Source organism: Tachyglossus aculeatus, chromosome X1 (genome assembly GCF_015852505.1).
Source record: "Tachyglossus aculeatus isolate mTacAcu1 chromosome X1, mTacAcu1.pri, whole genome shotgun sequence".
NCBI lineage: Eukaryota > Metazoa > Chordata > Mammalia > Monotremata > Tachyglossidae > Tachyglossus > Tachyglossus aculeatus.
The window spans coordinates 63,264,534-63,320,849 of record NC_052101.1 but is presented as its reverse complement, the minus strand read 5'-3'; the positions used below and the strand labels follow the sequence as shown (position 1 = coordinate 63,320,849).

Sequence of the window (56,316 nt, the reverse complement as noted above, 5' to 3'; positions counted from 1 at the left end):
CATGGTAAGGAGTGGTATTTATTGAGCACTTAACAGTGTGCAGAGAAATTAGACCTTGCTCACCCTTATTTCTTGCTCACCCACCGCCAGGCATAGAGTAAGCATTTAACCAACACCATCATTGTTGTTATTCTTCTGTGTAAAATTATTGCGTGTACTTTGCTACGTGCTGCATCCCTCACTGCCTACTCGCTTGTGGGGGCTCCTCCCCACTGCCCCAACAAAAACTTGACCAGCAGGGACTAGAGTGGAAATTGTATTGAGCAACCCACTTCCACTACAATAATTCACAGATGCAGCTTCTCGTTCCCTGAGTCTTTGTGACCGGACTGAGGTTTGAGCAAGCCATCGGTGTCCCAAGGGAGACTCTGCCATCAATGTAGCGCATATTGATGCATACCCAAGATCAAAAATAACCAAAACAATTTTACACCCACAAAATGGAGTTAATACTATTTATTAAGTCACATGATTCAGTAGCAGTGTAAATAGTATCAATAATAAGATTATGATTTTCAAGGTCAGCATATGTATACATTTTTTAAAAATGTATTAAAAAAAATTTAAAAAAACGTGATTCTTCTCAGCCAAAGCCTTGTGTATGTCGATCTGAAGCTCTCCCGAGTTCAGACACTTCACTCAGGCTCTTTCAGAGTCTGCTACTTGTAGCACACAACTCAGAGCACCACTTAATTGCTACGCGTCACGCTATATCCCTGCTGCTTCTCAGCAAGGGGCTCCTATGTTACTTGAGATTTGCTTCGCCATCACATACTGTATCTATTTCAGGGCTGGAAATACAGTAACTCCAATGCCAAAAACACAGCTGCATGTGCAATGCAGTGGGATCCATGCATGCCCAATCTGCAGAACGTACACGTACAGTTCACAGCACATGCAGAGCAAAACCTGTACCACTACTGTTACCATCACAAAAGTATGACAGCACTGTAAGGAATACTGGCATTAAAATTCCATAGTACTCCTAGGAAAAAGCACTAAAGGAAGAATTGGTAGAATGGGGAATTTCCAGAGTCTACTTCTGTTCTGGGAGTGTGCCAAATATCAAATAGTGGGGTTTAGTGGATTACTGCTGTTTCATCTGGTTGTAAAACTAAAATGAATTCATATGAAATGATTTTTCATACCAAAACCCAAACTGTACAATTCCACATGCCCGGGCCCTCCTACACTTAGTCTTGCAGTCAGCTTCTAGTCCAGTTAACTGGGTTTCCAGCCCATGACGACTAACTGATTCAGATTATGGATAAAACTGGGACCGGAAAGGGAAGGGAGGAGACTTAAAAAAAAAAGGATAGGGCAATGTGATCATTCCCATTTTAAAAATAAGATAACTGTGGCACAGGAAGGGTGATTTGCCTTTGGCCATACAGCAAGCTAACTAGTCACGCTCTCAGTCCCTTCCTGTTTTACATGCATAGGATGTGGGCACATGCGCAACTGTCTAGCCACCCTTGCACATCTAAAATCAGCTCTCACCATAAATAACATTGCCTTCTAACCCAAGGAATGGCTAAAAATGAGATGATACTTTACTGCTGAATATCAGAACTTTGGAAAAAAAATATTGTATCAAGTCTTTAGGTATAACAGTACTTGTTATAACATGATTCCACTTCTAGTCATTGCAACTGTTAGGTTTACACATTTGCAGAAACACTTTTTCCTAAGACTGTTTAATAATCCATCTCTAAAAAAATATTTAAGAAGCAAGATTGTTTCCAATTATACCCATTAGAAGTACACAGGTTTTAAACATTCCGACATGTCTGAAGTTGAATTCCAGACTGGATAGAACATGCATGACATGCATACATGCACAAAATGTATATGTTGAAAGAACTTTTGTCAGAAATTAGGTTGCTACTATTTTACATGACATAAATCAAGGTTGCCTACATCAGTAGTGGATCATTTCAGAAAAGCATGATTAGACTACTAAAAGTATGTTTCAGTTCCCCAAATTAACACATATTTTTGTAATTCATTCTCACACACACACAATCATTTACCAAGTTTCCTGAAGATGCTCATCAGTGTTCCCCTTTAAAAAATATTTCTCTTCATATTTGAGGATAGTGATAATTACCTGTGTGCAGGTGTGGCCTTACACAGCAAAACAGACTTTTTATATAGACTTTGAAACTGAAATTTTCAAGCTTGGAAAGTTTAATTTACACAGGACAATTTACTGGCCTCAAACACATATGGAACCCAGTGGGACAATGTAGACTAGTTTTAAGTTTATTAACAAATATGTGTCTTCAGCAGTTATTGTTTAGAATTAAGTTCCATTTCAGTTCAGTGGGCGTTAAATATATTATTAATCCTGACTGGATTGCAAATATGTCCATGAAAAGTATTTTCCCTTTTTCTTGCAAAAATGGGATAAAAAATAGCTTTAATAAATTATGAACAACATAACCCTTTGTGATACTTAATATTCATTCCATCTAAAAAGCAACTGAATATTCAATCAAGAAGGAAAGTTGCACATTTGTGGTACACTATATCTGTCTGTTGACAGATATAAAATGTTATTTAAAATCTTATTTTTCTACAAAGATGCATGTGTTGCTAATTACAAGCTGAGGGATTAATTATTTTGACTATTGTAAAATATCCATGTACAGGACAGAGTGTTTGCCTGTTGTAAAGAAAAATACAACCAACAGATAAGCATATCTATTTCCAGGCATTATAAATCATATAATAATGAAAGCTCTTATAAATGATACTCTTCAAATTCTGCTTTGATAGTTCTAAAGAAAGGAAGATTTAAAAGTTGCATTCAGCAACACTAAGACTAAGGAGAACAGCAAGTTAGATTTCTCTTAGCAGTGAATACTAATTATTGGGGTTTTTCTTTCGTTATATGCAGATTAAGTGTGACTGAATTAAGCGGTGAAATGGAGTTTGAACAAGACAGTCTGAGGTGTGGTGACATCAGCAACTGCAAGTTCCTGTCCATCAGTGAGCCCCAACTCTAAATCAAGAAAAAAAAATGCATACTAGACATCAAAAACATACACAAAGCAACCATTTCCAGCAGAAATTTAAATATATATAAAACAAAGTTCAACAAAGAAACCACACAAATCTAATTCTTTGAAACCTGTATTCTATAACTGTGCTATGCCTATGTTCTCTAATGAATGTTGCTCAGGCCCCATATTGATATTCTTCTCCATGGGGCCTAGGCAACAGTCGATAGAGAACATGTCATTTTATTATTTAACTATTAGGATGAGCTACTTAGGGAAGTTGTGGAACCCCCATCTGTCAAGATGTTTAATCAAAGGTATCTATTGAGCGCTTACTGTGGGCAGAGCCCTATATTACACGCTTGGGAGAATACAACAGAGCTGGTAGATGTGTTCCCTGCCCACAAGGAGCTTACAGTTTAGAGGGAAAGAGAGACATTAATACAAATTACGGATATAACTGTCATAATTGTTAAACGCTTACAATGGGCCAGGTGCTGTACTAAGCACTGGGGTAGATACACGATAGTCAGATCCCACTTGGAGCTCACAGTCTAAGAGGGAGAATGAACAGATACTGAATCCCATTTTTACTGATGAGAGAACTGAGGCCCAGAGAAGTTAAGTGACTTGCCCAAGGTTCGGTCATATTTATTGAGTGCTTAACTGTGTGCAGAGCACAATCTAACGATAAATAGACATATTCCCAGCAGACAAGTGGCAGAGCTGGGATAGAAGTGCTCTATCCCTGGATAGAAGTGCTGTGGGCTAAGGAAAGACTGGGCCACCATCAGTCTTGGGTGGTTTATTTATTTACCTCCCTGAAGGAAGGGGGCTAGACTAGAGTTCTCTTCCAGCTCTAGAATTTTATGTCTTCTTTTGGGTGTACAAGCAGAATTTCCTACATATATTACCTTTCAAGGTTTTTGAAAGATTTGGTCTTGTTCGTTCTTCAATTGAACTTACTGTCTGGAAAAAAAATATATATTGTATTTGAAATTACATGAAGCCTTAAATAGAACCATATGCAACCCAATGATTGTACAGTGATCACCTGTAAGTAAAGTGTTCTATTCTTCCCATCTAAAGTAGCTGTGATGGCTGGAGATTTCATCTGCCTGTAAGAAATAATTGAGAAAAGAAGTCAAAATGCTCACCAAAAAAGCAACTTTTGGGAAAAAAAAAAACTAGTTAAGAATAGATGATCTTATATATCTAAAAATAGTTTTAAATCCAGTCTTACAATGAGGCACTATTAGTCAAATAATCCAAGACCTCCTGCAGTTTAGCTGATGAAGGAAACTGTATATCTTGAGGAAGCTGGCTGCAGGCTGGACAGTTCTCCTACAAAAACAAATGATAATGTTAACCAGCACAAAAACACCCCTTAAAAATAACCAAGTTTAAGCAATTAAATATTTTTTTTAATTCAAGGAAACATGTACCCAGTAGTTTTACTGCTTACAAAGCTAAATTATGGATGAACATTTAACTATGTATTTCATAATGTGCAATTCATTTTGTGAATTGATTTAGTAACTACTAAACAGCATGATTATTGTTTATGAAAATATATGGGCCATGGCATGAGCAGCAGCTGGCAGGGTAGTAGGACTTTATTCTTCCACATAAGATAAGGCTGGTACTGGATCTTGCCCAGCCTGGAGATAAAAATCAATCAATGGTATATACTGAGCACTTACTGTGTGCAGAGCACTGTATTAAGCACTTAGAAAAATACGAGAGCGTTGACAGACATGTTCCCTGTCCACAAAGGGCTTACAGTCTAGTGGGGGAGACAGCTATAGTATAATAAAAAAAAATTACAGCTATGCACGTAAGTGCTGTGGGTGGGGTGAATATCAAGTGCTTAAAGGGTACAAAATCCAAGTGCACAGGTGAAACAAAAGGAAGGAGGAGTAGGGGAAATGAGGGCTTAGGCAGGGAAGGCCTCTTGGAGGAGATGTCATTTTACAAAGGCTTTGAGGGTGGGGAGAGTGGTGGTCTGTCAGATCTGAAGGGGGAGGGAGGTCCAAGCCAGAGGGAGGATGGTGGGCAAGGGGTTGGTGATGAGCTAGACAAGGAACAGTGAGTAGGTTGGCATTAGAGTGGGCAGGCTGGGTTGAAGTGGTATAATCAATCTATATAAACAAGTATATTTTCAAAGGTCTTTAGCAAACACTTCTAAAGCACAATGAAAATTATTCCACAGAATAGTAAATGCCCAACTAGGCCTCTTTCTTTCATGCACCCCCATGGAATGCCCGACTAGAACATCTAGCTTTAAGGAATGATAATTACTATATTTGTTTTATGTGTTAGGTGTTTACTACGTGCCAAGCACTCAAGAGCTGGGACAGATACAAGAAAATCAATTCAGACTCAATCTCTGTTCCATATGGGGTACCTAGTCTAAGAGGGAGAACTGGAATTGAATCCCCATTTCTCAGATGAGGAAATACAAAGCTCCTCTTGGAAGTGGCAATGTACAGGACGTGTGTTGCCGACCCTCCAACTCAAGCATCTCTAATTTCACAAAAGATGTGGCCAGATAGGCAAAAGGTAGTGGGAAAATGTAGGCTAGCTGCTGCTTTGTGGCAAATACAAGCCAAAACATTCCCGCTTGAAAAAGACTGGCTGTTTATATTGGTCAAATTAATCTAACATTTTACTTTGCCTGTGGAGAACTGTGGCAACTCTCTAGATAATTCAGGCCAACAATAACATCTGGATTAGTGCGAAGAAAGAGCAATTTCCTCAAGGGTGAGAAAACACAGGTCCAGGTGAAAAATGTGATGGCCCTGCTGACATTTCTAACCAGGTATTGCTACTTGAAAAATCAAAAGGATGCATGAGCAACTAACCTTTCTTTCTGCCTCAAATGTGTAAGTGTACAGCCCATCAACATCATTGAACACCAGGTAATTATTAAGGGGAATGTATGCACTGAAATGAAAAAACACATCCATGCTTATACCAACTAAAATATATTATACAAACATGTATTTGATTTTAAAAAAATCAAATTACCTTGTGGCTAATTTAAAAACTTCAGTGGCGCACACAGCTGGAAAAGAGGAAAAGCCATGTTTTTTCAACATTTCAAAAGGACAGAGTAACACTGTCACTTCTAGGAAGAGTTGTGCTTCATGTTTCTTTAAAAAAAATAAACCTACCAATGATGTTTGAGCGCTTACTGTATACAGAGCACTGTTCTAAGTGCTTGGGAAAGTACAATAATCAATTTTGTTAATTCTATATGGAATAGGCTACCAATGAGAAGAAATGCATTGTCAAAAAAGTATGGGAGAGATTCAATTATTTGTCCAGCCGTCTGCCCTGATTTGCTTTTGCTGTTTCCTGTTTACACTTTTTACCTGCCCGACTTTATATTTTGAGGAATGAACTTTTTTTAACCATTGTACTTTTCTATTTAGAATAGTGTCTGGCACTCAGTAAGCACTCAATAAATGGCACTGACTGACAATCTCTCATCTCAGTCAGTGCTCCAAATTAAAAAAAAAAGACAGCAACAGGTGCCTGTGGAGGTGAAGGCAATCAATGGTATTTATTGAGCCCTTACTGTATGCAGAGCACTGAACTAATAACTCCACATACACTTTTCAATGGAGGATACTAATTTTGGCTTGGGGGCACTAGGACTTCCATTGCCCAGTGTTCATCAGCCCAAAAAACTAGTCACACGCAATCCAGGCAGTGGAGTGGCAGAGGCACAATGATGTTTTTTCTTTCCTCTAGAAGCTAGTAAGGGTTCAGTGTTAATGAATGCCTTTCACCTAAGGAACCACAGAAGAAATGAGATCATGGCAAACCTGAAAACCCTGTTTTGCTTTCAATCGGACAACATTTCTCTAAACCATTCCCTTAGGAAAATTGCAATCTATATAGAGAGTTTTAATGCTATGCCAGATCCCTGAGGTATCGTAATTATAAAAGGGGAATGGGGGGGAGCACACATTCAAGTAATTGCTCTATTTCCTTGCCTGCAATGACAGCATTTGTGGAAGCTACAGCTGGAATGATTCGCTTGATGACGCCTAGAGAGAGGGAGAGAGGGAGAGAGAGACAGAGAGAGAGAAAAGAGAGAGAAGAGAGAGGAGAGAGAGAGAGAGAGAAAGAAAGAAAGAGAAAGAAAGAAAGAGAAAGAAAAGAAAGAAAAGAAAGAAAGAAAGAAAGAAAGAAAGAAAGAAAGAAAGAAAGAAAGAAAGAAAGAAAGGAAAGAAAGGAAAGAAAGACAAATGATTCAGTATCAGGAAATTTATAAGCCACGTCAGTTTTCATCAACTGCGGACTTATGAACTTGCTCAGAATTGGCTGAATTTTAAGGTGTCTTGTGTAAGCTATCACACAAGCTACTGTCATACCCCCCGAAATGCTGGTAATAATAATAATGATGATAATTGTGGTATTTGTTAAGCACTTACTATGTGCCAGGCACTAAAATCATAATAACAATTCTGGCATTTGTTAAGCACTATGTGCCAGGTACCGTACTAAGCACTGGGGTGGATACAAGCAAATCGGATTGGACACAGTCCCTGTCCCACATGCGGCTAACAATTTTAATCCCCATTTCACAGATGAGGTAACTGAGGCAAAGGGACGTGAAGTGACTTGCCCAAGGTCACACAGCAAACAAGTGACAGAGCTGGGATTACAACCCAGGTCCTTCTGACTTACTCAGGTCCCAGGTCCTTACGGCTTACTATATGCCAGGCAATGTACTACGTGCTAGGTGGATATAAGCAAATCGGGTTGGACACAGTCCTTGTCCCACGAAGGGCTCACAGTCTTAATCCCCATTTTCCAGACGAGGTAACTGAGGCCTGGAGAAGTTAAGTGACTTGCCCACAGTCTCACACACAGCAGACAAGCGACAGAGCCGGGCCTAAAACCCAAATCCTTCTGACTCCCAAGCCAGTATTTTATCCATTAGGCCATGCCACTTGTCTGCTGTTTGTCCTGGGGCAAGTCCCTTAACTTCTCTGGGCCTCAGTCTCCTCAGCTGTAAAATAGGGATTAAATACTTACTCGCCCTCTTACTTAGACTGTGAGCCCAACGTAGGACAAGGGAATGTATCAGACCCGAATATCCTGTAACTACCCCAGGGCTTAGTATAGTGTTTGGCACATAGTGATCACTTAACGCATCCCCTGATAGAACAGTGCTTGGCACATGAGCCCACTGTTGGGTAGGGACTGTCTCTATATGTTGCCAACTTGTACTTCCCAAGCGCTTAGTACAGTGCTCTGCACACAGTAAGTGCTCAATAAATACGATTGATGATGATGATGATGATAGTAGGCGCTTAACAAATACCATCACTATTACTATTATTATTATTATTGTGGCCCCACGTCCCTTTAAGCATTATTTTGGTCATTTAAGAATTTGTCAGCCCCTTCCTTCCTCTCCCCCTCGTCCCCCCTCCATCCCCCCCATCTTACCTCCTTCCCTTCCCCACAGCACCTGTATATATGTATATATGTTTGTACATATTTATTGCTCTATTTATTTATTTTACTTGTACATATCTATTCTATTTATTTTATTAGTATGTTTGGTTTTGTTCTCTGTCTCCCCCTTTTAGACTGTGAGCCCACTGTTGGGTAGGGACTGTCTCTATATGTTGCCAATTTGTAATTCCCAAGCGCTTAGTACAGTGCTCTGCACATAGTAAGCACTCAATAAATATGATTGATGATGATGATAATGACTTCCAGGCCCATGCTCTATCCATTAAGGCCATGCTGCTTCCTCCAGGAAGCAGCTAAACAGTACTGAAACATCTTTTAGCTAGTTTCCAAGGCTTTCCAGTAGGGTCTAGGCTTGCAAGTATCCACCTCACCTCCCTATTTCAAGATTCATGGAGAGACTAGACCACCTACCACTTCCAGGACTGATTCACTTGCACTAAATCCAGCTGTTTCCCCCTTAACAGCCATACAAAGTAAAGGTGTTTACTAACGCCTGACATCTAACCCAAACCTAGAAGATACCCGACTGCCCCTTTTAGCTCTATAATTCTTTAGAAATTCATTATCTTACCTTGAGTAAGTCTATATGTAACACCGCTAATATTAAATTGTGATGCTCGCTCTAATGATTTTAGGAAAATCCACTGAATGTGATTAGGATCATCTCCATCCAAAGGAACACCATCTACAAAAATACAGAAATGTATAGAGAAAGGTTAAAAGGAGACCAAAAATATGCAGCCATCTGCACTCAATTAAAACAAGTAGATTCTTTTGCCACATTTGATATCAGAAAAATACTCTACAAGTAATACTAGATCAGGTTTATGGAGAAAGCCAATTACCCAAACTAATTGGTTCAGATGACACCAGTGAATAATTTGGACAGGCACAGCTAAATTCCAACCCATCAAGTACCTGCCAACCCTCATCTATAAAACAAATTGTTTGTTTTATGGTATTTAAAAGCTTATGTGTCAAACACTGTTCTAAGCGCTATATTTGAATATTATGTTACAGCAAGTTATATTTGAATAAGTATGCTTCAGAAAAATCAGCTTTCTTACTATAAATTCTTTTTTTATTACCTCCAAAAGGTTGTTCTTTGGGCCACTGTAATATCCTTGCATACTCAATGCAGTGTTCTGGAAGCCTGGGCATTGACGCAATGGTACACATAGGGAAATTAACCTGAAATCAGAGATTGTTTTATTTCAGAGAGATTTTGAATAAATTGTTTTTAAGCAAATTAATGTTAATTCCTAATTATTATATTTGGTCTAGGATTTCACAAATCAGTAATTATTTGGCTCTCAATTTATAATAAAGACCGATTGTACACACATTTAACCATCGGTGCATGATTTTAAAACTTCTAGAACACAAAAAGAATAACCAATGCACTAGTTTGGCAGGCACAAAAATATGATTGGCTCTGTGTTCTGGAAATTGACAAATTCTGGCTTGGCTGGACTAGCAGAGGACAAGGGAAGACCTCCAGAGAAACAGACATGCCCTTATACTGAATCCTAAAAGTTTGAATAGGTAAACATATACATGTTTACAAGGCAGATTTACAAAAAATAAATTAAAAAACTCCACCCAACCAGATCATTTTTTTTGTACCAGCCCAGAAGACATATGAGGTAATAACATAAAACACAAAACTAATCTAAACTATGCTCTCCGTTTTTCTTGACCTCCCTTTTCTTGTATGACTTTTTAGAGTTGTCTTCTATTAGGGATATATTCACAAAATGACACAAAAGATGTGCTTTCATGTGTGGGTTTGTCCTTCTGAGTAGGTGAACAGACTGGTTTTTCTGGATGGCCTGTGTCTCCCTTAAGATGTGTGGTTTTTATGCTAATTCATGTCAGTGTGAACATACCTCTCGTGTGTGTCCATGGTTGTTCACTGTCCATGTATGTGTGTCAGTGAGTCAATCTGTGGGGCTAGGCACCTACCACCCATTTGTGTCTATGTATTCATTAATAGGCTTCTATTTATATTTGTTCTATTTCCTTCTTTTAGTTCAAACAGGAACAAGGCTACAGTTTGGGGGCAGAAGTTCCATTCAGCGCTCTCCCTTCCACCTGGCCCCTGGTGTACTTCTCACCTTTCCCCCAAGGCTCTCTCAGGAATCCTACTGCTGCTTGTGGTAACTTGGGCACAGTAGTAGCTTTCAAATCAATCGTATTTCTTGAGCGCTTACTGTGTGCAGGGCACTGTGCTAAGCGCTTGGGAGAGTACAACACAACAATGTAACAGACAAGTCCCCTGCCCACACCGAGCTTACAGTTTAGAGGGGGAAGCTTTGCAGGGCCAGGAGAGGAAAACTTGGCAGGGACAGATGTGTGAGACTAGAGCTCAGCTAGGTTGACAAGACACGTTACTTTGCAGGCCAGGTGGGGAAAGTTGCCAGTGTCTGGGGAGCCAAGGGTCAGAGAGTGAGACCAAGGGAGACAGAGACACACACTCAGAGACATACATTTACCAAAAAAGACCCTCAGCGCAAAACAGGGTGTCAGCAATGACAGAGATGTGAGAATAGGTGTAACCACTGAAAAACTATCACCATTGGCTGACTAGAATTCTGGGTCTATTTCCTGCCTCCGTGCCAGGAATTCCAGACAGCCGGAAGTTATGGTCACGCTGTTTCTCTTCTATGCCAAGGACATCAATGTTAATTCATTCAATCGTAAGCAGAGCACAAAGAGACACAGAGAGCGAAAGAGACAGAGAGAGACCCAGGGAGAGAGAGAATGAATCCTTGTGGGTGTGTTTAAAGACAAAATTAAAAGGATCCTCTTTTGAAACGATTTGTTCTTTTTATTTCTAAGATGATCTCTCTGTGGGAGCTCATCTGCTCACATGGCTTCAGCTACAACCTCTACATGGATGAATCACAAATCTAGTTGTCCAGCCCCAACCTCTCACCTTACCTACAATATTGCATTTCATATTCACAGACTTCACAGACTCCGTCCTCTCCTGATTCTCCTCTTATCTCTCCGGCCGTTCATTCTCAGTCTCCTTTGTGGGCTCCTCCTCCCCCGCCCATCCCCTTACTGTAGGGGTTCCTCAAGGGTCAGTTCTTGGTCCCCTTCTGTTCTCTATCTACACTCACTCCCTTGGTGAACTCATTCGCTCCCATGGCTTCAACTATCATCTCTATGCTGATGACACCCAAATCTACACCTCTGCCCCTGCTCTCTTTCCCTCCCTTCAGGCTCGGGTCTCCTCCTGCCTTCAGGACATCTCCATCTGGATGTCTGCCTGCCATCTAAAACTCAATATGTCCAAGACTGAACTCCTTATTCTTCCCTCCCAAACTCTGCCCTCTCCTTGACTTTCCCGTCAGTGTAGATGGCACTACCATCCTTCCCGTCTCACAAGCCGGCAACCTTGGTGTCATCCTCAACTCCGCTCTCTTGTTCACCCCTCACATCCAATCTGTCACCAAAACCTGCCGGTCTCACCTCCGCAACGTTGCCAAGACCCGCCCTTTCCTCTCCATCCAAACCACTACCTTGCTGGTTCAATCTCTCATCCTATCCCGACTGGATTACTGCATCAGCCTCCTCTCTGATCTCCCATCCTCCTGTCTCTCCCCACTTCAGCCTATATTTCACGCTGCTGCCCAGATCATCTTTGTGCAGAAACGCTCTGGGCATGTTACTCCCCTCCTCAAAAATCTCCAGTGGCTACCAGTCAACCTACGCATCAAGCAAAAACTCCTCACTCTCTGCTTCAAGGCTCTCCATCATCTCGCCCCCTCCTACCTCACCTCCCTTCTCTCCTTCTAAAGCCCAGCCCACACCCTCCGCTCCTCTGCCACTAACCTCCTCCCTGTGCCTCGTTCTCGCCTGTCCCACCGTCAACCCCCGGCCCACGTCCTCCCCCTGGCCTGGAATGCCCTCCCTCCACACATCTGCCAAGCTAGCTCTCTTCCTCCCTTCAAAGCCCTACTGAGAGCTCACCTCCTCCAGGAGGTCTTCCCAGACTGAGCCCCCTTTTTCCTCTCCCCCTCCCCATCCCCCCCGCCCTACCTCCTTCCCCTCCCCACAACATCTGTATATATGTTTGTACAGATTTATTACTCTATTTATTTTACTTGTACATATTTACTATTCTATTTGTTTTTTCAACGATGTGCATCTAGCTTTACTTGTATTTATTCTGATGACTTGACACCTGACCACATGTTTTGTTTTGTTGTGTCTCCCCCTTCTAGACTGTGAGCCCGTTGTTGGGTAGGGACCGCTTCTATATGTTGCCAACTTGTACTTCCCAAGCGCTTAGTACAGTGCTCTGCACACAGTAAGCGCTCAATAAATACGATTGAATGAATGAATGACTATTCTCCCAAGCACTTGGTACAGTGCTCTGCACACGGTAAGCAACCAATAAATACCATTGCTTGACTGATCTCACGGAGCGTGTATCTGCTTGCAATAGCTGTGCTGGGAAAAGGGAGAACAGACCAGTAGTAGAATTTATAGTGTCCACTTAGCACGGGGCACTGCCCTTGATGCTTTTCAAACAAATTGTAATGCTCAGATAAGCAACCTAGATGGCAACACTTACTATTTTAGACATATATTTGTGTGTGTGAGAGCATGTAGATAAGAAAATAAAGTCAGCATTTATTAATTCTCCAATCTAGATGGTTAATCTGTATATTACAAGAGTTGTACACATCCATACTGAATGGAATTTTAAATAGCCTAACTTTAAAATGATAGAATTCAATTAAAATAATAAACTTTTAAGCCCTAAAAACCAGATATGTACATTCACTCTGTTCTCGCAACTGTTTTCCTCATTGCTCCTCAGCAATTACAGAACAAAACTGGAGTCATTTTAATTTATCTCCACCAGTACATGGCCCTTTGAAGTTTGCTTTCCTCCACAACATCTGACTGCTCCGCTAGATCCACAGAGAGGTCAGGGGTTTCTTTTCACCTTATGGGCCTCATTAAGGTAATACATACCAACTATTTCCCCCCTCAACTTTGGGAATTTTCTTAAATGGGACAGAGTCTGAAATTCAAAACTAGGAACCACCTTATTTGGAATGGCAGATATTATACCTGGGGACAAATAAGCCTTAGTTTTCTTTGTGCTGATTTTGTCAACTTGAGCTTGTGTTACATAACAATTAGCTTGTAAAATAAAGATGGAGCATATTTTTTAACTTCATTCCTACCACATGGCACAACTAAAAAAAAAATCAAATTTTCTACCATAGAATGTGCTATGCAACATACATAAATCCCAAATAAAAATAGAAAATGAACTTAACTAAGGAAAATATTTGATATTCATTTCAATTTTTCATACCAAAATGGAGATGGGTTCCAGAATGCGAATTCATCTAAATCTGAATGATAAAACATTAGTCCTGATATGTCTAGAAAACGTAAAGACACCCCCTAAAAAAAATTATGATTCTAATATTACAAAGAGATGATGTTATTTTTATTTACCTGAGGTGGATAAAGTTCCAGTGTGCACTCAATACAAGCCGTCATTCCAGGAAGAATTACCCGAGCATTTCCTTTAAACCCTTCTGTTCCCCCATCTATTAGCGGAATTACAGAACTAGGATCCAGTACACCATCTTCATAATTCAAAAGTGACATCTAGCAAAAATGAGCCAAAGGGTATAAAAATGCAAACATTATTACATATTCAGTTAAAATCTCCAGAAAGTAATAGCATTTGAAATAAAGGAGTAGGCATAAAAGTTCATTCATCCTACAGCATTTAAAACAGTGCTTGATGCATACTAAACACAAATACTATTCAGGGGGAAAAAAAAAACAATGTCAACTAGTCAACTATCAGTAACTTCTCTTGCACATTTCTCCCTAAGTCACTCATGTCTTCATATACATATATACATGTATATATGAAAAGAGACAAGAGAGAAGAGATGTCCTTCATACTTGAAGATAGCACCAATGAAATTCACCAATGAGTGCATCTGGGCCTGAGAAAGCCAATGCGGGGGTCATGGTCCGGCTCACATTGTGCACATGGATGTGCTGTCCCCTGTTGTGTTGTTATTTTGGGGGTTTGCAACACCTGGTGCTATCTTCTCTTTTGCCCCCCTCATCTGTAATTCCTTACTAACCTTTTGCTCAAAGAGAGCTACTCCTTTCTCGACAGCAGTACTCCCCAAATGATCTATCCTCGGCCACTGACTCAGTTTTCAGCCAGGATGCAGCACTGTCTGAGGATTTGTATTACTGTGTCTTTAAAATATTTCCTCTGACCTCTTTACTCTGCTACCCAATTTCAGCTCTTCCGTACAACAGTTATTTGGGTATCCTGCTGTCGTTCATTCGCCTCACTTGTTCCACCCAAGGTAACTGTGTTGAGGTGAGCATAGCTTCAGTGTTAGGAGATCTCTGGTATACAGCTGTATGTGATACTTTAATCGTATTCCAAAATTAAAAAAGAAACTTTGAACTTTAAATAGATCATAATACAGGCATACTCTAGGCCAGATGATATAACAAATACTGTTTGATGCTTAACCTGGGTTACAATCCCCCCATGATACAGTCGGTATTGTCTGATGCCCTTCTCCAAGCATATGCACCCAACCAGCCCTGACTTTCCAACCTAGCGCTACAGATCAATAAATCCCTCCCCACCTGGGCTGAGATTAAACAATCAATAATGAATGGAGCTTGGAGGAAGCTCTGTCCAACAGTGTGTCAGCTTTCCAAGGTGCTGAAGGGACCCCAAAGAGATAAGCAAAGAAGCTGTGGTACCAGGAAGGTAACAATTTAAAAATAGACCACGTAGATGCCGATGAGTTAATCGCTCTCATTCAAAGGAATCAATATCCGATGAGGACCTCATCGCACTTAAACGATCCACTGCTTCATTGAAAGACGCCAAAACATATTATGTACATGATTGACCTAAGAGACCCTACTGGAAAGAAGAGTTCAAAGGGTCGCAGTGGTGTTCAAAGGCCCGAGATGCTTTCAGAAGATGACGACGGCTGCTGAACCTAGGCTGATCAAACTCTTCACTACCACAATCGGCAGAACAAATTTCCACTTCTGCCACCTCCTGCAGAAGTAGAACCCCTTATTTAATATCGTAATGTCATGCTTTGACTTATTTTAAGGAAGATTAGACAACAGTGTAGGAACATTTTATCACGACAGTGTACAACATGTAAAAGGAACTTATTTTTCCAAAGGTTCTGAAATGGGGCCTAATTCTTAACATGCAAGTCTATGGGAAAATGCACCCCATGATACAACTATATTTTCAAGGAACATAGCACAATTGTATCATGGGGTATGCTGGTATGTTATATTGTCATGTAATATCTACTAGGTGCTCATGAAGCGCATGTCTAAACCCCAAAAACATTATAAAGCTTTACCAGCATTCCATTCATCCATCTTCTGGCAATGATAGAGTCCAGGCCACATACAATAATATGAAATTCTAGAAGAAAAAATGTTATTTTAGTAAAAATGTAACAAAGGCAAAACTTCTCAAGGATGAAACGCATGGTCTTCCAGTAAACATCAACCCGGCAACTCCTGTACATTCATCAGGAGTTTCTAATTAATGAATAGATGTCCTGCCAAGGGCTGGGGAGAGAATGAACACGAGAAAATTTCAGGGAGGAGCAACAAGGGGTTCCAAGGATGGCCAGGTTTCTCCCTGGCTCAGAAGAACAACCAGGGAAAAGACGAAATCACCAATATCAACTATCCAGTGTCTACTCTTTAGAAAACACAATACTTTAGGTGCTTGGAAACATACCACAGAAGGAACCGACACAGTTCTTGTCCTTGAGGAGCATACAAACTCACCCATCCATTTCTTTTCTTCCCAGCATCCCCCTAGGCCAAGAATTTCAAGCTCCCGTGACCACCACTGCCCTCCTGCCATTTGACGGAGCCATTACACCAGTGTCAAAACTATTAAAAAATGTGCTCCATTATGTGATCGGCTCCTTGAAAGCAGGGATAGTGGCTTCTAGTTCATTTGTGCATCCCACAAACACATTACACAACTCAATAAATACTACTCATACTAATTCTATCAGTCATATCCAAGTCACTCACTAATAGTTACTATATCATTAAGCGAGAGTACGTTCTCCTGTTGTGGTAGACAAAGTATAAGTTTACAATGATTTAAGAGAAAGCGACAATTTTTTAATGCAGAACTACAATTGGAGATTTGTATACCGATTACTATCAATACTTACGTCTATAAAAGGTATCATCAAAATCCTGAATTTTATTGAAGTGTCTGAATATAAAGTAAAGGAACTAAAAAGGGTGGTTGGGGCGGGGGGGGGGGGAGATATTCATTCTTTTCATTTTTAAGATGTATATACCTAAAATCCTACAGCATACATTCAAAATTTATAACTGACCAGTGTATAAAGCACCTGAACCTAAGGTTACTTGCCAGAGAGACTAGGGACTTAGCAAATGTGTTTACATGCTATGAACTTGAAGAGTTGTCTAAAAAATTACCACCAAATATGAGTTGCTAGCTGAGACAATAGGGGCGTGGAGAGGGGGATGGTAAGAGTGACCAATGGAGGAACAAACTTTTATCTTGGGTTTCTGCACACTCACCCAACCCCACGCTACACCATCTTCTGCAAATAACACTGTCTCCTTCCCTTCCCACTGATGAGAGAACACTAGGATTGAAAGTAAAGAACCACTGAAATTCCCAGGAAAGAAAATAAACATTAGTTAGTAAGAGAGTGTTCATCTGGACCTTTTTTATACATAATACTAAACTTAATGAGCTGGTAGGGGCCTTGGGAGGCAATTCATTTGAGCCCCTTACCTTCAGGCAGGTGAATGCCAGCCAGGACAGGTGGTTTCCTATTGCAAGCTCCGAGAGCAGGAGCCGAATCTTCTACTGTTATGTACGCAGTGTTCTGTACTGGTGTCTTACTGCCTTGTCTTAAAAATCTCCAGGGGATGGAGGCTCTACAACCTTCCTCAGTAGCCAGTTGCAGTACTTTATATTTCTGACAGTCAAGAAGTTCTTATGTTCAACTGAAAAGACTCTTGCTTTACATTTAAGCCCATATCCTCTTGGTCAGTTTCTCTATGGACATGAAAAGAAAATGTAAAAACATGCCAGCATCCTTCTTATAAAATACTCTTCATGTGCTTGAAGACAGTTATGTCATTTTATAGACATCTCTTCACCAGGCTATAAAACTCAAATTTTTTCCATTTTTCCTTGTAGGACTTATTTTTAATCCCTTTATGTTTTGTCAATCTTCTCTGCAACATCTCCAGTTTCTTTACATTCTTTTTAAAGTGTGGTGACTTAAATTGGACTGTAATAAAAACGCAAAGTTTAGTGAAAGGATAATTGCATACTAGACTGTAATTCATCTCAGTACCATGTTTGTTGTTTTTTTTTTAATAACAGCACTACATCACTGACTTGTATTCATCTCGTGGTCAACTATGATCTCATTTTCAGGTCTTATTCTGCTGTCTTGTGCCTAACCAGTTTTCTAGCACTGTGCAACTGCCCTCGTCCCAAATGAATTTCATCGTATTGCAAAACACGAGATGACTTTCAATGTTATTCTTATTCAGATGTTACCACTACCACCCAGTTATGTATCACTTGTAAAGTGGATGAACATATTCTTGATTACTTCGTCTGAGTTACCATAAACATGCTAAATAAAACTAGCCCTAGAACTGACTCCAAGGGACACACTTGATTTGTTCCCACCAGGTTGACAAATCACTGAAAACTACCAATAGGATGGGGAATAATATGAGAGAGGCAGTGTGGCCTAGAGGAAAGAGCACAAGCCTGGGAGTCAGAGGACCTGGGTTTTAATCCCAGCTCAGCCAATTGCCTGCCGTGTGACTGAGTCACTTAACTGCTCTGCGCCTCAGTTTCCTCACCTGTAACATGGGGATTAAATACCTGTCCTCCCTACTTAGACTGTGAGCCCCAAGTAGGATAGGAACTGTGCCCAACCTGATTACTGGATATCTAACCCAGCACTTAGTACTGCTATACTAATAATAATAATGGTTGTATTTGTTAAGCGCTTACTATGTGCCAGGCACTGTACTAAAAACTGGGGTAGATACAAGATAATTGGGTTGGACACAGTCCCTGTCTCACATGGTGCTCACAGTCTTAATCCCCATTTTACAGATGAGTAGTACAGTGCTTGACACATGGTAAGTGCTTAACAAATACCATAGTTAAAAATTAAGTCCCTGCTCTACATAACCGTTTCCCAAAGTGTGGTCTTTGATGGAAATCCCAGGTGGCATATAGCCACCCTGTTATTACTGCTTCTACAGTTTCACTTTTAGGAAACTCTTGGCTTGTTTCATAAGTGTGTGCCTCCTACAGGGTCCTTCTAGTGCTAGTTTTGCAACTTGGCTGCTGACGTGTGTCACCGCTCTAAAAATAGCCCATGTGGATTGTCTGTCTCCCCCTCTAGACTGTAAGCTTGTTGTAGTCAGGGAATGTGTCTGGTATATTGTACTCTCCCAAACGTTTAGTACAGTGCTCTGCACACAGTAAGCGCTCAATAAATCTGATTGACAAGTAGTCAAGTCCGGCACAATTCTTCCCTCTTCCCTTCAGGTGTTCCATGGAGATGTGGACCCAGGTGGACCTATGATCCCTGTGCTAGAAAATGAAACTTTCGATGAGCAAATTCTAAACTGCCATCATGGAGTAATTGATCAATTGTATTTACTGAGCACCTGTCTGTAGATCACTGTACTGAGCATTTGGGAGAGCAGGGTGACTCTGATTCAAAGATGACACTACTGATGGAAAGGCTACATCCAGGAGTATCATGCTAGGAATCTCTTGCATACTGCTAGCAGGGCACAGACTGGAGTTGTTTGGATGGTAGTGATGACGGTTTACACTGAACCACCCATACTCTCTCACCTGGCTCCTCTCTACCCAGCAGCAGGCACTGCAAGAGGGCTGGTATGGGGAACAGGTGCTGATACGGAGATCTTTGAAACAGGGCAGACACCACTGTGCTCTGGACTGTAAGCTCATTGTGGGCAGGGAATGTGTCTGTTTATTGTTATACTGTACTCTCCCAAACACTTAGTACAGTGTTTTGCACACAGTAAGCGCTCAATAAAAACAACTGAATGTGAATGCTCTTGACCATTTTGGAAGCCATCTCTGAGCATGATACTCTGTGTGGCTTGATGAGGGTTGGGGGAGGGGAAGAGGGCTTGTTTCTTATACGGACAGGAAATGAAAACACAAAGAACAGTGGCAACACAAAAACACTATACACTTGTCCTCCAGCACAGTTAGTGCAGAATTGAAAAACAGAACACGGCATGCGCAGGTAGAGGCAGTTGGTTCAGGGAGGAGTAGAGAGTCATTGCTACCTCTGGACAGATTGGAAGGATGGTTCCTAGCAGCTGGCTACAAAACTACGCCCAGGAGCCACCACTCCAATGAGGAAGGACTCCTTCAAAATACAAGGTGACTCCAGCATCGGTTTCTCTAAGCCATCTTCCTGAGGCTGAACAGCCCCTCAACCCAGGACTGATTTGTGACTCCGCATCTGGCCAGCCCATGTGCTACAAGTAAGGACATCCTTGCCGGATGACAACTGTTCTTGTAGTCATTCAGCACTGATCAGAAGGGGCATGATCTGGAAGTGGCTCTTCTAAAGCATAGAAGGGAAGGGTAGAAAAAGTCAAAAACCCTACTCCACACTCTAAACCACGATAGCTAAGAGCAGGGGAACTCTGCTTTCCCAGAAGCCCCATTTTCTAGACCAGGAGAGTGGAAGAACACATTCATAAAAGAGAAATGGCTTACCCTACTTAATTGCCTGGATCCAGTTTGTATAACCAATGGTATTGAACACCTACTGTGTGCAGAACACTGTACTAAGCAGCGGTGGCCTAGTGGATAGAGCACCAGCCTGAAAGTCAGAAGGACCTGGGTTCTAATCCCGGCTCCACCACTTGTCTGCAGGGTGACCTTGGGCAAGTCACTTCACTTCTCTGCGACTCAGTTACCTCATCTGGAAAATGGGGATTAAGTCTGAGACTGTGTCCAACCTGATTGGCTTGTATCTTACCCCAACACTTAGTACAGTGCCTGGTACATAGTAAGCACTTAAATGCCATTTAAAAAAAACCCTAAGCGCTTGGGAGGATATAATACAGAGTTGGTGGACACGTTCCCTGCCCACAGTGAGCTACTATTATTAAGACTCTACCGATCTACAAAGTACCGGCAATGAAAAATGGTTCTGAAGTACCAGCTGCCCATTGAAAAATACGAAAATATATGGAATCTGTGCACATTGAAGTGGGAGTGGAACTTCATACTCTTCTCCATGTTAGCCAGGAGGAGTACAGCAGAGGAAGCACACTTTCCCCAAAGTCCCCTGTTTTCTGGACTAAGCCAGTAAAGGACAGGAGGTTGAAGGGGTAAACAAAACAAAAACAAAAAAAAAACCAAAAGCAACAACAACAAAAAAACCCACCAAAAAACAAACCTTGCCTCTGCCGCCCCCCACCTCCGCCCCCACACACAAAAAAAGAATAAAAAACAACCAACTAGTGGAAAACTGGCTTACCATTGCTGCCTGGTCCTGGGACTTGCTGGGGAAGAGTACCACAGATGTAAAAGACATGGTCCCTGACCTCAAGAAGCATCAGTCTATTACTGAATAGTTTGGAGGATCCAAAGTAGGCTTAATCACATATAATCAAACTCAGTAAAGAAGAGAAAGGAAACAAAACCCAACTGAAGTAAATATGATACTCTTGTTTTGTGCCTAAGTGAAACATCAGTAGCAAATGTGGTGGGGTAATTTTCTAAACATTTCTCTTTAAAGATTTACTGACATTCTAAGACCCTAGCATTCTCTTCTAAAAGATCTGACCAAAAAAAAAAGGGTTATTTTTGTTATAGTAGATATTTTCTTCTAAACGGGAATTCCTAAAGCTACTCTCTGCACCCCAACCCCCCACCCTATAACCCCAGAGGGCAATGAGTTATAATAATATTCTTGTACTTAGCACCAAACCTGAAGTGAAACATCAGTAGCAAATATGGTGGGGTAATTTTCTAAACATTTCTCTTTAAAGATTCACTGTCGTTCTAAGACCCTAGCATTCTCCTCTAAAAGATCTGACCAAAAAAAAGGGTTATTTTTGTTATAGTAGATATTTTCTTCTACTCTCCGCACCCCAACCCCCACCCCTTATGCCCAGAGAGCAATGAGTTATAATAATATTCTTGTACTTAGCACCAAACCTGAATTAAAATTGCAAAATAAGAAAGGCTTTGATTATTCAAGGACGTCTCAGTTCCAAGAACTGAGGACTCAGTCTAATCAGAGCCTTTCTTCATCAAGCTAGTGTAGACTGAGCTCAAGATTCTCTGGAAATAAAGAATCTGATCAGGTGGTATCATAAATTTACCTACAATGATATTTACTACAGCACTGGTACTAAACACTTACGAGAGTTTGAGTAAGGAGAAATGATCCCTGCTCTCGAGGATCTTACATCCATTGATTTTTAATCTGAAACGCATCAGTAACAATGACCGGTTTTTGGTAAAGGATACGGAACTACAGCACAATTGGGTATTCTGTCATTGAGAAACTCTGCAGCAACTTCAGATTTAGGTCTTCCAACATCTTTAGGCCTGCGAAAGAAACAATTTTGAAAATCCTATGTCAGTAATAACTGTTATCTGTGAGAATATGGATGGGGACACACACAGCACAGAGTAAGTGGTCTATGGCACATTACAAACCAGCACACCACTGGCTCACCTCCCCTCCCTCTCATCAAAAGTCTTTGGGAGTGAAAGACTCGAGGGAGGGTATGCTCATAGACCAATGTTTGGATTTAGGGGAAGCAGCATGGTCTAGTGGATAGAACACAGGCCTGGGAGGCAGAAGGACCTGGGTTCTAATTTTGACTCTGCTATTTGTCTGCTGCGTGACCTTGGGCAAGTCAATTCATTTCTCTGTGTCTCAGTTATCTCATCTGTAACATGGGGATTAAGACTGTGAACCCACTTGGGACGGTGTCCACCCTGATTAGTTTGTATCTACCCCAGCGCTTAGAATAATACCTGGCACATAGCATTTAACAAATACCGTAAAAAAAAAAATACCACTGGAATCTTTGACTTCATCAGTTGCCCAAAATTAAAGTTGGCTCCATAGTTATAACAAGTGGGTATAGGTGCCCACTCCACAGGTGAGACGGCCCCCAAAGATGTTTGATCTAGACGCAGCATCCCAGGTCCCTAACAAAACTGGAGAGTTGACACCCAAAGCTAGAAAGCCCCAAAATACTGATCTTCTCACCTGCTTTCTTTGAAGTTTGTCCCCTCCCAGTCCTCATCCCCATTAAAACTCCTAACCCCTTTTTGCCCAATACTTAAAAAGAAAAGTCAGCACATTTGTAGACAGGGCTACTGACCTATCCACACTGCTCTGTTAAAGAGCCTGAGCATTTTAGAAATTCATCATCAATCAACGGTGAGCGCTTGCTGTGTGCAGAGCATGTACTAAGTGGTGACGAATGATTGCCTTTTATAATCAGCATATCTACAAGCTTTTAATCAGAATACCAAGACAGGGTTTGAGTGGGAAGATGAGGCGCTCTGTTTTGCACACGTTTGTGGTGTCGCCGGGACATTCAGGAAGGAGGAAATGTGAGACTGCAGGGAAGAAAAGAGGTGGATTTGGGAATCAATCATTCGCATAAAGATGTAATTAAAACCATGGGAGTAAAAACCATGGGAGCGAATGAGTTCTCCAAGGGAGTGGGTGTGCAAGAACCAGGCCACTGTCAGAGGGTGGGAAGTAAAGGAGGAGCCTGCTTGGCACATAGTAAGTGCTTCATACCATATATATATATATATGTATACACACATATATACATATAATTTTTTTTAAAGAGTCATGGTCAGAGAGACAGGAGGAGAACCAGGAGAGGACAATGTCAGTGAAGCCAAGGTTGGATAATATTTAAAGGAGAAGGGGGTGGGCCACAGTGTCACAGGCAAGCTCATTGTGGGCAGGGAATGTGTCTGCTATATTGTTGGATTGTACTCTCCCAAGCGCTTCGTACCGTGTTTCTCACACAATTAAGCGCTCAATTAATACAACTGACTGACAGTCTTAATGGATTGACTCCAACCACCTGCTATGTCTTCCCCATCTTCCTCCTCAACCCACAGCAGTCTTGATGAACCATTCCCATCTGCTTTGCTGCTCAGCACACAGTAAGCGCTCAATAAATTTGCCTGATTGATTCTAACCTTCTGCTCCTCTTCCTTCCCAGGCCTATACAGTTATCACTGCTTATAATTATAAGACACAAAACAAACCATTTTGTTCCCTCCTCGAAAATCAGAGTGGGGCAATGATGTGGTAGAGGAAATTATGTGAGTAAATACACTATATTGTGGAACAATAGCAGTAAAATTCAAAATTGGTACTAAAATTAAGCATTAGGTTATTAATGCAAAAATATATCCAGTTCTCACGTACAGCAACAGGTCTAGTGGAAAGGACAAGGACCTGAGAGTCAGAGGACCTGAGAGTCAGAGGACCTGAGTTCTAATCCCAGCTCTGCCACTTGTTTGTTCTGTGAGCTTGGACAAGTCACTTCTCTGTACCTCAGTTTCCTCATCTGTAAAATGGTGATTAAACCCTACTCCCTCTTTCTTAGGCTGTTAGCATGTAGGAGGCGGACTCTGTCCAACTTGATTATCTTGTATCTACCCCAGGACATAGTAAGCACTTAAATATCATAAAACATTTTTTAAAAAATTAAAATTAACAGTTGCATTCTTGCAAAACCTCAATGAAAACTCAAGATTGTAGTACTCATTCAGATGCAACCATATGTGAACAAACCATTTCTGCTGACACCATAGCAGACTAAACCCACACAAGCTCATACTGTTGGATGAATATTTCCTAATGATAGTCTAACCAAAATGCATAATGAAAACACGCATTATGGCAGAACTGTATATTTAATTTTAAAAAGTACCTACAGTACAAAAATCATTTGATTGAAATTTAAATGTTTGCTATAGAGTTTCACATTTTGCCTGCATGGTATCTACACTATTTTCCAGACTGTACTGAAATACTAATGGACCCAAAATCTTCATCTGTGGTAAATGTGAAAAGAAATGTCTAAAAAGGGCAGCTCTACCTAAATGGCTATTTAATAAAAGAAAAACAAAGATCCAATTCAACAGCTCTTCATAGCACAGTTAGCTAAAGTTTACACAAGGCTTAAATTAGTGAAAACCACAAAAGTAACACTCACCTAAATAAAAACTGCCTATTTAGATTGGAGACATCTATAGTATCCATATCAATGACATGAATTTTTCTAAAACCAGAGAGTGCCTATAGGGGAGAAAAAATTCCAAGTAAATAAACATTGAAAGATTCTCCTCTCACCTCTGAAAGAACTGACATCCTGACATCCCAGAAGTACTAGTATCATATTTGGCTTTAGATTTTGTCTCTTGAAAAACAGTAGAGGCATAATGGCAAATTTGTGTGAGAAGTGTTAATTCAGAGCAGGATTAAGCTAAGAAACTTAACTAGTAGACCAAATCATTCTTATTCTAAATTTAAAATACACAATCAGGAAACTCTGTCCTTACTGGCATGATTCAAGCAAATTTGTTTTTCAAATCATCTGCAAGGCGAGACCATACAGAATATTTATCTGCATTTGCTATCATTTGTACGCAACATAAAAAAGGGCGTGGATAGATTCATGGATGACAGATCCATAATAGGTTATTAGAAGAAAAATTTAGGGACGTTAGAAGGTAGAGAAAGCACATGCCAAGGTCTTGGATAGCAAAGAGGGTAACGCCCACACTTTCTTCTAGGCATCCTTTGCCACCATTCTAGGGAGACGAACACTAGGCTGGATGAAACCAGTTTCACACAGCATTCCTTATTCTTTAAAAATAAATTTCACAAATATATTGCCTAAATGGCAAAACGTTTCACATCCACTTAAGACACATGTCCACTCCTGGGAAGCCAGGAGCACCCTGCAGGAAAAGGGAGGAGCTTGTAAATGTGCAAATGAGAAGTAATCACCCAGACAACTGAGGAAAACCGATGAGTTCCACTGATAGCCCTACCCACCCCTGCCCCAGTAATTCAAAATTCGAAATAATTTCAAAATATATTTTCACTCTGTATCAGCTAGAACAGAGCTACAACACTTAATATTTTGGAGTTTTGAAAAATATCAAACGCTTGTCTTTTCGGTCTGGTTAATTCATCAAAATGATATTACATACATATTTCTGAAAGCTAAACATTTTGAACTTTTTCTTTTAATAAAATCAGCTGCCAAGAAAATAATCAAGGCAACATCTAAATTGAAGTCAATGATCCAAATGCTGATCAAAAAAAATTCACGTTTCCCAAGACTTAATAAGGCACGTGCTTCCACCCAGTTTGTTCTAACAGCACAAAAAACCCCTGCAGATTCTGATTCTTCAGTTCTACGGGGATAAAACTCCCCATGAGATCAATGGAAGCTTTGCCAGATTTAATCAATCAATCAATCGTATTTATTGAGCGCTTACTATGTGCAGAGCACTGTACTAAGCGCTTGGGAAGTACAAATTGGCAACACATAGAGACAGTCCCTACCCAACAGTGGGCTCACAGTCTAAAAAGAAGTTTCTGGTTCGTAAAATGCTTTGGGCTAAGTCAAATGAAAAAAAGATCATTTCAAACTGCAATCACTTAAACTAACTTCATGACTGGGACCATATCAGTTTCCACTCTTTTTAATATATAAATTTTAAATGTATAATTTAATTACACAAAGTTTCAAAAAGTCCCAAAGTTTCTGTTATCACTCCTGGAGTTGAACTTTCCTATCCAAAGAGAAAAGGCATACAGAAGGCATCACATAAAACCAAGGAAATCCTGGGGTTAATGTTTTATGGGGTTCAAAAAAAAAAAAAAAGAAAATTAATTACCAGATTTTTCAGGAGCTCACATCCTAATCCGCCTGCTCCAACAACTAGAACTTTACAAGTATCTAGTAAAAACTGGAGAGACTGTAAAGTATGAAAAAACATAACAAAGATGTATTACATTACTAATGTATTCATTCATTCAATCATATTTATCGAGTGCTTACTCTGTGCAAAATGCAATAAAGGCATAGCATTCACAAAATAATAGTTTTTGAGACATTAATGAAAAATACATACAAGACAGAAACCAGATTCAAATTTAACCTAAAAAAGATTTTGATCATTTCACTAGTTGTAACCTAGGTTTGTTTGTTTTTTTAAAAAAACAAGAGCATGGTTTTAGTCTGGTGAAATTAAAACATATTCCACCAGATTTCAGGCTGTAAAAATGAGAAATATAAAATACATTTTTTCTATTAATTGGAAAGGGATAAAATACCTATTTTACCACATCTAAAACTTCAACTCCCCAACTGACACGAAAAAAATATCTAGTTTAAAGTAAACCACACTCCACTCGCCCCAAAGTGGGAAGTTAAACAAAAATTACTGTTTATGAAGGGGTACAAATCTGAAAAAAGTGACAGAAAAGATAATCAAAAATAAAAATTGAAGTAGCTAAAGAACATGATTTATGAACTAAAACAGAAAAAAAATCACAGTAGACAAACCTAGTGGAAAAATTAGCAAGTTAAAAATTAGAAATAGGTGAAACCAAAAGTAAAAGGGGGGGGGAGCATAAAAAATATGGATAGAGGGACAGATTGAAAATTTGGCAACGGTCCAAAAAAAACTAGGGCAGGCAATCAAAATAGGTAGCAAAAGGTACCAAAATTCAAGGGTCCAAAATGCATTTACTTTTAAAATAAATAACTCCCAATGATCAGGGGCATTACTGTTTTTAAAAATCTAAAAATACAAATGTTTTAATAACAGTATCAGCTGTCCCATGCATTGTAACAAAAGATCTTTCTGTTTGATAGTTTATTGTCAGTCATAGATACATTACGAAGATGTACTGCAAACGGACACTTTACAAAGACACGCTATGTAGACACATTACACAGGAAGGCAGCACAGCCCTAAAGAAAAAGACCAGGTAGTAATCATTCTAATTCTAATCCTAATTCCAGAATTAGGCCCTGGATTCTAATCCCAGCTCTGCCACTGGTCTGCTGCATGACCAGAGGCAGGTCACTTAACCTCTATAAGGCTGTTTTCTCAACTGTAAATTGGAGATAATAATACCTGCCCTTTCCTATCTCAGAGGGATGTTATTAGGACAAAACATAAGATAAGTAATGTGAGTGTTTTGGAATATAAAAGTGCTATTATAAATAATATTTACTTGCTTTTGGCGCAGAATAGGTCAGAGGTATACCCGCTGTTAAGACAATTTAGTGGTGCATCTCCCATATTAACAATCAGTATATCTGCTCTGGTGCTCATAAATAGTTCTTCATTTGTTGCTCAAGATTTATCCTATATTCCAAAAGGGAAAGGCTCTGGAAAGCTAAATTAAATTTATCTTTAAAACATTTAATGTAAGACTTGTAAAACCTTTTTCTTTATTTCCTAAAGAGTTAAATTTACGCTTTAATAAGACAGGTTGAATGTAAGCCTTGCTTTTTACAATCAGCTACAACTATTTAACATTTAATCATTAATTTAAAACTCTCAGTTTTATTAGAACCTCTACTGTACACAAAAGAAAAATGGCTATCGTTTGATGATATACAGCAAAATATTACGAGCATAATTATTTAAAATAAATGTTTCTCACTTCGGCACTTGGTTCGAAATCGGGGTGAGCGAAGGGTCCAGGTCGCTCGAGGAACTTCTTTACGTGGTTCCAGCGACCCTCCCAGTCTCCAGTGTCCCCACACCCACCATCAACAGCCATTCTGCATGGAACATAGTAAATTGAATTGCAAAAAATCAGTAGGAAATAAAAAATCCCCCTCCATACCAATTGCTTCTTTCAACTACACTAAAAGACTACTGCCATAAATTTTGCTCATATATTCCACAAATGAAACAACACCCTCAAACTGGTTATAACCAGAGGTTACCAATTCCACGGAGGGGGTTAATCTCATTTTTGAGCAGGTCTCCCAGCACTTCATCCCTGGTCTTTAGGAGACCTGAGAATTTCCAATCCGGACTGAAAAGACCTCAAATGGTGGCTGTCTAGACTGTGAGCCCATTGCTGGGTTGGGACCGTCTCTATATGTTGCTGACTTGTACTTCCCAAGCGCTTAGTATAGTGCTCTGCACACAATAAGCACTCAATAAATACAATTGAATGAATGAATGAATATGTAGTCTGTATTCTCTCCTCCCCCCAGCCCCTACCATACCCACCCCACCTCTTTTCACCCCGAAATTCAAAATTAGGTCAGCATATAGAGCTTTGATTATTGTAATGCCTCAAAACTTGTCCAACAAGCTACCTAATCATTAAATTCAAAATTACACAACAAAACATTTCCATCTCCATCCATTTAACTTCATACCAATATATCCACATAATCCTTGTTCACTACTACCTTATCAATTTTATAAAAAGCCACTAAAATTAATTCCTCAATATTTTTCCTTGTTCTTTTGATGTAATTGGAAAAACTGCAAGTTTCTAGCTGGTTGCTATAAAGGCAAATTCTCTAAGTACCCACAAAAATAAGTATCTTGCCAAGCTTTCTTGCTCCACCCCACCAACATAGTCGAACCATAAAGCACCTGCAGAAATGCAAATTTGTAACCAACTGTAAATAGTCCCTCAAAAATTGTGATTCTTGGAAAACAGCAGTATTCGTCTGCCTTGCTAAAATTTTTAAAAGGATGCGGGTGTAAAAAAAAATCAACTTTGAAGGAACTCCTAAGATTCTCTCAAATTTAGGCTTAGTTCATTTTAATTGTAATGACACTGAAAACATTTGTGCTACTTTTCAGTGTCATCTCTGAACAGTGAAAATAGCTCATCATGAGAAGATGTTTAACAGTGATCATTGGAGTGCTTTTCTCTCCCCTTGGCAAACACACGTATACCTTGCACAAATGTGGAGTTTACAATCATTTTGGTGATTACTAAATTTATATTTCACATTATTCCTCTAGATTTCTGTCTCCACACCAATTCTTCACACAATCCTGGTTAACACCAGACTCGACTGTGAGAGAGAAGCTAATTGCCACAACAGTGTCCTGTATTTAAGTCTTAAAGTTCTGTGGAAAACAAAAAAAAGGTAGATCTGGTAACGTAAGGAATTATTTTAGAATGCAAAAACAATTATGCCTGCTTACTGATTCAGGAAAACTGAAAGAAAACTGTGGTGATCAAACTGGGATATTTTGCTGCATGGTATTCAGTACTGAATTTCTGATCATTAAATGGAATGCGTCTCCTGCCCAAGTCTTGTGGAATAATAGTAATTGTCCAACGAGTCCTTTCAAATTCTTATAGCTTCAGGTCAGACAGAGGACATAAGCGTTGACTTTAAAATCCCACTCCTTCCCCATAGTGGAAGTGGTGGTGGAGGATTTCCAATATACCGTTTTCTCTTTTTTTTAATCACTTGGCTCTGTTGCCACACTTTAAACACACGACCCCCCACTCCCCAAGGTCACCAGCGATCTCCTTCTTGCCAAATCTCATGGGCCCCACTCTATCCTAATCCTCTGGGCTGCCTAACCCTGCGGCCACCTCATTCCCTTCTCCAGGAAATGCAATCCAATCTCGGTTTCATTAACGAGGTCTCTCCGGCCTCCCCTCCACCCCCTCTTGTCTCTTTCACCTCGCTCTCCTTCGGTCTGTGGGGGTCTGTCCTCCCCCTTTCCCACATCCTCCCCTCCCTCCCCGCACAAACCCCCATTGGTAGCGGTCACCTCTACAGCCTCTCTCCTGGCCAGTCAACCCTATTTATTGAGCGCTTACTGTGTGCGGAGCACTGCACCAATTGCTTGTACTAAGCGCTTATTCTGCTGCCCTGCCCGGCTCGTTTTTGCAAACTGTCTTTCTGCACACATCTCCCCACTCCTCCGTTCGCAGCAAACCAACTCTTGCCCCCCGGCTTTCAGGCCCACTAGCCCTTTCCTTCCTATTTCTTAACTCTTTTTGTTCCACGACTTGCCGCCTCCCGCTCACTGTTCCTCCCAAGCTAACCATCTTCGGTCTCCCCTCCATGCTTCCTGTCTCGACCTCCCTTTAACCCCATCCATCCCGAATCGCCCAGACAGACGACACCTCCTCGGAGTCGTCGTCAAAGCTCTCCTGACACCTCTCCCCGCCCCCCACCTCCCTGGGGTATCCACTGAGGATTTAAACTCGCTGAGCTTGGGGCCGTCTCATTTAGCTTCCCACCCCCACCCCCGCCGCGCGTTTCCCTCGAGCCATCAGTCAATCAATGCCATTTATCGAGTGCCTTAATGATCGGTTCATGTACCCTTGAAAGGAGCCCATCATAGCCAATGTTTCCTCTTCACTTCTTTTTCACTCCTCTTCTGAGTCGCTAAGAGACGATAGGGCTAGAAAAAACCCTTCCGCGGAACTGCCATAGTAGGGCCCCGGACCGAGAGGATGCTAAAGTACGCATGGGCTTCTACGAAGGGGGCAGAGGGAAAGAAACACCCCATAGGACCCGGTGGATGATCCCCGCCGTCCATGTGGCCAAGCCTTCCGTGCCGCGTCCGTCCCTTCCGCCCGAACCCGCTGCCAATAACATTTACGAGGGCAGTGACAGGTGGGGAAAAACCTAGCCACCCCCAAGCCCCGGTTCCCGTCACCACTAACTTCTCAGACAGCGGCTTCTCTATTCGCCTTCTTTTCTTCTCCCTAGAGAGAATAAAAGAAGGGTCAGCATCACGCTACATATTAGGCACCGCGAAGAGATGGAAATGGCGGAGGAGGGAAGGGGGAAAAGCGGGCTGGCGATTACCCCCACCCCCGTCCGCCCTCCCGCCCCCGCCGGCCCTCGCGTCCCCGCCGCCGCCCTCTCCCGGCACTCTCGCCGAGCTCTCCGGGGACTCCCAGATACTTACGGTTCCTCTCCATCCGCCATATTGTTTCCCTTCTTCCCACAAGGCTCCCCTGTAGGCCAACCTCGGCTCCACCCTTCGGCCACTCTTCTACTGAAAGGACTGGGAGGAACGAACCATAGAGACTAAGCCGGAAAGGCCGGACTAGGTGGTAGACTAGCCGCCTCGCTCCGCCGCTGGAAACGGCCTCTCTACGGCCGGCGACTGGGCCGGCCACTTCCACCGTCTGGCCTTTGCCTCAACGGGATTTGAGGGCTGAGACGACCCCCCCCCCCGTCCTGGAGTTAGCAGGGCCAACACGATTACCACGCTAACGGCCGAGGTCACGGTGGCAAACTGGATCTCGCCTCACGCCCATTCGCTGCTGCTTCCCCGTCCTTGCCCCTGGCTCCATCGAGATGATCGGTTGAGCACCTGCCTATCCGCAGACTTCAGTTCCTTGCTCGGCTAATTCCCTAACTGTCAAATGTCAAGTTTAAACACAGATTTCTAATTTCAGTGCCGAGGTCTGCATCGTCGCGGGTTTCTTAGTAGACACCGATTTTGAAGGGTGGCCTCCAGAATTGCTCTCACTTAAACACTGCTAGGGTCTAGTAAAAATAATCATCATAATAATGATGGTATTTGTTAAGTGTTCACCATGTGCCAGGCACTATACTAAGCGCTGGGCTGGGTCAGGTTGGACACAGTCCCTGTCCCACGTGGGGCCAACGGTCTTAATCCTCATTTTACAGATGAGGTAACTGAGGCCCAGAGAGGTGAAGTGATTTGCCCAAGGTCACATTAGACAAGTGGTAGTAACCGTGGAGCCGTGAATTTAGCAACTGGCTCAGAGTTGTGTTCGCACCTAAATGTGCAACTCGGTTTTTATGTTATTAAGCACTTACTATGTGCCGGGCACTGTTCTAAGCACTGGGGTAGATACAAGTTAATCACTTTAGTCACTCAATTTATTTCTTGAGTGCTTACTATGTGCAGAGTACTGCACTAAGCGCTTGGGAGAGTACAGTATAACTGACACACTCCCTGCCTACAATGCATTTACAGTCTAGAGGGGGAGACACATTAATATAAATAAACTTACAGATGTACACATCTAAATTGGATACACGGTCCATGTCCCATTTAGGATTCATGGTATTAATCCCCATTTCACAGATGAGGTAACAGGCACAGAGAAGTAAGTGACTAGCCCATGGTCACACAGGAGACAAATGGCAGCGTCTGCATTATGCCATTAATGCCAATAAGTGCCATTATTATTAGAACCCAAGTCCTTCTGACTCCCAGGCTTGTATTCTCTCCATGGGGCCACGCTACTTTATTTTAAAATACATGAATACGTTCCCCAGCTACATTTGAAGGCATTCTATTGCCTGGGAGTCAGAGGGACTTAGTTTTAATCCTGGCTCTGCCACTTGTCTGCTCTGTGACTTTGGACCAGTTAATTTGCCTGCTACTTCATCTGTAAAAAGGACAGTAAGCCCTACCTGGGACAGGGACTGTCCAACTCAATTATCTTGTATCTGCCCCAGTGCTTAGTATTTGGCTCATAGTGAGTCCTTAACAAACCTCATTGAAATAATAATAATAGTATTTATTGAGCAGCTACCGCGTGCAGAGCAATATCCTACACCTTGAGAGAGTACAATAGAAATACAATCCTTGGCCCCAAGAAATTCACCATCCAGGGAGTGGGATAAATATTGAAGCGATTCATAAAGATGCAGCCTGGGCGATTCATTCAATAGTTTAAAGTGTTCTCTTATGTGAGCAGATATTCGACCGAACGGGTGGGAAATACCATGTATCCGACCTCAACCATCATTTTAAGGGTAGAGGTGAAACATTTTACTGGTTTCCGTGTGCCAAGTCTTACCGTAATTCATGTAATACCGGAGACAATAGTAATTGAATTGAGGTAAGGGAGTTCCTCTAAAACAGACCCGTAGTTCTCGTTGTGTGTTTAATGTTGTATTGTACTCTCCTAAGCGCTTAGTACAGTGCTCTGCACACGGTAATTGTTCGATAAATACAATTGAATGAACCCCTGAGTGGCACTGGCGACAGTTGCTAAATTCCTCTTCAGGGGCACACCCTCGGTCGCGATTGAAAAACACCGTTTCCGCAAAGCTTTCTCACAGGATTAGGAAGGGCGTTCGTTACTTCCTTTCAATGCTAGTTTTGTCTGTGTTTATGCGTGGAGGGCGCGGGGGAATGTCTGTGCTTATTTTCATTTGCAAAATGCCCAGCTGCTCCAACCTTCGACTTTTTATCCCTTCCAAGCCGCAAGATGAGCGCCAAGGAAGACGAGAAAGGAAACCGGGGAGGGGTGGGCCTTCCCCCCGACCCATTTCCGTAGTGCAGCCTCACGCCAAACAGAGCCGACGCAGCTTGCCTGCTGTCAGTGTTTCGATTCGGCTCAGCTGACTTGTCGTTGCTGCTGCCGCCGCCAGATTCCGGAGGACAAGGCGAAAGATGGACGTGCAAGTTGCTCCGCTCCGCAGTTGGGACGATTTCTTCCCCGGTTCCGAGCGCTTCGCCCGGCCGGATTTCAAAGATATTTCCAAATGGAACAACCGGGTGGTCAGCAACCTTCTTTACTACCAGACCAATTATCTGGTGGTCGCTGCCATGGTGGTTTCCATTGTGGGGTAAGTAAACCCTGCTGCCCCGGCCCTACAAAATGGCTGCGTCCCGGGGACTAACCGCCCCCCCAATGACCAGATGTGAGACTTTTCCTCTGGGTTCGGCGCCTCTTGAGGCAGCCGACACCCCTGGTTCGGGGAAACCGGCTTCCCCTCCTTCATTCTGCCCCTCTGGCCGAGTCTTGCCCCCCCCCCCCCAGCCCCGCTGGAAAAAAAAGACAACTTTCAAAGGGGAAGCGCCCCTCCTTTGGGCCCCACAATGCTTTCGCTGCCCCAGACCCCCTCCCCAAGGGAGATCGTGGGCTGAGGTTCGGGCTTCACGCGCGTCTTTCGCTCCCCCTTTTCGCGTTCAAAGGATACCGTGAGGCCTCGGGGCGTGGGCCGGAAGCGTGCCTGGGCGAACGGCCGCGAGGGGGCGCAGGAGGAGTGGGGCGGAGGCCGTGCCACCCACCCCCGCCTCTTTCCCCCCCCGCCCCCCCTCTTTCCCCCGCCCCCGCCTCAGGTCGGATCGAGACCTGGAGCTGTCGATTCCCGAGGACGGTGCGGCTTCGGGATCGAGCCGAGAAGGGAATGGTTTCAAGAAGCGGGGCTACGGTCATGGGTATTCCCCTTCTTTAAGCCACCCCGACTGGGCCTGGAAGATGCTGGGGAGAGCGGCCAGGGCCCCTAAAAACGGGCAGACCCTGGCCGCCGCCGGCACACACGCCTCCCCCTCCCTCGGGACCCAGACCCAACCAGAAAGACCCTCCCCGTTTCATACCGATAGGCACTGTGGTCCATTTTGATTTCAAAATAACCTTGGGCCTCGGCCCCCAAGGAGCATTTGTCTCTTGTCACCCCGCGTGGCTCTCCGGCAAAGCGTTGTTCGGGTGTTTATCTGGCTTCAGGAGCCCTTGATCTCATCAAGGGCAGGGACAGTGCCCGCTAATGCTGTTGTAGTTTCCCAAGCGCTCAGCACATAGTAAATGTTCAATAAATCCCATTGGCTGATCGATCAGAAGTTCTCCAGTAAGCGCTTAACAAATGTCATTATTATTATTATTATTATTAGGGAGGAGCTACTTGCCTAGCTTCTGTCTTGATCTTCCATCAGCTACTTTTTCCTTTTGCCTGCTTTTTCTACTCAATATTAAATCCCCCTTTGCCAAAGGTCTGTAGGTGAAACTTACTTGAATCTAGGTATCTTTTTAATTCTTTTTTTTAATCGCATTTGTTAAGTGCTTACTATGTGCAAAGCACTGTTCCAAGCGCTGGGGGGGGGGATACAAGGTGATCAGGTTGTCCCACGTGGGGCTCACAGTCGTAATCCCCATTTTTTACAGATGAGGGAACTGAGGCTCAGAGAAGTTAAGTGACTTGCCCAAAGTCACACAGCAGACATGTGGCAGAGCTGGGATTCGAACCCATGACCTCTGACTCCCAAGCCCGGGCTCTTTCCACTGAGCCAAGCTGATTCTTGAAAGAATCTACTTATATTTACCGCTTCAGAATTTAGTAAGAGCAGTGAGCGTAAGGAAGAAAAATAACTAACTCTAACAATTGTAAATATGATTTAACTCAGACATTCTTAAATTTTTTCACCACCTGCAGACTTAATGTAAGATGCAATCTGCCAAAGTTAAATTAGTTTGTAATGAGTAGTTCTGAGCAACTGTCTTTAATTCTGAAACATGTTCATTCATTCATTCATTCAATCATATTTATTGAGCACTACTGTGGGCAGAGCACTGTACTAAGCGCTTGGGAAGTACAAGTTGGCAACATATGGAGATGGTCCGTACCCAACAATGGGCTCACAGTCTAGAAGGGGGAGACAGACAACAAAACAAAACAAAACAAGTGGACAGGTGTCAAGACGTCAGAACAAATAGAATTAAAGCTAAATGCACATCATTAACAAAATAAATAGAATAGTAAATATGTACAAGTAAAATAAATAAAGTAATAAATCTGTACAAACATATACAGGTGCTGTGGGGAGGGGAAGGAGGTAGGGCGGGGTGGGAGGAGGAGAGGAAAAAGCGTTCAGTCTGGGAAGGCCTCTTGGAGGAGGTGAGCTCTCATGTTGATTTCTTGGTAAGGGAGAAAAATCGGTTATTTGAAAGAGCAACTAAAACTGGTGATTGTTTTTTTCCGCCTAAAATTCCACTTGTAGGTAAGCTTCATGGGCATATTGGTCTTGGGACCAGACAGAAATATTGACTTTTTTCTTCCAGACAAACTGGCAATAAAGGTACCGTGGCTTAGTGGCAAGAGCCCGGCTCTGCCACTTGTCTACAGTGTGACTGGGCAAGCCACTTAACTTCTCTGTGCCTCAGTTACCTCATCTGTAAAATGGGGATTAAGACTGTGAGCCCCACGTGAGACAACCTGCTTACCTTGTATCTATCCCAGCACTTAGAACAGTGCTTGGCACATAGTGAGCACTTAACAAATACCATGATAATAATTACCAGGCTATATACTGTTGGAACTTTGATCGAACCTTTTTAACTGTGTTACTGGTAGCTATAAGAAGTGCTGGTGACTAAAATTAGGCTTGCCATTCAGTCAGTTGGTTTAGGGGGTAATGTTTTTTGGAGGAGGAGATTAGACTGTCTAAAGAGAAGTGGTTACAAGATTTGTCTTTGCTTTAAGCCTAGTTGCTTACCCCAAGTCTTAGCTGGTGTCATCTGGGGTGGTTTGGAGTTTTGGAAGTAATACTCCTCAATAAGCTGATATATAATCGCACTACTACATCTATTAAAGAACGGAGGGGTGTAGCTCCACCGATTTAGCCCAGGAAAGGACAGTATTCAAGGAAATTGTGTGTCCCCTGCCACTAACCTGCTTAATGTGGAACAGCATGTGTATGCAAACTGTGTAATTTTTTTTTCCTTTCCCATTCCTTTACTATCTCACTGGCACTTGAGCTGTGCAAAGTATTGATGAGAAGAAGGGACCCGATCTAAAAGCAAAGTGCAGATTAGGTATGGACAAAACAGAAAACAGCTGAAAGAGCAAAAAACACACCAAGTTATTCTGTTCCATGGTCAGAAACTGCACCTGGTTTCCTAGTGAGAGGCTAAAAAGATGGGAGTGTCTCAACAATGTACAGTATAAATTAGATGAGAGCACTATAGGGTCTGCTGATAACAGCACGTATTACTCAGTCACAGGGTATTGATTGGATAATCACCAACTATTTTGTGAACTCCTTCTGGGCAGAGAACGTGTCTACCGACTTTAGTGTACTCTCCCAAGTGCTTAGTACAGTGCCCCCCACACAGCAAGCACTCGATAAATTCTATCGAAAAAGGCTAGTGCTGTTGGCTACTAGAGGACTGTAAACTCGTTGTGGGCAGGGAATGTCTGTTGTTCATTCATTCATTCAATCGTATTTTTTGAGCGCTTACTGTGTGCAGAGCACTGTACTAAGCGCTTGGGAAGTACAAGTTGGCAACATATGCAGTACCCAACGGTGGGCTCACAGTCTAGAAGGGGGAGACAGAGAACAAAACCAAACGTATTAACAAAATAAAATAAATAGAGTAAACATGTACAGTAAAATAGAGTAATAAATATGTACAAACATGTACATATATACAGGTGCTGTGGGGAGGGGAAGAAGGTAAGGCGGGGGGATGGGGAGGGGGAGGAGGGGAGAGGAAGGAGGGGGCTCAGTCTGGGAAGGCCTCCTGGAGGAGGTGAGCTCTCAGTAGGGCCTTGAAGGGAGGAAGAGAACTAGCTTGGCGGATGTGGGGAGGGAGGGCATTCCAGGCCAGGGGGATGACGTGGGCCGGGGGTCGACAGCGGGACAGGTGAGAACGAGGCACGGTGAGGAGATTAGGAGCGGAGGGTGCAGGGTGGGCTGTAGGAGAGAAGGGAGGTGAGGTAGGAGGGGGCGAGGTGATGGAGAGCCTTGAAGCCGAGGGTGAGGAGTTTTTGCCTGATGCGTAGGTTGATTGGTAGCCACTGGCAATTTTTGAGGAGGGGAGTAACATGCCCAGAGCGTTTCTGGACAAAGACAATCCGGGCAGCGGCATGAAGTATGGATTGAAGTGGGGAGAGACAGGAGGATGGGAGATCTGAGAGGAGGCTGATATAGTAATCCAGATGGGATAGGATGAGAGCTTGAATGAGCAGGGTAGTGGTTTGGATGGAGAGGAAAGGGCGGATCTTGGCAATGTTGCGGAGGTGAGACTGGCAGGTTTTGGTGACGGCTTGGATGTGAGGGGTGAACGAGAGAGCGGAGTCGAGGATGACACCATGATGATGATGTTGTATTGTACTCTCCCAAGTGCATAGCACAGTGCTCTGCACACAGTCAGTGCTCAATAAATAGGATTGGCTGACTGGGTAAAAGAATGGGGATGGCTCAGTGCGGCTGATCACAACTATTTAAAAACAACTCGAATGCTTGCCCTATACATGGTGGGGTACCCCCCTTACATTGCCCTAACAAGTCCTTTGCAAGCCGATGATCCAGGTTGTTGGTCCCTGGCTGCAGAAGAAACACCGGTGCCATTCATCAGCAACCTGGATATCTGAGCAACCCTGTTAAGAAATGGTCTGCTCACTCCAAATGGGGAAGGAGACTAGAAAAGGAACTCAGAAATCTTGCATGGCTTACCAGTAGACGAACAGTTGTTGAGTCATATGCTTGCGATGCCAAAGCATATAACAGAAATAGCACTAAGAAATGCGTACAAAGTGCAGAGTAATGTGGAACATTAGGACAATATATGTTGTTGAAAAGACAGCACCTGTAGTGTGTATGTGTGTGTGTGTGTGTGTGTGTGTGTGTGTATCTATATAGATATACCTATAGATAGATAGATATCCTACTTGTTTGGCCATTCCATCACAGTGCTAAGTGAAATTAGACTACCAAATGAAACATGGCTCACAAACCTAAACTCTGGACACACCTTTCTTTGGAGAAGCCTTCCTCTTCAGAATGGTTGCAGTTAAAGGTTGATTTTGCAATCAGGTCATCACCAGTCTTGGGCCTTCCAAATCTGCCTGGAGGCATAAGTAACCTTCTGATGACACTTCACCAACCCTTGAACCCGAACCACTTTGCCACCATCATCAGGGCATCCATCCCTACAATGAAGAGCTGTGATGTGAATAAAGTATGCCTCTGTAAAGAAAGACTCATCACACATCGAGAAGCAGCGTGGCTCAGTGGAAAGAGCACAGGCTTTGGAGTCAGAGGTCATGGGTTCAAACCCCAGCTTTGCCAATTGTCAGCTGTGTGACTTTGGGTGAGTCACTTAATTTCTCTGTGCCTCAGTACCTCATCTGTAAAATGGGGATTAAGACTGTGAGCCCCCCGTGGGACAACCTGATCACCTTGTAACCTCCCCAGTGCTTAGAACAGTGCTTTGCACATAGTAAGTGCTTAATCAATGCAATTATTATTATTATAACTGATTGTAGTGGGTCATTCTAACACTTGTCAGTAGTGATGTTCAAAGTAGGGGGGAAATCGTTAGGTTACAGGAGATTAACACACTAAACAGCAGTGGACTACTTGGTGTGGTGATGACCAGATGGTGTTTGGCACATTTGCTATTTTCCCTCTGCTAATAAATGGAAAACATCTTAGATGCAGCCAGAATCTAAACAGTGGCATCTCACTGACTGCCTATGTCCTAGTGTAGCAGGGTAAAAGAAGCGTGGATAACAACAGTGATGCTTAGACCACTGAACACTCTATTCCGTCACCTGATTGCACTAGCTACAGTTATTGCAGAGAAAAGTTACCGTGGTAATACTCAGCAGCCCCTTTGGAACAAAGAAGCCCAAGCAGTCTCCACCATAAGCAATGAGTGGGCATTTTTCTGAGATGAGATGAAGTCACCAGGACTGGTTTTCCGAGTGTTGCTACACATGGATAACTGTACTCTAGAGGCCCTCACTTAAGAAGACAGGCAAAAGATTGTAAGCCACTTTGCTCAGTTGGCCAGATATTACAGACTGCCCAATGAAAGTTGAAGCAGCGTATCAGCCTGCATCAGGGAAACCCTACCCATAACCTGAGATCTTCAACGGCGGCAAAAATATAAATACCATCATGGAATTCTATTTCGTAGGCAAAACGCTACCTGACAAGAAGTAGAAGATTAATCAAGAAGACCAGCACGTCCTCTGGGCAATGATCGGAGTGTGGTGGCAGGATGGCATTGTACGTCAGAGCACATTGAAGGTCTCCAGAGACGAAGTGCTGCCCAATCTTCTGGACACAGACCTGGACCCCGCCTCAAATGCCACACCCAACTTCTTGGGTAGTTCTATGAGCATCACTTGCTGGCAAATCAAGTTGCAAGGCAGGATCACAAACAACAAAGTCCTGGAATGAAGTGAACCTCCTAGCATTGAAGCTGTGCACATTTCAGAACAGCTTCACTGGGTGGAATGTGTGAGAAGAATGGAAAACAAGTGGATACCCAGAGAGCTGCTGTAGAGTGAGCTGAAATTGGGCACCAAAGCAAGAGTGGCAGAGGAAACATTTTAAGGAAACAGTAAAATAAAGCCTCACACAATACTACTTCAGGTGAAAACTGGGAGGCGATTTTGCAGCACAGACCGGCGTTGTACATTGTAATCGAGATAGGAACAGCGTTTTTGAGCAAAGGCTTTCAGAGGATAAGAAGACAGAGGCTACAGCAAAACCAACATCAGTCACTGAAAACAACAGACACAATAGCACAACCGAGCACAGTCTTTGTGTATGCAAGTGTGGTCGGACAGTAGGTCCTGCTTTGGCCTTTCCAGGTAAACTTGCATCCATGGCTTAATTTTACCATCACCGACATTGTCTTTAACTATGATAGACAAATAGGTACCTACACATGTGTATATACACTTATAGAGTATGTGTATATATAATGCAGGAATGCTGCCAGGCTCAGTCAACAATCCAGTTAATAATAATGATTATTGTGGCATTAAGAATTTACTATGTGCTAGGCCTTGAGGTAAATACAAGGCTATGAGATCAGACACAGCCCCTGTCCCACATGGAGCTGACAATCTGTTTTATGCCTACGTTGAGATGAGGAAATTGAGGCCCAGAGAAGTTGTGATTTGATCAAGGTCAATAATGATGTGTGGCATTTGTTAAAGGCTTACTATGTGCCTCACACCATACTAAGCACTGAAACTGGACACAGGATTATCTGGGTTACATTCCCAGTAGGCTATTGGGGATCTGGCCCCCAAACCCAGGTCTCTTGACTTCCAGGCTCTTTCTACTGGGCCATTAAACTTAAATATCTGGTCAAAGTGCATATTATGAGGAGCAAATGGAAAACCATGATAATTCTTGGGCATAGCCACTAAGTGGTATTGGGAAAATTTTTCTGTGTTTGCTGCTCACCAGAATTTCCAAAGATTGTTCTTGGACCACAATACAACAAAGTCAGATATTTTCTAAATCCTAGAATTCAAAATAGTGTATTACTATAGAATAGGTTGGTCATTTCATCTGACTTTGATCTGCAGTTGTAATTTATCAAGCCACTATTTCACCGTGTCAGACTGAGTGTGTTTCCTCAGTATCCAAGTCTTGAGTGTTATTTTATTAACTGTAGGTGCATCAGATGTAGTAGTCCAAAAATCCAGTGTTAATATAAGGATGATTTAACCTTTGAACCGGCTTGCCTTTTGGCTTTTAAATGAATATTACTTCAGAGTGTCAACAATAGGAGATACCAGCTCATTTATTGCTCTCACGAACACACAAATGTAAATATATGTAGATTACATGAAAGTGAATAGTACATCCAAAAATAAAATTAGCCCACAATCCAGACATACCTAGCTCACAATCCAGACATACCTTTTTGTTTTTTTAACAAATCGAGTTTTGAAAACTTGTTTCTGAGTTAGTCCAAACAATTAACAATTTGAAGCCCTTGTAGTTCTTCAGACTCTACTGTAATTTTCACATCGGCCTGGCTCTGAGCCACTCAACTCCCACATGTTCTAATATTTCTACACAACAAAGTAGAAAAGCTGTTACTGTGTTGCTGAACAGTCATTAATGTTCCCACTGTAATATTTTGAATTGCATCATACCATATGAATTTTTCTTCTGAATTGTAGCTTATGTTATCTAAAGCTGTCTGGTGGACTTCAAGGTGGGTGGAAGCTGCAGTGCAACTTTGAAGAAGACTAGGTTTAAAAAAAATCAGTATTTTTTGTTGAAATAATGAAATAATAATGATGTACCGTAATCTCTTCTTATGCAGCTATCTGATGTACAAGAAAAAAAGGTCTGAAATGTGTTCTGTATTAATGAGTCCAGGGAGATGGTTTTAAAATTTTTCCTCACGTGCCTAGAGAGAGATTTTCAGTGCTCATAATCTCTTCAACATTTACCTTTTCAGTTGTTAAATCTTACACCTATAGTCTGCCATGATTTTTTTTTCTCTTGGTTTGAGGCTGTTTGTACTTTGTTTTGCACCTATCAGTTAATGACTGCTATTTGTCAAGAACTTACATGCTAAGCACTGGTCTAGAAGGGGTTTGGGGCAATGGGGTGGGGAAGAAGAGGTGCGTAATCTCCTTTTTACAGAGGAAACTGAGGCACAGAGAAGTTGTGATTTGCCCCAGATCACGCAGTAGGCAAGTGGCAAAGACAGGGTTAAAACCCAGGTCTCCTGATTCTCAGTCCAGTGTTCTCTCTGTCATTGTCAGTGGTATCACTGAGTACTTACTGTGTGCAGAGCATTGTACTAAGCACTTGGGAGAGTGCAATACAACTGATTTGGCAGACACGTTCCCTGCCCACAACACTCTTACAGTCTAGAAGGGGAGAGAGATATTAATATAAATAATTTATAGTATATAATTTAGGGGTTGAGATTGGGACAAATATCAAATGCCAGAAGGTTACAAATCCAAGTGCCTGGATGACGCACAAGCCCATCAGGCCAGGCTGCTCCTCCTAGTGTTCACTAAGCACTAAGGTTTAACAGATTGCTATTTCTTCTTCTCCCATCCCTAGTGCATTAGCTGATATAAAGTCAAAGTCCACTAAAAACAGCAACACTGTATTTTAGTATGCACTTCTCTAACTTAATAGTTTGCTGTCACTCTGCCCTTTAATAACTTAGGGGTGAAGATGAGGCAATAAAAAGTTTGAGTGTAAGTAGGGATAGTGTAGACTGGGTACCTTCAGGAAAGACTTTAGAACAAAATCGTTTGCATATGTGAAATGAAAAATTTTCTTGACATGTAGATGAAAGCTGTGCAGAACAAATTTTGCTATTAGTATTATGTTAACAGCATGATGGCTATTTCTTCCTGACTTGGTAAAGTGGTTGTAATTATTGTCATCTCATTCTCAGTCCATTCCCACACTTTCTTATAGTGAAATCAGATGTGGTACCAAGGTACCCGGATCTTTGTGCCTTTTAAAAAATAACTATTAATTACCCTGTTAAGGGCAAATCTTAGAATTTGGCTACTACCTCCATCTACATTTTTTTCTTTCTTTAGAAAACACAGAGAGGTTTTAAAACTAGAGATGAATTCTTGTACTCAGAACAGAATAGGAGGTCCTCATTGGGGTACCAGTAGAAACTTTTTTAAAGGGAGATTAAAATTGATTGCCACTGAATTTCTCTTGCCTGAACTCTTCTTTATGTAACCAGGCTTGTTTGTTGGATCATGGTACTACTGAAGCTAGATAGGATTTCCTAGGGCTCTTCTGCGATTTTTGACTAAGTGGATTTCAGGGATCGGTCCTGGCAAGTAAACCTTGCAGTTTTATTTCAGTTCCTAAACCATACCGAGTGTACAAATGGAACTCTTGTTAATTTTATCATCTTACCAAGCATATGTCAGTGTTCATCAATAGTGACCTAGCTCTCTAAGCTTTCAGGAAAAACTACTCTTGTTTTCAAAGGCTTGCATTTCTTCCTCTGTTTCTTACGAGAACATTATCAAGGGATGTGTGGAACTGAGGTAGTCATTGAGGGGAGAATCAGGCTTCTCTGATACTACAGAATGGGTGCTGAAGGGAATCCAACTTGCTTGACTACAATCTTCTGCAATACAGCATTAGATGACTTTAAAACTGGGTCAGTCCTGTTACCATTTTTTTCCACAATGGGACAAGTTATTCACATCGCTTTATTTTCTCTCTTTTGGAAATAAATAGAAAGAAATTATTGTCATTATGCTGTTAACATGATGCAATTGTCACACATTTGAGAGCATACTCCCTCTTCGGTGGCCAGAGGAAGCTCTGTGTAGCTCAGATCGTTGTGGTAAGAACCTGACCCCCTCCACACACAGTTGTCTGCCTGGAAGGTGGGTAATGTATTTATGGAAAGTTTGTTCTGAAATTTCCTGGGATTCCTATGACTCACTTGCCTAACAGCACAGCTGTTGTCTTTGTGGGTTAGTGCTAAGTGCTCTGTCATCTGTATCCAGAACCAGTTCTGAAATTTGTATTCTCCTTAGAGAATGAGGCACATTCAGAGTATGAATGTGGATGGCAAGATTATATGCTGCTTGTCTGGTATTTTGAGCTTCTTTGGACTAGCCTAAAATTTTGATCTTCAAATTAAAGGAATTAAATTAAATTAAAGGAGTAACTGCGGCAAGAACGCTGTCAAATGATTTCCACACCCTGAGTAACATAGCCCTTTTTTCCACCCTGGAAACTTAGTGGTTACATGTCTAAATATAGGTTGTGACTGGATCAGATATGTTGCAAACTGAAATTGGGACTAGAAGACTTTTCAGTACGCTCTTGAGGAATTTGAACATGAGTAGTAGGAACAGGTGAGAAGCAAATTTGGAACTCTGGAGGAAAGGTTGATTTATAAGTCCAGCTGTCCTGCTCTCCATCGGGGCAACTAATCTGAAATACAGTCCAGAGACTCTTTTACTAGTGCCCCCTCACCCTCTTTCATGGGGAGGAAGTTAGTTGTCTGCACATTTTTTTTTTCTCCTCCTTTTGAAAAAGCAGTCTCGCTTTGAAAGGTTGGTCCAGGAATGTCCAACATACCAGCAGTGGGCATGTAATCAGTTTAACATCTACTGTAGATATAGATCCTGGGCCTAGGAGAAGTTTTCTTGAGCAGTTATTTGATTACCTGGCAGCAAATTACACTTTTCTTTTCCTTCCCCTCCCCCCCGACAGCTTTTCTGTTCCATTTATGTTCTTTTAACTGAATTTTTTTTGCTGCCACCCTCAGGTCTTTATGTAGCTTGCAGCTTCCATATTCCAGGGACCAAGGGCCGGGCTGTGGAGGGTTTGCGGGGCGGGGAGAGGCCCGCCACAGTGGGGAAGAAGATTCACAGTAACAGCCTTCTCCCCTTCAAATCCACCCCGATTCCTCGGCTTTGTGGCCTCGGAAGATGGAAACTGAAAGCTGCGGGGACGATTTGTGAAGGTGGCAGCAGTAGCAGCTGTTTTAAAAAATAGGAGTTAAAAGAATGGGGGCAAAAAGCTATGGATTGGGGAGGGTGTACGGAGATGGGGTGGGGTTTAGGAAAGCTGCAGCCTGGGAACCAGCGAGGGCTAAGGGTGGGGACAGGAGGGAGGCAGAGTTACTTGGCAAATCCAAAGCAGAAACCCAAGCAGTGATTTCTGATGGACTCATCTAGAACCATTTCACTTTGCCTTCGTTATAAAACTGCATGTTAACTTTGTATGTTTTGGGGATGGGTCATAAGTCATGTCAGACTATCACTTTAAATTGTAGGGAGAATATCCATGAATTGGTATTTTATATCTTTTTCATTCAAATATATTTATTGAGCACTTATTTAGGACAGTGCATTGGTCCACCTATCCAGACCCTCTGAGGTGCACAGTATTCTAGTTGTCCACTCGAAGCTCCCGTTGTTTCATAGTTGCCCAGATGTGCAAATCGTGGCAAAAGATCTCACTCCCAGCTGTGCTGGAATCAGGCTTCTTTGGCCATTGGGTAAGAAAAGGAATCCAATGGGGCCATTAGCATCTTCTCTGTAGTTGACTGAAGAACACTCCTCCCTGCTCTTATAGCCATCATATTGCTGCAGTTGAAAAATTGCCCTGTACCACGGAGAAGGAAAGGATGGAAGCAGAGACTGTAAATGGCTCAAGAACAGGAATAGGGTCTTTCATGAGCACCAACGTTTGCCTTTTGATGGGAGTCAAGCACCGAGGGGAAGGAGCATTGAAGTGACCTCTGAGGGAATAGAGAGAGGAAAAGTGGAGTAGAATGGTAAGATCCTGGTCAGGAAAGAGGCAAAAAAAAAAAAAAAAAATAGAGCTGAAAACAATCTCATTACAGCTTTCTGGTGGGAAGTTGTACAAAAGTCTTCTAGGCTACTATCTCCCAAAACTACTGACTTCTTGTGTCTCATCCCCATGTGGACCCTATCTTTTCCTCTTTTCCTGTTGTTTAACACTTTTTTTTCCCCCTCTTTGACATTTCCTAATAATTTGCTTACTAGTCTTCAAAGTAAATCTTGTATTTTTTTTTTTTTCTTACCATTGAAGTCCCACCCATTGGCTGGGTTTGGTGACAGGATGTCTGTGCAGCTTGGTTTTTGAACCATTTTACTAAGATGGAACTTTAATCATGCATACACCCCGAAAATGGTTCCCAGGTGAAATGAAGTTGTTGGGGTTTTTTTCCACTCATAAATCCTAAAATAATAATTAAAATACACTTCTTAAAATTGGGTCAATTTGGAGCTTTAAATTGGATGACACCATGCAGTACCTTAAGCATTTAAAATATGGTAGTTTGAAACGGAAAGATCTGCAACTGTCTGACAGTCATTTTATGTCAGTGTCTGTTAGCCCTACCCTCTTGCTTCCTCACTCCAGCTTGTGCTCTGTTCAATCGCAGCTGGCTAGATGCATCCTTGGCTGGGAAAGAGGAATAAAACAAATGTTGCCTCACAATATTCCATGTTTACTAAGGAATAGCTGGTGGCAGCTGAAGAGAAGAAGCATGGCCTAGTGGGTAGGGCACAGGCCTGGGAGTTAGAGGGACCTAGGTTCTAATCCTGGGTTCTGCCACTTGTCTGCTGTGTGACCTTGGGCAACTCACTTAACTCCTCTGTGCCTGTCACTTCATCTGTAAAAGTGGAATTAAGACTGTAAGCCCTTTGTGGGCAGGGATTGTCTCTATTGCTGTATTGTACTTTCCAAGCACTTAGTTCAGTACAGTGAGTACCCAATAAATACAATTGAATGAATGAATGAGTAAATGTGGGACAAGGACTGTCCAACCCGATTAGCTTGTATATACCCCAGCACTTAGTACAGTGCCTGACATAGAAAGTGCTTAATACCATAAAATGCAATATGATTTTTTTCCACTTGAGCCTCTTGAGTTGTCATCTAATAAAAATTGGTAAGCATTAAATGAGCCAATATTCATTTTCATATATCAATAAATGGTATTTATTGAGTACTCACTGTGTGCAGAGCACTGTACTAAGTGCTTGGGAGAGTACAATATAAAAGTTGGAAGACACGTTCCCTGCCCAGAACGGGTTTACAGTCTAGAGGGGGGCTTACATACATCCTTGGCTGGGAAAGGGGAATGAAACAAATGGTGCCTTCACAATATTCCATGTTTACTAAGGAATAGCTGGTGGCAGCTGAAGAGAAGCAGCATGGCCTAGTGGGTAGAACACTAAAGGGGCTCAGTTGTGGTAAATCGGGATGGGGAGAGTGGCTCCATCCCTGCAAGAAGAGACATGAGGGCAGAGGATAAACACCCTTCTCCACCCTTGCCCCAAGCACTCCTGGCCTCACCAGATCCTTTCTTAAGAAATCAACTGCCCTGGAGCTGAACAAGCCAATATCCTCAATTAACATGTGCTTCTTGATGGGGAATTAGTGACTTAAGGGGAACACCACCAGACCACACATGTGTGCAGTCACACTCCACTGAGTTGGGAGAGTGGTATTTCAATGGTATTTATTGAGCACTTTCAGTGTGTAGAGCAATCGATCAGTGGTATTTAGTGAGTGCTTACTATGTGCAGAGCACTGTACCTAGCCCCTGGGAGAGTACAGTACAACAGAGTTGGTAGACATGGTCTCTGCTCACAAGGAGCTTACAGTCTAAAGGGGGAGACGGACATTAAAATAAACTATGGATATGTACGCAAGTGCTATGGGGCTGAGGGTAAGGTGAATATCAAATATTTAAAGGGCATAAATACAGGTGAAAGAGTAACAGAAGTGAGGGAGTAGTGGAAATGAGGGCTCAATTGGGAAAGGACTTGGAGGAGATGTGATTTTCAATAAGATTTTTAAGGTGGGGAGAGCAGTTGTCTGTTGGGTATGAAGGGGGAAGGAATTCCAGGACTGAAGAAGGATGTGGGCAAGGGGTTGGTGGAAAGGTAGCTGTGATTGGAGTGCAGTGAGTAAGCCGGCATTAGAGGAGTGGAGTGGGCGGTCTGGGTTGTAGTAGGAAAACAGCAAGGTTAAATAGGAGGGGGCAAGGTGATTGAGTGCTTTAAAGCCGACGATAAGGAGTTTCTATTCGGTGAGGAGGTGGATGGACAACCACTGGAAGTTCTTGAGGAGTGGGGAAATATGGACTGAAGATTTTTGTAGAAAAATGATCCAGGCAGTGGAGTGAAATTTGGATTGAAGTGGGGAGAGACAGAAGGTAGAGAGGTCAGCGAAAAGGCGATGCAGTAGTCGAGGCAGGGTATAAGTGCTTGGATCAGTGTGTAGCAATTTGGAGAGGAAAGGGCAGATTTCAGCGATGTTGTGAACATAGAACTGACAGGATTTGGTGACATTGAATATGTGGATTGAATAAGTGAGATGCGTTGAGGATCACAGCAAGGTTACAGGCTTGTGAGGTGGAGGATGTTGGTGCTGTCTATAGTGGTGGGAAAGTCGGGAAGCACAGGGTTTCAGTGGGAAGATAAGGAGTTCTGCTTTGGACATGTTAAGTTTGAGGTGTTGGCGGGACATCCAAGTAGAGATATCCTGAAGCCAGGAGGAAATGGCAAACTACAGAGGAGAGAAATTAGGACTGGAGATGTAGATTTGGGAATCATCCGCCTAGAGATGCTAGTTGAAGCTAGAAAGAGGAATGGGGGAGGCTCCTAGCTGGGGTTGGGGAGATGGCTTTGATGTCATATGCAGCGTATCATAATGTCATCACATCATAAGGTGGGGAGCCCTTGCACACATGGTCCATTATCCAGGGCCAACAGAGGGCCTTGACTGATGTTGCTTTCATGCACATTTCTTTTCCTCCCAACATCAGTTCTATCCAAAATAATAAGGAAAACGTGTTAGGGAAGTAGTGTGGCCTACTGGAGAGAGGGCACGGTCCTGAGAGGAGGACCTGGGTTCTAATCCTGGCTCCGGCACTTGTCTGCTGTGTGACTTTGGACAAGTCACTTTACTTCTCTGTGCTGTTACCTCAGGGGGATTAAGACTATGAGCCCCATGTGGGAAATGGACTGTGTCTAACCTAATTAGCTTATATCTACCCCAATGTTTAATAAAGTGCCTGGAATACAGTAAGTGTTTAACAAATACCATTAAAAAAAATGGGTAATTTTTATCAGCTCTGGTAGGTTCAAGTAGCGAGTTTTTAAAAGTGCAAACATGCCACATATGAAGTCTTCTAGGAGAAATATGATCTGTGCCAGGGTGAGGGGAAGAGGGGGAGGGGAGCAGAGGATTTAGGTGGAAAGATGAGTTCAGATTTGGACATGTTAAACATGACGTGTCCCCAGGACATCCAAGAGGAACTGTCCTGAAGGCAGGAGGAAAGGTGAGATTGCAGAGGTGGTAAGAAGTCAGGGCTGGAGAGGTAGATTTGGGAGTCATCAGTGTTGATGTTAATTGGAGAACTTATCCACTCCCAGGGCTTCAATGGAGTGGGTATAAATGGAGAATAGAAGGGGGCCCAGAACTCAGCCTTGAGTTACCCCCACAATTAAGGGGTGGGAGACTGAGGAAGAAAGAGATCATAATGGAATGGCCAGAGAGGTAGGAGGAGAGGCAGGTGAGGAAAAATGTTGGTGAAACCAAGGTTACATGTGTTTCCAGGGAAAGGGAGTCATCCAGAGTGTCAGAGGCAGCTGAGAGATCTAGGAGGATTAGGATGGAGAAAGTCCATTGGGCTTGACAAAGGAAGAGGTCATTGGTGACCTTGGAGAGAGTGGTTTCAGTGGGGTGGAAGCCTGATTGTGGGCGATTGAGGAGAGGAAGTGGAGGCAGTGGGATTAAGTAACTCATTCAAGGAGTTTGGAAAGCAATGGTAGGAGGGAGAATGGACAATACCTGGAGAGTATATTGAGGTCAAGGGAGTGTCTTTTTAGGTTAGGGGATACACGGGTATGTTTGAATATGTGGGGGTGGGGGGGAGAGCCATTTTAGGGGTGAACAGTTGAAGATGGCAGCCCAAGAGGGAAGAAGGGAGAGGGCAAGTGTTTTGATAAGAGGAGAAGAGATGAGGTCAGAAGCACAAGTGGAGGGAGCAGATTTTGAAAGGAAATGGGAGATCTTTTAAGAGACAACTGGGAAAGAGTGGATATGTGGGGCAGGAAGAGGTTGGAAGCCAGATCTCTTCTGGCTGGATCTCAGAACCAGGCAGGTAACATCCCACTGCTGACAGGAAGCTCCCAATTATTTGACATCTCTTCACTTTGCCCTCAGGAGAGCTGGGCTGTTCCCCATTGGGAGGTTGGGAATTTTCCCGCTATTGGCAGAAAAGCCATCCTCCTCGCAGAAGCCAGGCCCCATTCCCAACTCTTGGTGGGTCTGGAGGGTGTTTTTCTCTCCACCTTTCTGTCTTACATTTTTCCTCAAAAAATACCTCATAACAAAGAGGAGACTAGATTCTCCCATCTAGATCTTATCTACTATCTTGGACCATTTGAAAGAAATATAACGCTTACTGTAAATGTTTACTTCTCCTATAATTGTTTCTTGAAAAACATTGTGTTCTCATGATCACTGATTCAGCGGGGATAAATGAGCTAGGTTTGACGGCATCACAACGACTCTTCTGTTTTTTCCTATAAATGCTTATATCATTATGTCCACAACTAGTAGAATTCTATACATGCCTGCCACTCATTGTTATTTTGTTGAATTTCAATACTGTGAAATTGCAGAAGCAAAGAATTGTACAGTATGGGAAGGCAGAAATTTGAGTAGCATAGTAGCATCACACCTTGACTGGAACCATGCACAACCATTTCTGCTTATGCCAATTTGTGGGTCAAATTATATTCCAAACAGACTTGCGGGAAGAACATTCTCTAATTTTTCTGTTGTATCCAAATCATATCTTGAAAATGTGTTCTAGCATTATTGTAGTTATCTTAGAACTGTGGGAAGTCAACAAAAGCAGCACAGTGTAGGCCCGTGGACATGCAAACTTGGCCAAGTTATTTCCCTTAGCAAGTTGACCCAAGCTGCTGCTGATATTTGTGAATGGCTTTAACTGAAAACTATACCTGTGTGATGATTTAAAATGAGAGGATTTCTCAGAGTTGAGAATCACATGGACTATTTTTTTCTTTTCTGTTGGGTCACTGTTCAACAGGAGCAGTGAAATTGTGATTTTTTTATGGCTCCTCTCCAAGTTTGTATTGCTTTTAGTCCTAAATACAAAAATCAGACATCTGATTGGTTCTGCCTGCAACACTTTTTATTATTTCCAAAACCTCTCTAGATAATAAAGCCAAACTTTAGAAGCCTAGAAATGAAAGCCATCAGGCTAGAGTAGGCCTATTATGGTGCTAATCCTTCTACATCTTCTCCTTCCAGATTCCTGAGTCCTTTCAACATGATCCTGGGTGGGACGGTAGTGGTACTGGTATTCACAGGGTTTGTGTGGGCGGCCCACAATAAAGACATCTTCCGCCGACTGAAGAAACAGTATCCCACGACGTTTGTCATGGTTGTCATGTTGGCCAGTTACTTTTTGATATCTTTCTTTGGCGGTGTTATGGTCTTCATATTTGGAATCACATTTCCATTGCTGCGTAAGTTAAGCTCTAATTTTCCTTAAACTTGTAAAAAGCAGGAATGACAATTGAAGGAGAAAAAATTAGTGGCTTTGTTCATTTTATTTTTTGTTAAAATGTATCATACGTGACAGTGATTGAAACTAGTAATTCATTTAATTATATATTGAGTACCTGGAATTCAGTCAATTGCTAGGTGAGTCAGTGGTATTTATTGAGCACTTACTGTGTGTAGAGCACTGTAATAAGTGCTTGAGAAAGAACAGTACAGTGGAGTTGGTAGACATGATCCCTGATCACAAGGAGCTTACAGCATAGAGGGGAAGGTAGACATTAAAAAAAATTACAGATAGGGGAAATAGAGCATAAGGATGTGTTCGTAAGTGCTGTGGGGCTGTGGTGAGTAGCACAGTGCTTAAGGGGGTACACCTGCCAAGTGCATAGTTGACACAGAGGGGAGGGAGGATAGGGAAAATGAGGTGAAATAGATGAATAGGTGAAAATATTCTTTTAGTGCTCTGCATGGTGCCCAGAGCTCCAGAAGAATTTATTTTTCTCTTGGAAATAAAGTTACTTCCTATTCATGAACTCATCAGCTACAGTTTCAGTGAGCAGAATCATTCCTTCAGCTACTTAGTAGCTTTGAGCTTCTCCGAATAGATTGTATTTATTCTAGTTACTTAATTGTGCCTCCATTAGGAAGTTTTGATTCTGAGTTTGGCCTGACCAATCCTAACTTTCCCAAGTTGTTCTGGGAAAGAAAAAAAAATGACCAACAACCTTGGGCAGCTAAACAGCAAATAATATAGCGTGCAAGTCCACTTACTAATTGTACACTCTCTGTAAGTGCCAGATATTTTATCTACCAATGTACTAGAATGGTAACTCTGACCCAATTAGGACAAAAGGTCATATCTTCAGAAGTGGACCACAGAGCTGTTCCCACTATTTATATTAATTGTGATAGTTAAGTGCTTACTATGTGCCAAGCACTGGAGTAGATACAAGATAATCAGGTCTGACCTATTCCCTATTCCCCATGCAGTTCACAGCCTAAGTAGGCAAGAGAACAGGTATCAAATTCCCACTTAGATGAGGAAACTGTGGCACCAAGAAGTTGCAACTTGCCCATGCTCTTTTCATTAGTACACGCTGTGAATTCTGGCCATTTTTCACATTTTATTTGGTCACATAATCATACCAAATGGAGAAAACAACCAGAACAATCAATTCCATTGGTAAATGATGTGCTGGGTTGCAACCACAGTCAGCGGCCTTTTTTGGAGTCATGGGGGGAGGTTATGTGTGCACATTTTTGAAGACATAGGCATAGTCTTAGTTAAGCCTATTTGTTTCTTTGAGGGTTGGGGAAGATACACAGGTGAAATTCCAGTTTAATTTCAAGAAATACAGTTAAAGAACTAAGCCTCCGTTTGGAATCAAGCACACAGTGCAATTTCAATAAAATAAATTGTTGGCAGTACACAGCTCTCCTGTAACTCAGGAGTTGCATTTTTGTAAAAGGAAAAAAAAAGCCTCACGCTAAAAAAAGTTTTGCGACAACATTCACCAGTTCCAATGATATGCACAAGGCTTGTCCTTTCATAAGCATAATGGTGCCCAAACCAATTTGCAATGTTGGATGAACATTTCCTAATTTCTTAATATTCTAACCAAAATAGATACTGAAAACATGCCTTGAGACAGAACTGAGTGCATCTTTATTTGTGTTGGAATTTTACTTGGGCATCTTCTCCATGATCCCTTTATGAACACTGTGATTGGTCTTGAAAGATAGGAAATTCCTTTGAGATTTGAAGCTCGTTCTAATTTTGTTTTTTTTAGTGATGTTTATCCATGCTTCCTTGAGGCTTCGGAATATCAAGAACAAACTGGAGAATAAGATGGAAGGAATAGGTTTAAAGAAGACACCCATGGGCATTTTTCTAGATGCTCTTGAGCAACAGGAAGAAAGTTTCAATAAATTTGCTGACTATATCAGTAAAGTGAAGGAATAACGTACAGATAACATGGTGTTGAATTGATTTACTATTTGTTCTTTCCATTTGTGGTTCAGAAATGAAATGCAAATATTGTACTATTAAAACTAACTATGGTAAGATTCAAGTAGGGCAAATTCATATAATTGAGTAAGTAGAAGCTATAAGCAAACAGTTCTATTATGTGATAAAACATTTCAGTCTTCTGTATCTGTTTACGAAATATAGACAAATTATTAATCTTAAATATCCTTTGTTTTTCTGTGTAAAAAAAGAGGGGTTTGGCTGTACATTTTGATGCAGGCATAGTTATAAACTTGTAACTGTACTGTTGATAATCCCAATGACACTTTTCTTTTTCCTCTAAGGTATACTTAAAACAGCTGTTTTAAACTGCTTAAAATGTTGAATAGCAATAAATAAAAATTTCTTAATCTTAGTGTCACCAACGCCCCCTGCTCACAAAACAAATATATGAATAGAAGGCTTTGTATCTGTTTTCGTTCATTTCCTGTGTGTGAGCTAAATTTATAAGCTTGTTTTTAATCATTTTTCTAGTGTATAAATTAATATTTAGTTTTCTTGCTTTTTAACATTCGGTGGCAACTGGATTAATTTTCTCTGTTTACAATTTTGGTGTCTGTAGAAGACTGCTTTCTAAAACTTTTTAGAAACTTGTGTGGTGAGTACATAGCACGTCAAATGTAAAATGACTGTTAAAAGTATGTTACGTTTGTAAGATGTATCTGTGCTTATGGTTTGATTACAGAATTTGAGTTTTGGGGGGTTGATTTTTTTTCAGTTATGTAGGGTGGAAGAGAAGGAAAAAATATTTCTATAACAGTTTCCATCCTTATTCCTCTTAATTGTAATCATTGGAGTGTTTCTACCTTTCACTGCTGCTTTTGTGATTATTTTTTAAGGACAGTAGAGCCAAATTTTCATCTGAAATCTAAAAAATATATTCTGGAATTTTACAATTGAATAAAATTTCATTAGTTCGAAACACTAATTTCACAAATTTTTGGAATACTTTGTCATATAAGTGATCACAGTAGCATAATAGCTTATGCATTCTATAAACAATGCCTCTGGTAAAAACTGTTTTAGAAAATGCTTTGACTAATCAACTGATTTACTATGTAGTTCCCTACAATTAATTATTCAGACAGTTGGAACACCTCATTCCATGAAAGTGTCCTAGACTGGTCAGTATTTACTGAAGAAAGCTTTCACATGTGTATTCCAGAATAAGAAAAAAATAGCATGCTCATTTTTCTTACATTTTAGTTTTTCAGCATTCCTTCATTTCAAGAGCGATACTAAACCCATGACTTCATGGTGGTGTAGAATTTTAAAACTACAAAAATGTAAAGAATAAAATTTGTCAATGATTTGTGTAAGACTTTTCATTTAATATAAGTTGACTTTCCATATACATTTCAGAAAAGAAAGCATACACCCTCTGAAGTCTTGATGTGAATATGTAATACTAGTGATAGGCAAATTTGTGGACAGGAAAGAGAAGCTTCAGTAGTTTTTCCTTTGGCTATTATTTGTCAACATCAAAGGTAGGGTATATTCAATGAAACTAAGTATGTTTACCACTTGGTACTTGAGGAAAATTCTTGACTAAATATATGCAACTTTGAAGTCTGTCTAAAGAAGCCCAGTTGAAGTGGGAAAAGGAAATCACTATCGATAATGCTAATGTTAAAATGATTTCAGTAAGGCTTCTTTTTCATTTGTAGTTCAAAAGTACTAATATTTGCTGTAAGAGTGAGTGAGAAATCCATTAATACCTCCATACTCTAAAGGAATATAGGGTTGTTTTAAAAAGAGTAAATGCCCTTCTCCATTTTGATGGATTTAGCTTTGCAAAGCATTTTCCCTTCTGTGTTTTGAAAGCTTAAGGTTTCTAGTGCTAATGTATAAGTGCACAAACCTATCTTCTCTCTGGGAGAGCATTAATTGGAACGTTTATGAAATGTGTGGCTTGAGATAACCTGGATTTTACAATATGGTATCACCTGTTTTGGGAAGATGGGTTCAAGGATCAGTGTAGCTAGAGGGAGAGACTGGGGTCAAGAAGGCTGAGC

The 56,316-nt window shown here is 41.8% G+C and overlaps 2 protein-coding genes across 8 annotated transcripts; one reads left to right on the top strand and one right to left on the bottom strand.

Moving 5' to 3' along the window:
* Positions 1 to 441: 441 nt before the first annotated feature.
* UBA3 (ubiquitin like modifier activating enzyme 3) lies at positions 442 to 34,078 on the bottom strand. 7 transcript variants are annotated; one of them, XM_038771942.1, is made up of 21 exons: positions 31,912 to 32,196; positions 31,609 to 31,707; positions 31,361 to 31,402; positions 31,014 to 31,169; positions 29,620 to 29,796; positions 28,355 to 28,475; positions 26,572 to 26,652; positions 24,876 to 24,958; positions 22,138 to 22,218; positions 16,760 to 16,803; positions 15,920 to 15,984; positions 13,995 to 14,150; positions 9,593 to 9,695; positions 9,076 to 9,189; positions 7,010 to 7,063; positions 6,036 to 6,072; positions 5,870 to 5,951; positions 4,249 to 4,349; positions 4,060 to 4,123; positions 3,920 to 3,974; positions 442 to 3,007 (listed from the first exon to the last, which is right to left on the bottom strand). In XM_038771942.1, the coding sequence occupies exons 6-21, from the start codon at positions 28,472 to 28,474 to the stop codon at positions 2,919 to 2,921; spliced, it is 1,329 nt and encodes a 442-aa protein (XP_038627870.1). In that variant the 5' UTR covers position 28,475; positions 29,620 to 29,796; positions 31,014 to 31,169; positions 31,361 to 31,402; positions 31,609 to 31,707; positions 31,912 to 32,196; the 3' UTR covers positions 442 to 2,918. The 7 variants fall into 7 exon arrangements, with proteins under 7 accessions (XP_038627870.1, XP_038627869.1, XP_038627868.1 ...); XM_038771941.1 differs by having other exon boundaries at positions 31,014 to 31,079; XM_038771940.1 differs by lacking the exon at positions 29,620 to 29,796.
* On the top strand, positions 34,021 to 55,613 carry ARL6IP5 (ADP ribosylation factor like GTPase 6 interacting protein 5). The gene is made up of 3 exons (XM_038771944.1): positions 34,021 to 34,259; positions 52,018 to 52,235; positions 54,063 to 55,613. The coding sequence occupies exons 1-3, from the start codon at positions 34,084 to 34,086 to the stop codon at positions 54,233 to 54,235; spliced, it is 567 nt and encodes a 188-aa protein (XP_038627872.1). The 5' UTR covers positions 34,021 to 34,083; the 3' UTR covers positions 54,236 to 55,613.
* Positions 55,614 to 56,316: the final 703 nt, after the last annotated feature.

Coding starts and splice junctions, on each gene's coding strand:
- UBA3 (XM_038771943.1), bottom strand. CDS start 31,628: ATGGCGGATGGAGAGGAACC. Junction 14,151..15,919: donor GATGGATGAATGGAATGCTG/GTAAAGCTTTAT, acceptor CATTTTTGCTAG/ATGTCACTTTTGAATTATGA. Junction 4,350..5,869: donor CATTTGAGGCAGAAAGAAAG/GTTAGTTGCTCA, acceptor TTGTTTTTGTAG/GAGAACTGTCCAGCCTGCAG.
- ARL6IP5 (XM_038771944.1), top strand. CDS start 34,084: ATGGACGTGCAAGTTGCTCCGCTCCGCAGTTGGGACGATTTCTTCCCC. Junction 34,260..52,017: donor ATGGTGGTTTCCATTGTGGG/GTAAGTAAACCC, acceptor TTCTCCTTCCAG/ATTCCTGAGTCCTTTCAACA. Junction 52,236..54,062: donor AATCACATTTCCATTGCTGC/GTAAGTTAAGCT, acceptor TGTTTTTTTTAG/TGATGTTTATCCATGCTTCC.